The sequence below is a fragment of the Pecten maximus genome, chromosome 3 (genome assembly GCF_902652985.1).
Source record: "Pecten maximus chromosome 3, xPecMax1.1, whole genome shotgun sequence".
NCBI lineage: Eukaryota > Metazoa > Mollusca > Bivalvia > Pectinida > Pectinidae > Pecten > Pecten maximus.
In genome coordinates this window covers 46237756-46309844 of record NC_047017.1, presented here as the reverse complement: position 1 = coordinate 46309844, position 72089 = coordinate 46237756, and the positions used below count along the sequence as shown (strand labels likewise).

General features: G+C 36.0%; 1 protein-coding gene across 1 annotated transcript; it reads right to left on the bottom strand.

Moving 5' to 3' along the window:
• Window positions 1-13550: 13550 nt before the first annotated feature.
• Window positions 13551-60266, bottom strand: LOC117324338 (ephrin type-A receptor 4-A-like). Its single transcript, XM_033880133.1, has 18 exons — window positions 59725-60266; window positions 55422-55710; window positions 50512-50574; window positions 49986-50060; window positions 49637-49685; window positions 47208-47404; window positions 41663-41795; window positions 41219-41493; window positions 40880-41078; window positions 38911-39161; window positions 38390-38519; window positions 37387-37560; window positions 35924-36082; window positions 33666-33834; window positions 25658-25808; window positions 23466-23721; window positions 22629-22725; window positions 13551-18287 (listed from the first exon to the last, which is right to left on the bottom strand). The coding sequence occupies exons 2-18, from the start codon at window positions 55533-55535 to the stop codon at window positions 17960-17962; spliced, it is 2820 nt and encodes a 939-aa protein (XP_033736024.1). The 5' UTR covers window positions 55536-55710; window positions 59725-60266; the 3' UTR covers window positions 13551-17959.
• Window positions 60267-72089: the final 11823 nt, after the last annotated feature.

The following is a 72089-nucleotide window of genomic DNA, read 5'->3' as shown; positions in this document are numbered from 1 at the left end:
ACACAACCGCCATTTGGGTAGTGTCACCTCAATCAAATACACCGATCTTTCTCCAAAAACTCTGTCAGTGATGGCATTCCGTAAACTAGGAACTGAAAAATCAAATATATTACAAACGCCTAATCAAAATTTCACATTGTTTTTAAAACGTTCAGAAGTTAATTTCAATGTACTCCGGCCTACAAGAAATGTTACTGGTATAACATTGAAAAAAATTCGCAAAATATATTTTGATATTTCTAGGACGTGTCTACATCCCCAGGAATGAACGGTTATAGAATCATCCGTGCAATTGAAACAGGTTCTTGCATTAAACAAATTATGTTACCATTATTTGATATGCCACGAACCTTTAAATCGGATGGCATATCGAATTATTACACGATATTATGTTTACCACGTAACTTATTATCATGAAAATGTAAGTGAAACTCCCAAATTAATGAAAACAGGAGAATTTCGATTCGGATGATACATGTAAGTGTTCCTTTACAGAGACAATCATGCGATGCCATATATATTTATAATGACGTCTTCGTTATTTATGACGTCACAATAGTGTAATTAAACATGCGTCTTACGCTACTAATTGATTATGACATGGTAGAACGGGCCAGTTATATGTATATGATAAAGGAGGATGTATTTGCCTTTTTTTTTGAAGTCCACCAAATAACCATATCGCATCGAACATAATCTGATGTATTTCAATCTTTCTACTTCTTCTTAATGAAGTCGGCTTTTGAATCAGACTTCGTGCGTCATTATTTGTTGTGACAGGACGACAATACTGTACAAACATGGTTTGGCTTTAGTCCCTCCTTTTTATATGCCATTCAATTCAAAAGCATGGGATTTGTCAATTGCCTTATACTAGTAAATTGCGTAGTCCTATGTGAACAGAATGGTCGTTTTGCAGCATCTAACTCCCTTTATTCTCTGCCTCGAATATAAGAGGTTTTGAAATGAACTTAGACGGTGAAATAAATCACAAAATATATGCACCAACTTCACGTCAATTAACAAAATAATTATCTTAATTGGCATGTGACATTCCTCTAGATAGTTTGGTAATGCCGCATTTGAAATTGAAGTACACCTTTCTACAATACATTTACATCATTTTAGTTTACCATCGATATTGTTGGAAATCCTGGCCACATCTTCCACGGTTTTCTATTACTTTAAGCCAAGTTTCTAATTATTTATGGACGTACAAAGGTTTCAGTAAATCGAAGTAGGCCATATTTTAGGTGATGCTAAATTGTCTCCGTGTTATCTCTACCTACTACCGACTGCAGACGTACGGTAACCATACGCCACCTCCTTGTGATAACGGCCATCGTTTGCCTGTGTAATGTGGCGAGATATGGCCAGACAAACTCTCACGAGAACAGGGGTTATCACTATAAACTATCTGTTTCAATTTGCGACGTCCCTGTGGTAACGGTAGGAGGGACCATGGACATGGATATCAGACCTGATGAAAGCACTTTGACAAATTTTGATAACTGTGACAACTGGTGCGCGTGCCATATATTTATTGTTTTTAAAATGGTACAGAGCCAGTTGCCCAAGTTCAGAAAAAGAAAAACACATGCAGCCATTAATTGTACGAACTGGATTTTCGTTAGCATAGAACTATTTGTCCCTGGTAGACAATACATTGGGTAAACCTCAAAACAATATTCCATATCCTTTCATGATAAATCATATATTAATTATTTCACATAAACACTGTATATTGCAACTACTATTAATTGATTAAGAGCATTCTTTTGAGTGTTTAATACAAATATGAAATATCTTTAAAGAGTTGTATTTTGTATTGTACCAATAAAATAAAATAATATATCTTTATGACTTCATTTGACATATACGTAAGAACCATTTCACATCAGAAGGGTTACTTGTTTAAGTGTCAGAACCAAACAAATAATACATGTTTTGTATTATGAAACCATGTAGTATATTGACTTTACGTAAATGTATTGGTTCTAATTAGCACGGACACACCTTCTCCTAAAACATACACCTGACGTCATGTGGGAGTGCTACGGTGTTTGATAAAGAGACACTTTTCAATATAAAAAGGCGTCAAAACGTGACTAAAACATCATTTGTCGGTAAATTCTTCGTCAAGTGGAAGCCTCGTAAACGTCTCTAGGTAAGTGTGGAGAAGGTCGGATGGTACGTATGCCGTACTGTGTTACCTAGCAGACAAAATATGAAAAAGATGGCGAGAAAATATCACTAAAAAGAGAGTTTGGTAATCAAAATTTGTAAATTGTAAATTCTTTCTTGAGCCTTTCCACCCATGATGCTGCCAACGTTTGGATTTTTGTACCGGCGATGTGCTTTAAGCCGATCACGGAATTAGATACTACAAATTACTAGGCAGTTACTCTGGCAACAACAATTTGTTGTGATTGGTAAGATGTCTGTAAGCGAACGACCCCAGTATAATGGAGGAACACGCAAGCGGACTAAAGCACGCGTGATCGGTCTAAGGCTGTAGTGGCAAACAATCATTAAAATGTTACACGTTTTATAGTTTGCTTCCTAGAACTGGCAGAGCTCATCATTGGGTGTGATTCCCGGTTATGTATCTTATGTTAGTTAGTTTTAATCTGTAATGAAATATGTTTTGGCCTTTTTCGTTATCTCGCAGACCAATGTTCAATTTGTGCTATGTAAATTGATATAGATAAGAGAAGTAGAATACCCTATCTATGATCCTAATTATACCACGAGAGAAGCACGTTGTAGGTGAGAATATAATGGGTACACTGGAACGTGCGTACACAACAGGTCGTAGCGGGAGTAGCGTAGATGTCGGTACAAAACAGGTCGTAGCGGGAGTAGCGTGGAAATGTCGGTACAAAACAGGTCGTAGTGGGAGTAGCGTAGAAATGTCGGTACAAAACAGGTCGTAGCGGGAGTAGAGTAGCAATGTCGGTACAAAACAGGTCGTAGTGGGAGTAGCGTAGAAATATCGGTACAAAACAGGTCGTAGCGGGAGTAGCGTGGAAATGTCGGTACAAAACAGGTCGTAGTGGGAGTAGCGTAGAAATGTCGGTACAAAACAGGTCGTAGCGGGAGTAGAGTAGCAATGTCGGTACAAAACAGGTCGTAGTGGGAGTAGGATAGCAATGTCGGTACAAAACAGGTCGTAGCGGGAGTAGGATAGAAATGTCGGTACAAAACAGGTCGTAGCGGGAGTAGCGTGGAAATGTCGGTACAAAACAGGTCGTAGTGGGAGTAGGATAGCAATGTCGGTACAAAACAGGTCGTAGCGGGAGTAGGATAGAAATGTCGGTACAAAACAGGTCGTAGCGGGAGTAGCGTAGAACTGTCGGTACAAAACAGGTCGTAGCGGGAGTAGCGTAGAAATGTCGGTACAAAACAGGTCGTAGTGGGAGTAGCGTAGCAATGTCGGTACAAAACAGGTCGTAGCGGGAGTAGCGTAGCAATGTCGGTACAAAACAGGTCGTAGCGGGAGTAGCGTGGAAATGTCGGTACAAAACAGGTCGTAGCGGGAGTAGCGTAGCAATGTCGGTACAAAACAGGTCGTAGTGGGAGTAGCGTAGATGTCGGTACAAAACAGGTCGTAGCGGGAGTAGCGTGGAAATGTCGGTACAAAACAGGTCGTAGCGGGAGTAGCGTAGCAATGTCGGTACAAAACAGGTCGTAGCGGGAGTAGCGTAGAAATGTCGGTACAAAACAGGTCGTAGCGGGAGTAGCGTAGAAATGTCGGTACAAAACAGGTCGTAGCGGGAGTAGAGTAGCAATGTCGGTACAAAACAGGTCGTAGCGGGAGTAGCGTAGAAATGTCGGTACAAAACAGGTCGTAGCGGGAGTAGCGTAGAAATGTCGGTACAAAACAGGTCGTAGCGGGAGTAGCGTAGCAATGTCGGTACAAAACAGGTCGTAGCGGGATTAGTGTAGAAATGTCGGTACAAAACAGGTCGTAGCGGGAGTAGCGTAGAAATGTCGGTACAAAACAGGTCGTAGTGGGAGTAGCGTAGAAATGTCGGTACAAAACAGGTCGTAGTGGGAGTAGGATAGCAATGTCGGTACAAAACAGGTCGTAGCGGGAGTAGGATAGAAATGTCGGTACAAAACAGGTCGTAGCGGGAGTAGGATAGAAATGTCGGTACGAAACAGGTCGTAGCGGGAGTAGCGTAGAAATGTCGGTACAAAACAGGTCGTAGCGGGAGTAGCGTAGAACTGTCGGTACAAAACAGGTCGTAGCGGGAGTAGCGTAGAAATGTCGGTACAAAACAGGTCGTAGTGGGAGTAGCGTAGAAATGTCGGTACAAAACAGGTCGTAGCGGGAGTAGCGTGGAAATGTCGGTACAAAACAGGTCGTAGCGGGAGTAGCGTAGCAATGTCGATACATAACGACGTAATGATGGTTCGGAAATTCAGTGAATTATATAAGAACAATGTTAAAGGTTAAGAAAAGATCTTTAATATATTGGCACTATTTGTCGTATTTTTGTCTGAACAAAAAACAAGTATAATACATGATTGTACATAAGTAAAACAACCCTCTACTCTAACACAAAGACAACACAGCTAGTCATTTTAGGACACATGTCTAATAACTAAAGCACTTAATACATTTCATCAGCAAGTCTACCAACCATATACCAACCATATATCAACCATATATCAACCATATACCAACCATATACCCACCATATACCAACCATATACCCACCATATACCAACCATATACCCACCATACAACAACCATATACCAACCATATACCAACCATACAACAACCATATACCAACCATACTCCAACCATATACCAACGAAACGTCATTACAACAGATATACTGTACCAGTATACATTCACGAAAGGAAAATATCACAAAAAATATGTATATATGTATGTACACAAACCCACCCTACAACAATACAAACATACCTTTCATATCATACAGCCTTACATGTTATCAAGCCTAATTGGAGTTTTTGATAAGACTGATAATGTTCTCTTTAATTACACGGTAAATCATTATAATACAGCTAATCTGGAATAATGTCTATGTGCCGTGTATAGTTTTTGTGTTTCTAACTTAGTATATCTAGAGTACATGAAACCCACTTATGAAAGTTGTATATGAAATACACGGTACATCTGAACCGATCCTGGGCCGAACATTTTGACACGAATGTATGGTCTACAGTAAGTATTAGATCAGTTTGGTATCTAGAAAGTACGAATGCCGTCAGCTAGTTATAGACTTGGAGTGTTAAAACGTTCACGGGTCGGTATTTCTGAGAGATGAGCCAGATTCTTTGAAAGTAGGTGCATTACAGTAACAACACGCGCACGTGTAGCACACTCGTTTTGGACGTCGTGAAAATGCTGCCTACCTTAATTTACATGGCGGTACGCAGCACGTGTAGCAGGAAGATGCAGAATCTTTAAAATACACACTATTACGTGTATAAGCCTACCATTTACACCACTAAATATTAAAGTGTAAGGATTTTTCATTGACATATATAAGCTTCATATCCTAACCACGGAAAGTACCTCGGTTATCGGGCAGCTTTTCTGGACCCGGTTTAAAACTAGGGAATGCGAAGAAATTTCTTTCACGAAATTTTCGTTAAAGACATTTCTAACTTAAAAATGGCCATAGAAAACCATTACAAACTTTAAGAGAAAATAGTTTGAGAACTTTCTGAAATTCTGTAACGCAACGCTCTCCTGTGGTTAACTGAACGTAAACTGTACGTTAAGGAATTTCCTTAAGTTACGGAATTTTGATGAAACTGGCCCTCGTTGGAACATCATTCCAATACATGTATGTATAACTTAAATGTCTCCATAGGAAAGCATTATAAAATTTAAGAAAAATATCTTAATTAAAGAACTTCTGTAATGCTTTCCTATAGAAAGGTGTAAGTTAAGGAATTTCCATACGCTAAGGAACTTTGATGAAGCATTTTCCAGGTTGTGACATCATTACCATACATGTATGTGTTGCTGGTGTTATAAAACCAAAAAGTAAATATCTTTTGTCATAATGCGATCTCATGGTTTTATATCATATGTCAAAATCACAAGTGGCGGAGTGGTTAAGGTGTACCGACACTTTATCACTAGCCCTCCAACTCTGGGTTACGAGTTCGGAACCTGCGTGGGGCAGTTGCCAGGTACTGACCATAGGCCGGTGGTTTTTCTCTGGGTACTCCGGCTTTCCTCCACCTCCAAAACCTGGCACGTCATTAAATGACCCTGGCTGTTAATAGGACGTTAAACAAAAACAAACCAAACCGATCAAAATCACATGACATTTTGGAATGATGAGAGTTGATGGTTTATATGACATTCAATGTTTTGGCTAGATCCTCACATGACGTTTAATATTCATTTAACGTCCGTTATGGTTATAACGCACATATTTCTACGTTTTGGCAAAGTTGAAAATCAATGCATAAATTAAGAACAATAAAAAACGATCGAATTGTCAGAAATATTCTATTAACATTCACATGTTTTTTGTAATTCTTTAATATTTTCTTTGTTTGATAACAACATCGGAATATCGAAATGTAATTCTTGTTCGAGATTAATCAATCGATGGTAGACCATAGACACCATACAGACGTCCACAGAGATCCTTAAAACAAATCGGTCGTTTGTTGTAGGATTATAACCAAAAAGAGTGAGTTGTTTAATTTCTCTACCTTTCTATACCCGACAAATAGAATGCTTGAAACTTGACACCGGAAGTTGGTAGTGAATATTGATTGTGTTGATAACTTAGAGTTATAACGCAAACTTCGATGGGAAAACATCTGAAACCATGGCACTACCGTTACGTGGGTCTCAAAATAACCTTAGATCCTAAGTAACGGTTGGCTGTCTGCTACCCTCACTAAACTCAAAATGGCGTGCTAACTATTGTTCTTACGATAAACAGAACAAATGTTAGTAACGTTTCTGTCCGGGACCAACAACGGCAGGGGTACACGTAACAACGAATGACATTGGATAAAGGAACAGTTGCGTCTGTCTCGAAAAGAACATGTAAAACACCACTGAGATACCATACCAGTGAAAAAGAAAAAGAAAAACATTTATGAAGGGATCAATTGACACCCTGTAGTTTTACAGAATTGCTGCATTTGATTTTATTTATTCCAATATTCCAATGTAAAAGCACTGTCGTGATCTTGTATCATGCCATAACCTGTATGTGTCGATATTAACGTTTCTTTTCGATATCTTTGTCCATTTTTTGTGCCAACTGAACCTGATGGAATCTGCGAAACCTTTAAGACACAGGTGTTCCGTTACTCTAAATCAGGGTTTACATTTCTACCTAAAATGAACTTCCCGTTCAACAGCGCTGACAACGCTAAATATGATACAAAGTACACCCTTACGGCCACGTTCCGGTACATTTCAGGAGAAAGTTTTGTTCCACGTATATATTTATGATTTTTGCCGAAAGCAGGATCAGGTCGGATTCCTTAGCCGTCCATCAATAAGCCAAGTGAATGCAATTCCAAATTGATTGCGTTCAAATTAGGCTGGTGAATTACCCAGAGGCTTATGTACTTCCGTCGCGCTCCCTAAAAAGGAATGTCATGGGATGGACGTTTCTTCGTCGTATGGAAAGTCATCTCTCTCAATTTATCGACAAAGCAGATACTATATTTAATATCGTACACAATGGCAAGTATATAGTAATGTAAACAAAGAATCCGACTAAATCGATGTCTTTTATTGGAATAATAATGACTATCCCTTGATAGAACCTTTTCAAATGTTCGAAGCAACCTCAGACATATGTGCCCTGTTTTTAAAATGCTCGTACACAAAGCCACAGGTTTTAATGATCTACGGATAGATTTATATAATTCACTTAGCTAAGCAATCTAATGATGGTTTCTACATTGGTAATATCCTCCGGCTCCAGACCATCAAAAGGACAAGCCTTAGCAAGAACATATGTAAATTCAGGAGTAATTCTTTTTTTCTATCTATATTTCATTCGTGTCTTCACAATGGATGACGATGACAATGGCAATGACAATGAATTCACAGGGATGGGCCTGAATCCATCAGCATTAGGATCTAAAGCACACCTGATATATACAATTCGTATAATGTGTCATTCATATACACGTATCAGCTTTTAATTAATTAGTTTTCGACTTCTTATAGTATGCTTGTAGCTACATTTTCCCTATGATATATTTGCGTTATCCTCTTGCCAAATATGTCTGAAACATTAAATATTGGTTAACCCAGCTTTATCGAAAATACCCAATGTACTTGTCTCTGAGACTGCAAATGTTAAAGTATCCACTTCCGTGGAAGTATAAAATTAGAGAAAATCAGTTATCAGTATATTCTCACAAAAACATCGTCTGTTGTAATGTCATAGGATCTTAGATATATACTCACAAAAACTCGACTGTCTTAATGTCATATGATGTACGATACATGTATATCCTCACAAAAACATCATCTGATTTAACTGATATATAATGTGTGAAGAACAAACTCATTACGATTTCTTTTACCTTGGATATTACGAGATAAATGCCTTTTTTAGTATAAAATATTTTAAATCGTTACGACAATAATGAGTTGGCGTAATCCTCAATCTCCTTAATTACGATTATGACAGTGAAAATAATGTAAGGTATTTTATAATTCATGTATTCACCTTGAGAGCCGTTTCCCTGAAAGCTGTACATACATTTCTCACGTGAATATCGAAGATCCTGTGACTTCAATGTGTCGTCTTTATTCATTAAATCCGATAACACGATCGTACTGTTATACGGAGACTATCATTAAGTCATTTTCCTTAGGCGTTGGTTTTACTCAGAAGACAGTATTCTGATTGTGGTATGTAGTCTGTTTCCTTAGGTGTTGGTTTTTTCTCAGAAGACAGTATTCTGAGGGTGGTATGTAGTCTGTTTCCTTAGGTGTTGGTTTTAATCAGAAGACAGTATTCTGAGGGTGGTGTGTAGTCTGTTTCCTAAGGTGTTGGTTTTTGTCTTATTTTTCTACTGATATGAAGAAAAAGGGGACACAAATAAATAAAAACGATCTGCAACACACATATAACATGGACCATATTACCATTATACATTAATACTGTAGATGGAAATGACCTGGACAAAGCTGTCTAACCCGTTTTCAGAAAAAGAAATGTGATCTGATTGGAGAAAACCATTGTGTTAATACAATGTAGAACAGTTGGATAGATTATTGAAATTTAAAAGGGACAATGGCCCACTTTGTCTTTAATAATCAAAAACTATTTTTTCTATCAGGTTATATTTGCAATGCCTTTCAAGGTATGGCATTTTTATCAAGCGATATACAACTAATAGTGTTTCTTCTATCTGCCAACTTTGAAGACTGAAATATAAAATGTTTCCAAAACATGCACGATAAACCATCTTTTATGTTATGAAACTAAGAAATTTCGAGATGCGATATAAAATCGCAAACATAGCTCGTTTGCAAGATAAAATTACCAAACCTTTGAAATTTATAGCCAGAAGTCGTCCTATTATTTCTGGCTAAAACAGTATTTCATTGAGCAAATGTGAATCTTATCAACGATTTGACAACCTATAGCGAATGTTTGAGCATGCCAGGAAGAAACCGGAAGTTTGGGCGATGCGCAGGAGGTATGAGTGATTAGTAGAAGTGGAGCATGTACTCAATCCAATACACCTGTTGCTTTCGGCCTCCATGTGGAAATTGATATAATACTTTGAATATCTAAGATATTCCTGCAAATCAAAATTCTCTGTTCAAACCAAATTTAGAGAAGAATTTAGAGATCCTAAAGCAAGAAAAGGAGATTAATGTTAAACATACACAGACTAGGATGTATGTGGACACACGTGCTGCGTGTCACTACATTTCTGATCATATAATATTAAATGTCACATGTATTTATGAACAAATCCTATATAAATGTGCTGACAATGACTTCAATCATATAGCACCAGAAATAATGCTTTGTGACTTTTCGTATATAAACATGTTGAATAGGACCCGACGTCGATCAGTGATATTGATATGTGCTGATACAGATGACGTAAAGTTATATTCTTGGTACACCTGGAGCCATTTATACATAATTTGTACAGAAACTTCTCACATGGTGCTCACGACGTCACAAGGTGTATACGTCACAAGGTGTACGATGAGCACAGAATCGTTAAAAAAGCAGTACCTTGTATTTATGATCGACATAAATCGAAAATAAAATTCGTGAAATATTTCATATTGATAACGCTTTAATTTTTACTTTCTCTATGCGCCGTTCCTATATGACTAATAGTAGAATAATACTACATAGTTGTACATAATGAAATGCATATAATTTACACCTAATTTACACCTAATATGATCATCAAAGTATCAAATGTCTTCTTGTACAGTGCCTTCCTTACAGGATCACGTTCCCTCATTATTTTACAATCGTTACATCAGGATCTCCTGATAAACAAAAATGAGAGCTTTTACGAACGTCAGAATATCAATCCCAGAAACGTACTTTTTTTTATTTTGACACTCATTACGTGCGAATTAACATGTAGAAAGAAAACCATTATGTGGTAAAGATGTTAAGATCCGCCCACCTGCCTAGCCTCACGAATACACCTGTTTCTAGATAACTTTTGGGAGGTAAAACGAACAAAAAACAACTTTTAGACAGTCAGGTAAAAAAAATGGTCTGATTTCAACACAAAACGGTTAAAACCAGATCATCCCCATCTGGAACAAAGCTGTGCGCGTGAGAAACGGCGGCTTTATTGAAAATGAATTATGGCGCTCACAAAGACTTTAAACACCTTGATTAGTATATGGACAGCAACCGTCCATTTGACGTGAAATGGCCATGTCTAATGTGCTCAGCGTGCTCCAACGCCCAGCTACGTAATTCGTGGTGAATATATATATCGGTGGCCATTGCGTCCAGATGTGGGTGAAGGTCCAAAAAATTTCAAATGTATCTTTCAGACAATCGATTCCAGCTGTCTGATGTCGGATCTGAGGGGAAGATGATTAAGTCTGGGCGGGAAAACGATTCAAACAACATGTGTAATTTTCTATTTCATCAAAGGGAAATTTAAATTATTTTCCATACGTCATATTAATTCCTGTTTTCCCAGTTTTCAAAGACTTTAAAATAATTACAAAAAAATAGCATTTATGGTACTAAACATTTTGCACGCCGACATTTCTTAACCACGTAAAAATGTATTGTTTGTATCCAAAATTTGAATTTTAAGCATGATGCTCCCACTGATATGTTTGTTTGCACATTTTACTCAATCGTTTCACTTGGTGCATTTCGCTGTTTTTGGAAAACAGGTTTGTTCATATCATTTTTAATTCAAAAACAGATATCTAAAAAAAAAAAAATTTTTGTGCATATTTTAGTAGTAAAGAATGGCAGAAATTGCAAAAACATTTTGGAAATATCGTCGATTCTGGATGTGACATTAAAATGAAATAAAATAAGCTAACAAAAATGAAAAGCATTTGTTCCAACTCGTCCATTAGCTCTGCGTGAGATTAGAGGCCTTGTTTGAAGTGTTGATGAAAATAAGAGTATCATTGGAGACTCGCTTCACTTTAAAGGATCAAAATTCACCTCGACTTCCTTGAATCACCTGTTACTCTCAATCAACTTTTGTATAAATAGACATTTAGGCATTCCTGCTACACACAAATGCTAATTCAAAAGAAAGAAAGATTCATCGCAACCTATTGTTAACGAGGATAACCAGATATTTCTCCTTCGTTATCCTCCGAGATGGCTTTTCCGATTGTATTCTATTGTATACCATTGTATTCTGTTGTATCTGATTAAATTTTATTTTATCCGATTGTATTCAATTGTATCCGATTGAATTTTATTGTATACTATTGTATTCTATTGTATACCATTGTATTCTGTTGTATCCGATTAAATTTTATTGTATACGATTGTATTTTATTGTATACCATTGTATTCTGTTGTATCCGATTGAATTTTATTGTATCCGATTGTATTCTATTGTATCCGATTGTATTTTATTGTATTACCGATTGTATTCAAATGTCAATGTTTTATTCTACATGCCATTGAAACCATCTGAGTGCGAAAAGGAAATAATTAACACAAGTTCTTGGATTTTTCGCATGTGTTTTTTCAAGAAAGAGCAAATATAAATAAACATTAGGTTGGTGTAGATATTTCTGTATAGTATACATTTGTGTACCTTTCATTTAATCTTCATAGTCTGTGTACGATATGGATTATATTTTCTTCTGTTCTGTATCTGTCTTATCATATATGCCACTTTTCCATAAACACTTTTTATTTCACATTTCATCTGCATATAATGTTTTTATTATACACATCTCTGACATATCGTGAACACCGATACTACAGGTGTTAGGTAATATGGCATGCCTGCATTACGAATTCAAAAAGATCATATTGGATGAATATTCCAAAAACCTCCACCGATAGGAAGAATGCTGTTTGTGACGTCAGCAAAACCGACCGAGAAGGTTAATTACATTGGGAGACTGAATCATATCAAAACGTCCCTCCTGCAATGCTGTACTCAATAAATGAGTTGAAAAGACTTACTTAATCCGTCATGGGCTGAATAAATTTAAGAGTCGCCTTTTTCTCTGGTAAGGATTAAGTGGGTTTAGTTACGTGTACGAGAATCGAGATTCACCACTCCGTTCTCCATTTTATATCGTGTGTATGACTGGGAAATATCATTTATGATTCTATTAAAGAGTAGATAGAGATTCTATTATTGATATACACATTTCTCAATGTATTATAAGTGAATAGCATAAAGCCGCATTCGCAATGAAAATTTTTATGAACCACATTGAGTGATGACTGTGATACAACTTTAACTTCTGACCTTTATTGTTTCGTTACGCACCGCACAGATACTGAATTAGTAAGGTATAATACACAGAAACATACAAACCCTGCAATATTTTATTAAAGAAATAAGGCTTGCTACACGCTTTTCATAATTTGAGAACCTTACATGACTTCCAACTGTGGAATACTCATGAAATACTCTGAAGATTAAGGGTACCCGCCGTTTGTTTGCAGGCAATCTATATATATCATGACATTTGTTTTATACCTCGTCTGTGTTTGGTCAATTAAAAAGTTTGTCATCTTAGCGTCGAAATTCATTGCATTGGTCGATCTTAATCAAAATGGTTTGTTTTGTTAAATGGCCTATTAACAGCCAGGGTCATTTAAGGACATACCGGTTTTTGGAGGTGGAGGAAAACCGGAGTATCCGGAGAACAACCACCGACCTACGGTCAGTACCTGGCAACTGCCCCAATCAATCAAATAGAAATCAATACAAGCATGTTATAAAGGTTTGTAGCAATTCAAAACGATTAAAGTTTTCTGTTTTTAGTACAGACTGTGCACTAGAGGGCATGGATATGAAAATAGAAAATGAATGAAAAACGGACAAAACACAGAAAAACACAGTCTCAAGTTTTCCAACATTTTATGTAGCTTTACTCTGACAATTCATTTATAAATAGATCACATGATGATATTGTGACATATGTACATGATTCAAAGCATCAACGGCAACAATATAACATACGTCAGCACGAACAGGCCAACGGCAACTATACAAAACATTGTATGACAGTTCAACACTGGCATCAAAATGTAAACTACGGCAGTCATGAGCTGCCAGAAAGGACGGCATCATTACTTTGGCGCACCTTTAAACAAATATAAGTTTGGACAAGGGGAAGGCGCGTTTATGTACATGGATATGATACTGGCCATGTATTACTTGTCCTCCGTTACGGAGAATGACGTGTACATCAGAAACACTTCTCTCCAACATACACGCGCCGGCCCTCAAATGAGCACGTATAAGCATATATGTATGAACTGATAAAATATGACATATATCTGGTACAACGACAGTACGCCCTAGGACTGATATTGGACTGAGGGAGGGGTAAAGGTTGTAGAAGGACGACAGTTAACAAAACATCCAAAAACTCAGGAAATTGATTTTCCACAATTACAAATATTTCTCTAATATAAGAAAGGATATATTTTGTTGTTTAATAATTTACCTTATGATGTGGCGCCAATATTACTGAGACACACACGAACATTCCGAATAATACTATCAGCCGTACAGAACAAGACGAATTTTACATTCTCAATGCACTGGTATTATCTACCTCTTTTGTGTTTGTATATAAGTAGGTATACGGTTCCAATACTGGCGATATCTAATTAAATACAGCAATACACTGAACGTGTAAATTACAGTGTGTGATACGATTTGTGAAAACTGAAGCAAACTTCGGATGACGTAATTGATTGGGGAAAAGATATATATTTATTTAAAGAGAGCGACGATAGTACCTACAGACACAATAATAATTAAAGGCAATTTAGACGCAGACATCCCAACATATGGTGAGGCCACTGACTCACCTCTACAATATTACAACACCATACCAACGTCCGAGAACTACAGTATGGAGAATTTACATCAAACCACCGCAAAGGGACTGACTCATTGCACTAAATCTGATGACAGTGGTTTTCAATTAACTCTTAAACAAAGGGAATGAGTTAATCACCTCCAAGATAAAGCTCTCTTTCATCATGAAATCTTCGAATCTGGTGTGTTAATTTATATTATCATTTCATCTACTTTAAAATTCACATTCACGAGTGGGGGATTTACTGACACCATTAAGATCGTCGACAAAGTCGAATAAACTCGTTATGATATTTTTTTATTGAATTAATTGATATGCTCTGTTCCTATTCAAAAATATACTTTTAAAAATGAGAAAGTAACAAACCGATTTAACATTTTCTTCTATCTTTATAACAGGAATTATTTTCATTATCATAATTAAATGTCTATGCATAGATTTTATAATCAAGGTATCCTAATATTTAGCTTCATATTGATTACAACTTCAAGGCTACATCTTTTTTTATCAGTTTTGAAATTGTTTTGCTTTTCGATGGGTTGATTTTATCTCAAAGTCCCAGTTAAAAAGATAGTGATAATTTTGATTGCTGCTGTGCCGCAGGTATTCATTAAAGACTAAAAGATAATATTATTAAAAACGTATAATCAAAGTCTCTAAAGCTGCATAAGCGAGCTAAGTCAACTTTAATTATCCCTGGACAATATCCAAGAAAATAACTGACAATATATTAGCGCAATTTTTAACACAACAGCTTATCACAAATTGCTCTACACCCATTTAATTATCTGAAATATAAAATTTCACCCGATAACTGGATAGTGCTGGAGAAGTTTGGCAGCAGAGTTTTCGATAGGTGATAAGAGGAACGACTGTGTCAGTAGATTTTATGAGCTATTAAAATTTTAAGAATATACAACATATTTCTGCAAGATATTAAGTGTCTCAAGTATAATGGACGGTAATACAGAGTAGGGCTCCTCCGGTGAAATAGTGAAAATGTACAGCTCGTACTTTTAATAGAAAAAACACCTTGCACAACACTGGATCATAGGATTCGTATTTGTTACTGGCGCTTAAACATAGAAACTAACTTTATATCCCATTTCATCCATCATCAACTATCATGCTTTATGTATATACAGAATCACCTTTTAGTTATAAATTAATTCCTCTATAAACATTGTATGGCTTAGATTTACATGATTGGTATATAATATGCAAAGAATTGAAGCAGGGAAGCAATGATGGAGACCATTCTTATGTTAGGAATATTTCCTCAAAATAAGTTTACTAATTTCGTTACAATACAAAGTGGATGTGATTCTGAATTGTCAATAATCATGAGATATATTTGATCAGTTTTAGACCTTGTTCTTTTCTGAAAGATTCTGAAAATTCTAACATTTACATATATTTATTAATATAAATACTCCACAATGTCCAAAGATTGCCTCTAAAGAATTATTGTTTTGAATTGGAACTTTTAATTAATTGCTTTTATTCAAATAAAGAGTAAAATATCTAAAACAGTATTCGTTTCACTTTAAAAGATACGATAACGATTTAAAAGAAGTACCATGTATTAAGTTTAGCTTAGTACTTACAAAATAAATTACAAAACGTACATTGCAACTACCATGACGGATTAAGATGGCGACTGTATGATTCTGATACAGATCATGTTTTTTAATATTGCCATTTTAATCATGATTTTTACACGTTATTTAATGAAATCTACCTGAGTTTGCAAAATAAATATCCATCATATATATACATAGTGTTAACATAAAACATAACATGGACATAACAATATTCACAGAAATGTACAAATAAAACAAAACATCACCATTATTCTTAATGTACTACAATAGAACACAAGTACCCTGCGTAACACTTACATTATCGATTCAAAATGGTTCGTTCAATAATGCGATGGATTTGTCATAAATAAGTGATATCTGCTTACCATCAACAACATTTGAAAATTTGCCGAATAAATAGAAATCCGAAAACTTCAAACAAAACTTAATCAATATCTGACGTCAATATCCAGGTACAGCTTTAAATACGCAGCAGGTGCCAGAGCAGGATATTAAAACAGACAAACATATAATTCGGAATGCCCCTATACAAACCATCCACGGAAAATTGGTTTGAGTACAATAGCTATTTCATATGCCAAATATTTCAAAAGAGTAATTAGCAAAAAATATTACTACCCACAACTGTGCTGTTTGGATCTTACAACAAACAGTACTGAACAACTAATCACGTTCCCTGTTGTCCTGATGCAAGATGAGATAACAATTGTGCCATTTTATAATCATTTTCATTTCCCCGGCTTCCATGTAGAACATTACGGCCGTCATGATGACTGAAGCAAGTGTGTGAGGATTGTAGCTCCACAAGACTCGTCGGTAATTAACACAAAGAAAAATTCAAAATAGAACTGTGCGCGTAAGTTATAAATTATACCCAAATTATAACAAGGGGAAACCAAAACATTAATAAAACCCTGAATAATATTTTAAGAATATGACAATAAACAAGCTTGATGGAAGAGACTCCTTGGAACCATTTCTTTGTTACTTTTCTTTGTTTACCTGAAAAGGACTTTGTTGCTTTAATCACAGAGACATAATAAGGACCAATCAGAAACTCTCACGGAAAAAAGTTGAACATGAAAGACAGCAAAGACACGGGTAAATTATCTATATTGCTGTTGTGTTACGGACAAATGATGATTTTGACTAATGGCGTATTGCTTAAACAAGTGCACTTACCAAACATTGTGCGCTTTTACATTAGTTCCCTCCCATCAATTATACAATACATAATAATCAACATCGCCTTTCAGTGGTCGGAACACCACTTGAAAAACAATTTGTGCTTGCTTTATGTGTCCATTGCACAGACGTTAAACACAAACATAATGGTCCAACATGAGACATGTTTTTGCCCTCACAACACATGCCAACTTTAAATTGACACTAAAATAGATTTGTCCGTCCTAAGGAAATTTGGCTGTACTTCCTTCGTTCCCACTGTATTTCCTTCGTTCCCACGATGGTCCCAGTGCCCATCAATGGCACACACCTGCTTTTGGAACCTTGTCTCACAGTACTGCACTCTCAGAATGGATAACTGGAAAACGACACTTAAATGACATTGTTTGTGTCACGTCGAATTAATAGCATTATATCACATTTGTTTAACAAGACTGACCATGTTATCCAAAACCTTTTCTTTTAGTCTGGTCCTCGTTTATTTGAGCTTCATTTATCATCCTTCACAACAAATCGCTCGTCTTTGTTTTAAATATTTTTTGTGAACAATAATTCCCACGCCCCTTCGCAGATGTAGCCACTTTCGTCTATGATGGAAAGTGGGTCAATCAAAACAAACACATAAATCACTCAGGACATTGTCTCTTCATCCCGACCCCGAATCAGCCATTCTGTTGATTTCTCTACACACACGATTCCTGTCGGAGATTCTGGAGGAGGTAATGATATTGTCACAGTTTTTTGCGGTTGTGTAGATCGTCCCGTTAACAGGGAAATAGTGTCATTTTCGGATTTAGGTATACTACTACTCTCCGACGTGGATAGTGGCACGTCAATATTCTCTAGCTCCAGATAGTCACGGTCACGACTCAGGAGCTGTTCGATCTCTACACGGAGACCCGAAAATGTAAGCCGCTCTGACGGGGACTCCATCCAACAGCGACGTATTATAGCGTACCTACAAGACAAAAGAAGATACGCATTATACACATTTTCGAAATAAACATTTTTTTATTGAAGAAGAACGATACAATGGTTATTCATGTAACCTTTCAGTAAAATCTGCTTATCCAAGAGGATGTTTTATCATGATAGAAGAAACTCGTTGTTACCACAAACTCAAGAAGCACCCGAACCATGATTACTTTACAGCTTTGCAAATTGTCTAGATCATCTATAATATTACAATGTAAATGTTTATCTTATTTATACATAACTGTTTAGAATGTCGGACAGACTTCTCTCTCTGACTGAATAAAATTGGTAAAATATTGAACAAGAAGAACAGAGATGTATTTACGTAAAAGATCTACTTTATTTCCTTCGATACTGTATCTTAAAGATAAATTTCCTTTATTAATTGTGTTTTCCTATTTCCAATCACTTACAATAGGAAGATTGCATAGACGTTTTAATGGTGTTTTATGAAACAAATTGCAATTAAATCATGTGGCTCTGGATTTAATAAAGGACAACCGAGGGGAGGTAGATATTCGGTAAATCTAACGTAGGGGCTTGTTGCAGCTTAGGTACTACTGGATTGGCTTTCTTTGAAGTACTGGTCTGGTGTCATTACTAAAATTCTGGCAAGCCTTCAATTTTTATCAAATGGGAAAGATATTTGGAAGAATTCCAACCAAAATACGTATTCTATTTATCCCGAGATAATTTTAAATGAGTTTGAACTTGTATAGACTAGAAACAGTATATGTATATATATATAAATTGATGTTTTGCCTAGGTTTCCTTCTAGAGGTAGAGAGATTATGCGATTTAAAACCAAACTTATAAAGGTGGTGAAAGGGTTTCGTCTAGGAGATAACACATAAAAACACGAATGCATGACAGACTTAATACAAAACATTTTTATTTTTTTATTTTCATGTATAAATCTTGTTGAAAGGGTAGTATTAGCAAGAACATGTACATATAATCCTTTTGATCGTGTTTTAGTGTGTACATGATTAAGTACAGGTGTTTTATCTAATTTTGAGTTAACACATGTATGAAATGTAACTAAATAGACCACTCATAGCTCTTTCTATACGTATTACATCTTGTCGCATGTGGACTGCATAATGTTGAGAGTCCATCAGAAATCTATGTTTTTCCGCAGTCTGATGAATACTGCAGAGTATGTCTTATTTTATCGTCAATGCCAATGCATGATACAGTCAGAGTGAGTCGAAACTCTGTATTTCAGTACATCTTATTCAACTTCTTTAATTGATAAAGACTTCATTTTCAACAAAATGAATAATATTGTAATCAGATACAAGTAGACACTTGGGTAGCAATTGAATTTAATATTGTACTCTTACTTCAGTAGACACATGGGTACCGATTGAATTCACAGTTGATATCTATTGGAGTCAATACGGTACTCTGACTCCAGTAGACCGTTGCTATCTATTGGAGCCAATACGGTACTCTGACACTAGCAGACCGTTGATATTTATTGGAGCCAATACGGTACTCTGATACTAGCAGACCGTTGCTATATATTGGAGCCAATACGGTACACTGACACTAGCAGACCGTTGATATTTATTGGAGTCAATACGGTACTCTGATACTAGCATACTGTTGATATTTATTGGAGCCAATACGGTACTCTGATACTAGCAGACCGTTGCTATCTATTGGAGCCAATACGGTACTCTGATACTAGCATACTGTTGATATTTATTGGAGTCAATACGGTACTCTGATACTAGCAGACCGTTGCTATATATTGGAGCCAATACGGTACATTGACACTAGCAGACCGTTGATATTTATTGGAGTCAATACGGTACTCTGATACTAGCAGACCGTTGCTATCTATTGAAGCCAATACGGTACTCTGATACTAGCAGACCGTTGCTATCTATTGGAGCCAATACGGTACTCTGACACTAGCATACTGTTGATATCTATTGGAGTCAATACGGTACTCTGACACTAGCAGACCGTTGATATCTATTGGAGCCAATACGGTACTCTGACTCCAGTAGACCGTTGATATCTATTGGAGTCAATACGGTACTCTGACACTAGCAGACCGTTGCTATCTATTGGAGCCAATACGGTACTCTGATACTAGCAGACCGTTGCTATCTATTGGAGCCAATACGGTACTTTGATACTAGCAGACCGTTGCTATCTATTGGAGCCAATACGGTACTCTGATACTAGCAGACCGTTGCTATCTATTGGAGACAATACGGTACTCTGATACTAGCAGACCGTTGATATTTATTGGAGCCAATACGGTACTCTGATACTAGCAGACCGTTGATATTTATTGGAGCCAATATGGTACTCTGATACTAGCAGACCGTTGATATTTATTGGAGCCAATACGGTACTCTGACACTAGCATACTGTTGATATCTATTGGAGTCAATACGGTACTCTGACACTAGCAGACCGTTGATATATATTGGAGCCAATACGGTACTCTGATACTAGCATACTGTTGATATCTATTGGAGTCAATACGGTACTCTGATACTAGCAGACTGTTGCTATCTATTGGAGTCAATACGGTACTCTGATACTAGCAGACCGTTGCTATCTATTGGAGACAATACGGTACTCTGATACTAGCAGACCGTTGCTATCTATTGGAGTCAATACGGTACTCTGATACTAGCAGACCGTTGCTATCTATTGGAGACAATACAGTACTCTGATACTAGCAGACCGTTGATATTTATTGGAGCCAATACGGTACTCTGACACTAGCATACTGTTGATATCTATTGGAGCCAATACGGTACTCTGACACTAGCAGACCGTTGATATATATTGGAGCCAATACGGTACTCTGATACTAGCATACTGTTGATATCTATTAAAGTCAATACGGTACTCTGATACTAGCAGACCGTTGATATCTATTGGAGTCAATACGGTACTCTGATACTAGCAGACCGTTGATATTTATTGGAGCCAATACGGTACTCTGATACTAGCAGACCGTTGCTATCTATTGGAGCCAATACGGTACTCTGATACTAGCAGACCGTTGCTATCTATTGGAGACAATACGGTACTCTGATACTAGCAGACCGTTGATATTTATTGGAGCCAATACGGTACTCTGATACTAGCAGACCGTTGATATTTATTGGAGCCAATATGGTACTCTGATACTAGCAGACCGTTGATATTTATTGGAGCCAATACGGTACTCTGATACTAGCAGACCGTTGATATCTATTGGAGCCAATACGGTACTCTGATAATAGCAGACCGTTGATATTTATTGGAGCCAATATGGTACTCTGATACTAGCAGACCGTTGATATTTATTGGAGCCAATATGGTACTCTGATACTAGCAGACCGTTGATATTTATTGGAGCCAATATGGTACTCTGATACTAGCAGACCGTTGATATCTATTGGAGTCAATACGGTACTCTGACACTAGCAGACACCTGTCTGAGATCGGATGCTACCGTGACAACAGCTGCCAATATCAGAATAGGTGGAGCAGTGTACATGGGGCATTATCGTAATCTAAAGACGATTTAAATACTTTTTTTTAAAGAATTTATTTGCTGGTGTTATGGGTATTTGTATAAGATGGAGCCGATCAAATGATACCTTAGCCACAGCTATTGCTGACAAGTGTTTGCCAAATCAGCATCTCCATCTCCCGTGTAAGTCGGCACAGTTGTTCACAAAGTATCAATTGCATAAGTTTAATTTGTTTATTCTACTGTTCTTAAATCTTGGATTTCGACCGTGATAATCTAGAGAATGTATACAGTCTAAGTTAGATTAATCTTTATAATGTCGTAAATATCAAGGTCTTTTTTGGAAACAGTTGTCAGCAACGCTTCAAAATGAAAGTCATGTAACTCGTGTTGTTCGCATCAAATTGATGCCCAAGTACTCATCAATAACGTACAAATGGAATCAGTTAAATACCATCATCATCAAAACTCTGTATCATGGCAGTTTTGTTCAGATAACGTCTCAATACTATTAGGGTTGTTTTTTCTGGATTTTTTGCGGTTAACGTTTAAAGTAATTCTTTTAATTTTATTTTTCTATGTATCTTAAAAAGAAAGAGCATAACCTATTGAAATTAACTACACCCTTTCATCATTTTTCTAAGTATTGCACCTTCGATGATATAGGACATGTAAACTCTGTGATTTGTTTTGACATATAAATACTGTATGGCGTCGAATCTAAAGAGATAATGTAATATAAAAGTAAGCAAAAACTGCCATGATACCTACATAAATAGCACACTGACATCCATAATTATATTCTAAGTTTATTTGACGGGTTATACTTACAATTCTTTTGAGCAGTTGCTTGGCTTTTCCATTCGGTAACCGTTGGCCAGGACATAGTACAGATCTGCCAGTGCTATGTTTGTGTATGGTGAACCTCCTATTGGATGGAAACGAGATAATTAGTCAGTGATAGCATACTATGTCTCTTACGCTCTCTCACTTAAACTCTGTAAAGTCGATTGCGATTACGATAATCTGCAGTCAAATGTACCTGGGTTTTTATATCTCTGTCTTTATAAAACAACTGTCTGGTTACATGCCAACAAACACTACTGACAAATAACTTACAAGTCTTTTATTGTTTAACCTACATTTTACTGGCCGACTGCAGCCAGCATCCCTTTGACATAAAAATGTCCAGTTCATTTATGTTTAGGGTGCAAGGTATACGAAATCAGCTGAAGTTTGTGGCATTCTCTGCTACTCTTTCTGCGCTCACTCCTTGTGTATGACATTGTACCGTCTTACAATGCATTTAATACGTTAGTTAATAAGAAATAAAACACAATGACTGTATTCAGAAATGTGATTTCTTGGGGCCATTTAATTCAAAGATCTGAACGTATACTATAAACGCATACATTTCTGCCGCTTTGAAAGCCGTACGCTAAATCACGATAACGCTAATTAAACTTTCTTATATCTATATTGTTTTCTATGACAGCTATTTTTATAACTATTACTATCGGTTATGCCAGTTATACGCTAAAATGTGAGTGCGCCAATATAAGTACAGTTACAGCATAAATCCATACGTGCAAGTCGAGTTTGCATCAAATATAACAAAGTGCAATTGATGCACTGATATCGTAGGATAGATTACACAGCTGAACCTACCCATGGTGACAATTTCCCACAGAAGTATACCAAACGACCAGACGTCACTCTGTGTGGTAAATATGCGGTCCCTCAGAGATTCTATGGCCATCCACTTGAGTGGTAATTTTCCATTGGTTACTTTGTGATATTGATTGTCGTTATAGATGTCTCTGGACAGTCCAAAATCGCACACCTTGACCACTTTGTTGTAGTCCAGTAAAATGTTTCTGGCTGCCAAATCACGATGGACATATTTCTTCTCGGACAAATATTCCTGAAAGATAAAATATGATAAAGCATGTACTTCGTGCTATTATCCTCCCTATGAAGAGTCATGAGGAGTTCAACGTAAATTACGCAAACAACAACCATTTCAGACGTAAATACTTACTTCGGGCACTGTAAACATGAATATTCAATATTTCAGTGTCAACAATTAATATACGTTTCTTCATATTAAGATAATATAAGATGAGATGCTCCATTTCTGTGTTAATGCATAAAAACTTCAAATGATTCATATCAATGACCTTTGCTTCAACTCAGACTTCTCAAATTAGACTACATTATGTGAATACCAACGACTGCTTAAAGTATATATCCGTTGTACCACCTGAAGTTCTGCGATATACGTATCCCTAATATAACCTGTTAAACAGTTACGTGTACCACCTGGCTAAGAACATTTGAATGTAAACTAAAACACACTGATAAGTCTACAGGACACTGATAAAATATTATCAATTATGTTGGTTAATTACACTTTATTTTTTATTAAGAAAAGTGAACAAAAACTGTTTGAACATTTAAACATTTTTTAAAGCAGTATCATATACTGACTAAAAGAAATGGTATATTATTCGTGATGTTATTTTTCGAAAAAAAAATGACCTTTTCATATTTGGTATGTACTTATGCGAGTAATTACGTAATCACAATTGGACTAAAACGTGTTTTGATTACTGCAACACAATGTATTATCAATCCTCTAAAAACATTCATTTTTGTTTAAGTATGCTCTCATGTAAAACACGTTAGTGGTCAATTGAAATATCAGATGAAGTAAAATTTGGAATTGCTGATGAGGTAAATCTTTCTTTTTTTTAAATAGAATGCTTAGTCGACTGACTATAATCCTATCCACTGCTGTGAAATCTGTTAAAGAATTGCACAAATACTTAGCTGGATCCGATTTTCCTGTGGAACAATTTTTGAGTCTTGGCCAAATATACAGGAAGTACCAAGCTAAATCTGTTTCAATTGATGAAAACAGCAATAAACGAAACCCTTATAAATGTAAACATGTCCGTATACTAGTATTTCTATATCCTTCCTGCTCATTTCAAGCGATATGAGTCATTAAACGTGTTAAAAATAGCAAGTTTTCTAGGAGAGATTACCTCAGAATCGAAAAAGTCTGAATGCACCTAATAATCACAGGTAAAAACGACGTACAGGTGCAAACATTTAGAAGAATGCTACAACAAACGTTTGATTTATTTGGTATTTTTTACCTGTTTTGAAAAGTGTAAATCTTTCACTGCCATCCCCGTGTACCTTATAACATTGCACAATTTCTTTTTTATTTCTTAACAATTTTTGTGTAGCGAGAAAAACACGCAGCGTTGGCAATTACGTATGACATGGATGGTGAAGCGAATCTAGTTTGGCACAAGAATGAGTAAAGCTGACATGCCTCTCGTGATTGATTTACCATTTGGTGAGATAATCCTAGGGCTACATAATCTCTCAAACAAAGAAAGTTAACAGCTTCTAAGTGATCCACCAGCTGACTTTTAGTGAGTTGCAGTAAATCTACATTACACTGTTGGGTTGGGAGAGATTGTCTAGGAGTCTGGGACGAAGGTAGATGTGCATATACTACAACCGGAGGAGGTCAAGCTTAGACGACGAGTGTTTGTTGGATGGAGGGTGTGGTGAGGAAAACAATCATTATGCACAAGTATTTATTGGATGTTCAAGTATTTAACAGGTACCTCTCGAGAAGTGTAACTGACAACAATACAAAGTAATTTTGCTTTCAAATGCAAAGTTAAGCATAAAAATAAAACATTTGTATCCCTGAAAAAAATGCACACAAAAGTAATTACAAGATCATACTGGCCATAACATCTGTGTAGGAAATTCAGAAAATTGATTTTTTTTCCTCTCTCATTTTTTGTTTTTGTCTTTTACAAAATAATTCTTACCATTGCCATGGCAACTTGTCTAGCAAATGAAAGCATGTCTGCCGGGGTGATGACCCCACTTTCTATTCCCCCGTTCACTCCCATAATGGAATAAACGACCTCACTAGGGCGGCCAGCACGCTTCTGAAGGTCACCTTCCAAGCGGCATTTCCTGAAAACAATAGATATATATTTACCTAAACAGATAAAAAAAAATATATGAAAATATTAACGTATAAAACTAAAAGTATAAAGCAAATCGCAATCGATACTGGAAATATAAGTAAACTGTGTTCATAACAAACATGCTTTCTGGTGCTTAGGACAATAAATTAGGTCATAAGAACTCTTGCCTAAATACATTGTAAGGCTGTATTTATTACAATTCTGTTTCCTTTTTGACAATTGATTTAGGTCACACGAACTCTTCCCTGTAGACATTGGCAGAGTTTAGTTGCTGCCAGTGTTAACACAATAAAAGTCGGGCACACAAAGCTATGTTAATAGAGAACTCTTCTGATACAATATCCATCATTTTGCATGCTGGAAATAAACTTTTTATTGTCTAGGTTAAATATACTTTGCGGAAAGCAATTACGCTATTTAGGAATTCGAAGGGAAAATAGGAACACAAGTTTGTAACAGTAAATCACGTTTTTCTCTTCTCGATAGATCTGCTATTTCTGTGTGGCAGTAAATGTTCTGACAAAACAAACGTAGAGGGTATTTTTGTTGCACATGGCATGTGCATTGGATATTATAGTTACTCATTAAAATGTTTACGTTACATCATGTGGAACTATGATCCAACGAGAACGCGTCATAAGTAACTTTGCATTATGCAAAAGTACTGTTGCATTATTATAAGTTGAGAAAACCACGGTGTCAACTCAATACACTTGAAGTCAAATTCAACAAATTTCTAACGAGAAAAAGTAATGTTAGTGATTGATCCCGCATATTTACCTTGATGAGTGCGAACCAAAAACATAATTTAGTTGATGACCATTGTGTATCAGGGAAGATAATGGTTCAACAATAAGATTATATAGGTTTTATACAACATTTCTTTCGACCAAACATATCGTATACTGTATATTTATAGTAGTATTTGTTGTGATATCGGACAACCTGTAGAAGTACAACCCTACGTATACAGATCACAATCTTGATGTTATTCTCTTAATGGTCAATTACACCTGACAGGCGCCATTGAGTTGGACATATCCCTGGTTTGCCACCCTCCATTCTCCCCATCAATCTGGTCTAACGTTATCCTTACATACACCAGGATGAAGTATTCTGCACTAAATTATGGCTTTTGTGTTCTGTATCATATTATACGGATGGGTGAAGCTTTACCCATCTATCATGTTTTGGGGTCTCCTCAAGTATTTTAAATTTTGTTTTGATTATATTTAGGGTTTGATACTTGTATGGTACATCGTGTACCTATAGCGTATTTGCATAGATGTTTATATCCATAGGGGCAAATATTTGTCTATAAGCTATTGAATCTAGGCCCTCAAGTGAATGCACTCATTAAGGCAATGCTTTGCTCTGAAATATAATTCTTTTCGTCACAACAAAATACGCCAGATCTGACCAAAGCGTGTGCTAGAAGAATCAAATTCAGCATTATAGCGTGTCATATATCAGACAGAATCCGTTAAAGTATCCTTGGGTTCCAAGGGAAATACGCAAGAATTCTACTGATGCTTTCATCCTATATAATTCTGCACAAAGATTCTCACCGTGCACTTGTTCTATTTCAGCTGTGTACCTATTGTACGGATTCCAATAGAAATCTGAGCTAAAAGTACTAGAATTTAAATGGAAATTTGATTAAAGATCTTCAGATTTAGAAACTTAATATATATATATGTCGTGATCTGTCACTTCCCGGTGTGGAGGAGTGTCAATATATTATCCGACAAATATCAATGTTATGTTTAGTAATTGTTTCTCACGTTATGATATTTCATTTATATTTTATTGATATAGTAAAACGATTGGGCACAGCGGGCTGCCTTTATAGCTCCCTCAATGGCTTTCAGGATACACTAATATTTGAAGACGTTAAATACAATATTTACATACACGCAAATTCAGGTAATCAGCTAAACGACACATGGGTATGTTCATTGCAAGAAAAAAACAATTTAGTAGAATTGATGAAAATAGTCGGCTCTCTGAAAATGGCTGACAATGTTATTGCATTTGTGGCTGAATAGCATTGTGATAACAAAATATCAAGATAAGCATATGATCGAATACATTTTACATGTACTCCAAAAAAATATTAAATTAAAGCAAAAAGAAAAGAAAAACAATATTGAAAATATCCATTAATCAATAACATGTTACTCTTAACGGATTATAATGGTGGTGTGTTTCTGTGTTACCCCTTGGTGTGTAATGGTGGTGTGTTTCTGTGTTACACCCTTGGTGTGTAATGGCGATATGTCTGTGTTACCCCCAGGGGTATAATGGTGGTATATTTCTGTGTTACCCCTTGGTGTGTAATGGTGGTATGTTTCTGTGTTACCCCTTGGTTTGTAATGGTGGTATGTTTCTGTGTTACCCCCAGGGGTATAATGGTGGTATATTTCTGTGTTACCCCTTGGTGTGTTATGGTGGTATATTTCTGTGTTACCCCTTGGTGTGTAATGGTGGTATGTTTCTGTGTTACCCCCCCCCCCCCCCCCCCCCCCCAGGTGTGTAATGGTTGTATGTTTCTGTGTTACCCTACAGGTGTGTAATGGTGGTATGTTTCCTTGATTACCCTCTAGGTGTGTAATGGTTGTATGTTTCCTTGGTTACCCTCTAGGTGTGTACTGGTAGTATGTTTCTGTGTTACCCTCCAGTTGTGTAATGGTGTTATGTTTCTGTGTTACCACCCAGGTGTGTAATGGTGGTATGTTTCTGTGTTACCACCCAGGTGTGTAATGGTGGTGTGTTTCCGTGTTTCTCCCCAGGGGTGTAATGGTGGACCAGATCCGTTTGTATACACTTTATATTCATATTGAGAGGACTCTGATTATATCCAACAATACCAATTGATTGGGATTGACATGTTTCTTGCACGACACGATATAATGTTATACATATAATACAAAACACTTGACAACACCACAGGAACTATTTTTGTACATTTGCTGAATACAAGGCGACTAGGTACAATACAGTAAAAATGACAGGCCGCATTGTGTATTAGTTGTAGTCGAAGACTTCTGTTCGTAGGCATGTTGGCAAAAATAAAAACACAAAAACAAAAGAAAGAAAGAAAGAAATTGAATGTGCACTTGAGCGCTGGAATTTTAAGGGAATTGACTGATTTCTCAGCAACGGTAACGACTGACACCCAGCATCCTAGTTCTCTATCAGATGAACTCAAATAAGATAACCCCGGGTCAATATATCCCCATCCCCCTTAATCAATGTCAGGCTACAAACTGTTGAGATTTATCCCCATGTACGTTTGTGTACTCCAACTAACTAGTGTGGATGTCCTCTCAACCCTTACATCGGTTTGCTCAAATAATATGGTAAAATGAGGCTTGGTGAAACATATCAAAATATTTTAACAAAAATATTACGTTTTAAGAAACGGAAATTGTAACGCAACAATGAATTGATAAATACTAAGTATTTAGAGAGATAAATCAACATATATTTCTAATATTTCGATAGGTCCATCTCCATTTGCACCCGTCCCTATATTACCGTTTTGTCTTTGGACTAATACACATTCTTTTGACATGCATCTAAACGAGAGTACTAGCGTACCTAAATTATAGATAACCATACTCGTCACTAGACCAATAATGCTAGAGAATTTCAAATATTGCAAATATGTATTGGATGATGGAGGACTGTAAGACGTTTGTGAGTGTTAGAGAGTGCTAATTAGGTTCTAAGTACTGTTATACCTAAAACAAGCTTAACCTCTACAGAAACTTAACCGTTGTTGACACTAGAGAGCGCTCTATCTAGTTATGTTGATAATTTACTCGGGGAAGAATTCTCGTTATACTTCTGTTATGTTTTGGGTATTGAGCAATATACATTTTTTTTTAGCAAATTGATATTGGCTGGTCATTTTTTATTTTTAAAAAGATTAAATGTGTATATGTTATCATAAAATCCTTAAAGACAATACTTCTGAAACACTTTGTTTGCCACTACTACTGTAAAACAGGAAATAATACAATTTGTTTTATCATACAGTTTAAGTGTGAGCGACACTAGTATAGGTTTTATATACTATCCCCTATTTACGATAATGGCAGTATTGTAATATATCGGATTCGTTGATAAATAATCTAGTATCATTTATTATATGCATATGTTAAAAAAGTATGTACTGGCCGGGGTATGAGAATTGGTATACACATGCTCGTTATAGTAAGGTGATGAAGGAACGTTTCTCTTGTTACATGTTCTGATGTAAAACATTGTCAGAAGTGGAACGAGACACTGGTATAACAATCCAAAAGGAATCCATAAATTACCCACAGTGTGAAATACATGGAGATACATGTACGATTTGGCCATAGACTGTGGTGGTTCTGAAAAGATTGCATTTCAAAATAGCAGTGATGCATTCACGTATCGTGTCCGCCATACAACCGTTTATGATGTAGGACAGATAACAAGGAAGCAAGACCATTCAGAATTTTTTGGCAAGGTATATCATCACCTATTTATGACTTTTTCACTCGTCATAAAATGAAATTAACACTAACTTATCATTGAAATCAGAACATTATGTAATAATATACAAATGCTGTAAACATATCTTTGAACAGTAGATAGTTTAATGTGTTTTATGAATGATAAATATATATCACTGTTATCAATTAAAGTTTAAATTTCATATCTGGTTATTACTACATTATTGTTATTATCAAATATATTTTACATTATACGTAATATCAAGACATAGTGATTCTTTAAGTATTATCGATTATATAAGGAAGTGAATAGAAAGTGGATAGAAAAGACTTTGTACCAATTATATGCATATATAACGGTTATATCAGTTATCGAAATTACCAGGGTATTAAATCGGTAGCTTCCAAAAACAAACTTGTCTTTCTTTTTATTTGAAGATCTGCCATGCACGTGCTGTAAATATTAAGTGAGTAAATAAGTAATGGAAACTTTGATATTATAAATCGCTTTAGGTTTTGTTAAACGTGCGAGATAAAGCTTTACTGTAAGCGAGTAAAAGTACAGTTATACTCAATGTGTTATATAAACCAAATGTGCATAGCTTAAACCATTAAAAAGTGAAGAAAAAATATTCACTAATAGCAAATGCCATATCTCGCTGTGTGTTTACATAGCCGATAAAATTCCTTATCTTATTTCAAGCTCTAAGGGTCTGTACAATTTAGCAAGCAGCTGAAAAACTTAGGAAAGGCTCTTTTTACTAGAAATCTCTACAACGAAAATGATTCCGGCTTGGTATTAATTTTCCTACATAGGGAACCATCTTCCTCATTTTTGTGCAAACATATGTTTTACATTATTGGGGTGAACAGTAATTGCTGAACAAAGTGAAGGCAAACGACTTGACATACTAAAGAATTTCAGGACTTTATCAATTTAATGACATTATAGTAAACATGCTTTAGCTTTAACCACTGGGTACCTGTTGTATTTAGGCTGTTCCAGAGAGAATGAGAGGTGGCATTGCCTTTGATGTTGCCGTCAGTACGCAAGCTTATATTGATGCCAGCATATATCACATTTATAGATTATAAAGCCCCGTCGGGGTAACAAACTAATGTTCTAGTTTATAGTGACGGAGTTTATATATTTTGCATAGATGTATTCATAGTTGAAAGTTATATATCACATCAAAAAGCAATTTATTACCTACTAGTTCAATTAAAATCAAAAATTGTTCGTGGCACCTGCTCATCTTTGTCTTTATTGGCGTCAACGTTATATAGTAAACACATATAGTAAAATAACCTATTCCAAGACACTGAACACATAAAATAGTAGCGTACACATACAAATACACGTACACATACACGCACGATCACACACATGTATACACAATTGGTTTACCGTGGATTTATTCAGGTTGCTGTTATTGATTTGGGTTTCAACAAATTATGTTCAATCTGATATTATAAACATTAATAAATGGTCGTTTTAGATTTGCTTACGTGTCGTTATTCTTAGCACAGAACTCGGGAAAATGCATATAACTCTTATTAAAAATGCAGAAATGTAACATTTTGAGGAAGTGGTGATCTACCTAACGTCAAAACCCTCCACACACCGAATAATTTGAGGGATCACGTGACATTCAACAAACCAACGAATATTATGGGTCAGAGGTCATAAAACACGAACATTGCCACGGGTGAAATGCCATCTAACAAACATAGGCTAGGATCACATAACATTATGACGGTCAATCACTTACATCGCACGAATAGTTAAACGTTATACATGTCAGTGAATATTTTATAAATCATCTTCTATTAAAGTTCATAGATTCATGATTATAACTAGTTCAATAATATTCTTCAGTTGAGTTAAACCAAGACACTTTACAGAAGTACCATTGCCTAAGGTCAATGCACATCTCATCAGACCAATCAGTGCCAGCGACCTTGTCAGCCTGCCTCGGGTCTGTCACGACTACAGAGATCCACTCGTACTTAACGTGTTACTTTGGTTGTTTCTCTAACCATTCCGTTATCTTTAACAGCTAGTTTACCTCAGACTGCCAGCGATTACGAGTCTTAGATCACCCACTTCATGTTGACATCGGCCTGTCAGAATAAACCGATATCAAACCCCTGGAACCGACAGACAGACCAACTGGTGGTACAGTTCCCCGAAAAAACACCCAGTCAGGTATTAACTCCTTAGCAGATATGACCCTCTTATCTCCTCCATTTACATCAGTCATGGAGGACCCATCAACTCGAAGACAACATCACGGGAGTTTCCTGCAACTGATGTGCAACTGTTTTCCGTGTCAGAGTCTGAACTTTATTAGCTCAATATACAGAACCCCACCAATTGGCTCCATTGAGCTTTTAGATACTCTCTCGCAACGCCATCATAATCTTATCAGTTACGTAGATGGTCTAACGTAGATACAAACATCATCACTGATGTCAGTTTTTTTTAATTTACCAATACTTTCCTATCTGTTTATCAAAACACCCAGCCCCAATTCGTTATCGTTTTCTAATCAAACATCATATCATTTTATTTCAAACTATGATTATAATGCAATGCAAGCACATTGGACAAAAACGTAAATTATACCAGAATACTTCTTGGTTAAACATAGCTTTTTTGCCATAATAAAATGCATTTCTGTAAATGAATGCAACTCTCTACTCTTTCGATCCGTTTTATCCACAGACGGTACTAGATATGAATTTTATTGTGACGATCAGTTAAAGCATTTCTAATATCGCCATGATCACAGATTGTAAATAATCGCATTTCTTGTTCGGATTACATGACGTTGAAATAGAGAAAGAAATATCAAATAAATGAAAAACCAAAAATAATCATAACATTCAGCTGATAAGTTAGAAGCTGTATTGAAATTTCTCAGACTCTTTATATTAGAAACGTTCTCGTTGTTTCTGTCGATATTTCCTGATTATTGTAAAACAACAATTCAAACAAAACCACGAAACATTTTTACAAAAGGAAGAAAAAACAAAAAAAAACAAAAACAATGGGCCTTAACAGTCGCCACATTTCGGGCTACAACTGCTCTTCCTCAGAATTTGTTTTTTCTTTTCCCTCTGGTACATCGTATTGCTATATCCACTACGTTTCAAAGTCAAAGAGCAGTAGAATCTCGAAAGGTAGGGTATTTTGAACGAGGAACTTTTAAACATTGTTAAAATTGTTCATGGATATTTTATCTTTGCCTTCCCAAAATATAGCAATGACTTTTATCTACACGTGTAGCATATGGCGCAATCAGGAGTAAGCACACAATCATAAATCGAGACAAATAGTTGAAACTTACTTGAGAAAGTTCTGTAGGTTGCCATAGGGAACATACTCCATCACCAATGCGATTGGTTCGGTGAGCGTGCAAGCTCCGATCATGGAAACAATGTTTGGATGAGACCCTATTCTCTTCATTAGGTTAATTTCCGCTAGCAGGTCCTCTTTGTAGGAAAGAGGTGCACTGTCTGTAAATGTTCAATGGATATTAGTCGTGACATACTTATTAACAATACATAATTTACATTTGTAAGTTATGAAATTCCCCTAGAACTTAACTGCCGAAATACAGTGACAGTTTGGTGAACCAGATAATTAAAATTTAAGACATAATAATTGCATGAAAACTAGAGTAAAACATGTTAAGAATTGACAATATTTTTATAATTCATTTCTCATACATGTATGTTTAGATTTACAAGACAGCTTTATCAATTTACATTGTTAAATTCAAACTAGCGAAAAACATTTACAGCCCAGTATAAATACATGCATTTTTTCTATGTGTTTTGGTAAACTTAAATATGAATTAATGTGATATTCATTAAGTATCATAATGAAGACAGATTTCTAAAAGATAATGCTGTGTAAAATACAATTTAGTTTGCAAAAGTATATAGGAAGTATATAAAAATATATAAAAGTCCGTTTATATCTACTCTGAGGGAAACATTTCGAGCAGTGGAATTTTTATCGCCGAGGCAGGACGAGCAAAGAATATCGAAAACTATCAGAGGAAAGTAAAAATGAGTTTCAAAAGGATTTCGGTAATAATGCTTCCAATTATGTATCACTTCAAAAAACAAGTTTTCTTGATGGTAATACAGAACACCCTTATGATATAAGCTTCTCGCCTCTCCAAGCTAGGTCTGATAACACGAGTTGTTATACCAAAATGCTATTTTCTTAACTACTTTCATCTGGCTTTATGTAACGTTATTACAGCTTAAAACTGATACAGGGATATACATTTTCTATCTTCACTATAACCTGTTATAAAAATCACCTCAGATAATTCCAGCACCTGTTTTGTACAAACCGCAAACGGAATGTCGGTCATTAAAATTGCGGTACCGATTGCTATTATAGAAAGACCATCTTAATGCAATAACTAATGTTCCGGTAAACAAACCAACTTATCAACGCATATGTTATAGGTTAAAATCCATATATGGATCACATATTGCACAGAAAATTTCATTAAACAATTAATATATGGGACACCTGCTAGATAATATCTTCGTATAGAATGTGAGATATGAAGGTTTACTACACGCTGAAGGTGATACACACAGTTTGAATACACAAACCTGTTGACCAAATATACTTTTCACCACACCATGTATTATATCAAACGCTATTTTTGACTGCACACCATTCAGAATAATCTTCAGCAAAGTGCTTTTAATGATTCTCTTATGATTGACTCCTCTAGGAAGGCATATATTTGAACACTGCAAAGTGTGATAACCTATCCCGTCCAGCTGTTATGTACAACATTACAACAATGTTATTGCGCATGCCCTTGTCACAACCTCGCTCAGACACTACTAGACACTTGGTAAGCCCTTAAAACCATGCTCTGGGATATTGTCAGCTGTTTGATGTCGTGTTTCGAGATACGATTAGGACAGATGTACTGCTGTATAACAACACACTAACGAATTGATGTTTCTCAACCGTTGTCATTTGGCTAATTCAGAGTTGCACAGATGCCTGACAAATGCTCCAAGTTTCACTGATGCTCAGATCAGCGAAGATGTCCTTGTTATTACAGAGTATCGGTTTGCGAGAAGACCAAAAGATCTTGCTACCCATAACATGGTTATGTAACGACCGTGTTAGTAATTTCAGGGTGTTTGATGTATTGAATGCCTGCACTTACTTGGTCGTAAACTGATTACAGTGCTAAAGCTTAGTGTGTCATCTGACAAATCACATGCGTACCTGTGTGTTTGGTCCTCCCCAGTATATGAGTCATGTGCCTATAGACATATGGGCTATACATTCGGGTCCTCTTACTCTCTAGATGTTACTGCCCTCTTCCACCATAACATTAAAACGTTCTTGTATGTCTGTTATGTACATCAATATAATATGACCCTCCCCTTGTTAAAGTACCACAGTACTTCTCATGGGACTCAATGCGAATGGCCGTGGAATTCGTATGAATCAGTATTAGATGCAGTGCCATGGTATCATTTTGGCAAAGTAATCGGTAGGGAAAGTCAAATGTCTCTGCTTGTCCAATGGGGATTTTGTTTTCATTGGTCTTACCTCTAACTAGTTTTATGGCGACCCGCGACTCTTTGTAATATCCGGTGACCACTTTGCCAAATGCACCTTGGCCAATGGGACTTGAGAATTTAAGGAACCGAGGATCCAGCTCCCACTCGTCGCTCATCACCAATAGCTGGTTAGAATAGTCTACTTTGCCTGCAAAGCACGTAATACAATACGAAAATCATGTAATCTAAATTGGTTTTAATGAATGTTTATTATGGTACCATGGAAACGACATCTTAGAATATATCAAGATTTGGCAGTTTGCCCTGGCATAAAATAACGTTGTCAGAATAGTAATTCTTACATACAAAATATTCAAGAATATGATCTGAAATTTATAGTGAAGCCGAAAAGGCTTGTAGATATGATGTCAATTTCATACACCTACACACCGCAGTTTACAAACGCTTGGAAGTGATATCGAAGGATAAGGAAAATTGACCTCAAAAGTAGAGGTTTTTTTCAGAAGACCATAACAAAATGTAACATGCGCTTGTCCTTGTATCAACTTCTGTTTTAAGAGTATGGTATTTCAACAGTATTATTAGAAAGACTTAAACTGTAAGGCTAGACACGCTTAAAAAAGACCCCGCGTACATATAAGAGGTCTATGCAAAAGGATGTTCTTAAGTCATCCAAGAATTACATTTCGCTTCATGGCTCTTCTATCTACTATGTTAATCAGAAATACAAATGAGGAATGTGCCCGTAACAGTAAATTCTTTTCTTTATACAGCGGTTTTTATCCTTTTTTATGTAGTGCGGTAACAGCACATTCCTAGCAGCTACAGTACGTGGACTAGTACACTACTACTACTACTTGTATTAGGATGATACCGATATAGAACATTTGGACAGCTGGTGTACTGCATGACCCTGGGATACTGAGGCTGGGAGAGTGGGGAGACTACAGAGGGAAATAGATGTTGTCTAGGAGGAGCATGTGTTGTGTAAAACACTTTTGACAGTAGTAGCGATGATGTATGAGGCATACATAATCCCTCTACACTTGTTAGCCACACAAAAGTGAAACTATGTAGAAGTTTACCCAGTACAACAACAGCCTACACAAACAAATCTTACATGTTTTGTTCAACAACTTACACATGCCTTGTTCATTAGAGAACCCAGATAACGTGTAACGTTCTACGTAATGTTTAGTATGTACTGATAAATACATCTGACATTACTTGTAAAAGGTAAATAACTTTTTTCAGCCTTTTGTTTATTCTTAGATCATATATTAGTTTCTTCATCCTCCTTTAAATTCTCATTAATAAATCAAAAGTGTTTCATATTGATAATCGGAAAATATAATTTCTTTTGACGAGTGTTTAACAAGATTAACTGATCTCAATCGTAGTACTGTCACATGGAGGCTTTATATCAGACTTATTTTGATGGAATTAATACGGTCACATGACTAACTCTTGATTACGTGACAAGATACTTACATCCCACATTCGACTTGTAACTGTTACTCTTGGCTACGGCTGTTTTAGTGATGATTATGTCCTTAAAACTTTGACGTTTCATGTAGATGAACAAGACGATTAAGCCGACCATGACAACCGTCGCGATACAGGTGGCCGCTACTACAATATCATTCAGGTTCTTCCAGCTCAAATCTGATTAAACGGCGGAGAAATATCGAATAAGCAATAACGTATATATACAAATAAATAAATATATTCTTATTGACTTAATGTTATTTCTTTGCTTTACATACAAGTACCACATTTTTGTCATTAGAAGTAGTGTATTTACCCATGGTGGATATTAGTTTCATTGAGTTTAATTCAATTGTGATATATTGTAAATCCTTGTGAGAGAATGTTGAACACAATATATGCATATCGCTGGTGCAAAATGCTAAAAAGTTACAAGTTACAAGCTACAAATTTGGAATTTTGCCAGAAACAGTATTGAAAAATCAAAGGAAACATAATGTCGATATAATGTGTGTTATTGTAGATTCCTTCTTGAGAGAGAGCTTTAATCAGTGAGTAGAATCTAATTGGACTAGGAAATGAATACAAGGAAGCTAACTCTATATCTAATTCAATAAGCTGCTAATATATATCAAGGCATCCTCTAGGTATATTTCAGACGATGAGAATTATATAGAAATTGGGAAGGCAAACCCTTATACACAATGAAGAGATCAAATATCCTATAGAGACGCCAGTGTAATATACAGGTGGTGTATTCCTTGTATATATTTTCAATCTATTACACAGGTATAACAGAGATAAGAAGCAATAGTGATCACAATCAATATTCAGGACTTCAAATTTAAATCTAAACCGTAAAAGTTTAGGCTATTTTACTATATAAATTGGTAATGGTTGCTACATTTCTTTTTACTGAAAACTCTATGACATATTCTATTTTTGGCCAATTTAAAGGATCTTGGTCAATGCTGATGGCTATATGTATATTGAAAAAGGTATTTACCTCGGCTGTCTACGACACGTTGTGGCTCCTTGAACAAAAGCATGGCGTCGGTGTTATTTGTATCAAAAAACAGATATTCACTTGTGTACATCTGAATAAGGCCATCGACGTCAAAGTATTTCACAGTGCCCTAAAAATCAAACAGTTACAATCAACAAGCAAACATAGATGAAACATAAATATACAAACAATATAATTGCGGTTGAAGTTCAATAGTTAATAGTTTATGCAACTTGAAACCTTACGGCTCTTATGTATGTACAGAGAAACATCAATTTTAACGATATATATACAATATGTAGGTTAGGAGATGGACAAAGCAATAGACGTAACACGTGATATGAATATTCAAACACTCATTTCAACAGCATATATACAATTTATAATAGTAGTCAGGGGATTGCCAAACATATGATATCGATCTATACCGAATCTTAAAATACGATATGTTATAGTACCCTATTTCGAAAGTCAATATGCCATATGTCATTGGAAATGAAACAGACAGGGATATTACTTACCAACATGACGTAGGTGAGGTGTGGTTTCAGATCCAGGTTGATTAGAGCAGTATTAAATTTGGTTATTGTGAAGTTTCGTCTTCCTCCCTCCGTATAAGGTTTCTCCGGAGTCTCTTGTACCTTCCAGTAGACTTCGTAGTACAGGATATTGGAACTGTTGAATGGAACGGTCCAGTTGAAGGTCGCTTCTACACTCTTAGTCGTTTCATGGTATACCATCTGTACTAAACGGATATTCCACAGCAAGTTTTCTGTGGAGAAATGACATTCGTCAGTGAAAAAACCCCAATATAATGTGATATTTAATAAATGTGTTATATATCAACGACTTCTAAAAGACACTACACCGCTTGTTAAATACAAATGAATAAAATGGCGTCCACGGTAGGGATATAAATAACATAATAAACACAAACAAACAAGAATAGAATTTTCATGAAATGATCGCTATATGACAAAACGGTTATATATTTTTTTATATCTTTAATTAAAAACAACAAAAAGCGAAGCTAAAACTATTGGATGGTGGTAATAGCGTAAAGCATGTAACAGTTTGCATGGTATACAAATATATAACGGTATTCTTTCATTTTAATCGATCATTATTTCCGTTAGCCTGTGATGAAGCGTCTTTAATGTATACAGGATAAAAATATAATATCTACTAACATAATGAACGTGTACCCAATGATAATTGATGGCAGGAACGTTTTTTTCCATTGATATCTGGAATATGGAAATATGTTGGAATATTCATATGCGAGATTGATGGGTTTTCGTTGTAACTACAAATTATCATAAAGTCATTACAATGTATAATATCAACTAAAACATGTTTGTTGCTTCACATAATAAGCGTTTAATATCACAAATAATCAGCAGAAATTTTGAAAATGGACAGTTGAAGCAAATTGGTATTTCTTAAATGTGTCTTCGTTTTATTTCCTTTTAAGTATTGATTTTAACAGTTTTTAGGTATAATCCACTCTTTCATACATGAAAAGTACACTTGTTGGTATCTGATAAGCTACACACTAAATACAGAAGCTGGAGTGTTAGAATAACCGCCAGTCTTGTGATCTAGAGGTATAATGACAACAATGACTAGGGGTACATCAATACTACACGCCATTACGACGATAGAAAGTGCTTACAAGTCAAGACTCTGAGAGACCCAGCAGTTGTAGTAATGACCGACCATAATATCTAGGACTTCTGTTGTTTCATTTAGTCTTTACTATACAGTTTGAAATCTACCATTATACAATAAACATCAATCCAATTTAAAGGGGCGACGCTGTCGTGAGGTAGGCTAGTTGTTACTTCATGAGAAGCCAAGCACGTGGTTGTTTGCCGAATCCATGCCTGTCCTGAGCACTAATGACTTACAGACCTGTTATATTTGTTAGATAATCAATCCCATTATTTCATCTGCAATCATCTTTTACTACATAGGGGTGTTCACATCACATAAAACCCAACGCCGAATTCTACAAAGTTCAAAGTTCCGCCTCCTAGAGACTCAGCAGAGCACTATAAGCCTCATTGACTCTTGTCTTTTATCTGGTTCTTCTTAACATGATGTAACGGCGGAAAAAACGTTTGACGTTTTTGTCCTCAGCTAAGCAAATAGGGCTTGCTGAGTTAAACCTGGTTAATCGTGTATGTATCATTAGGTGTATCTTTGGGGATACTTTGTCTTCGTTGTCGATTTTCCAACGACATATTCCAGAGGATTGACGTTCGCGACACAAACAATAGCCGTTGGAGATTGCCTTGTATTGCTAGTTTTCTGATCTCTTATCAACATAAAAAAAACAAAGATAACGTCTTATCTTTATATCTTAAAATTGACAATAAATGGAGAATTAACGGAATTGGTAATATAACCAATGTCAGAGCCATTTAAAATATACTTTATCAACATACTGTGGAATGATTATGAGCAGTTAACGCAACAATGCTTTACCTTCTGCAGAATCATCTGTAACCGGGATATCGGTAGAGGCGGATAAATCCGGAGGGCAGTATTTAAATGTCTCCACGTCCACATCGGGGCAGAACGGCGTCAGGAAGATTTTGTCCTGTCTGAATACACCCGACTTGTCCTCGTATTCTACCCTAACCATGTACTCGGCATTATACATCACCTCGATATTCGACGACGGCTACAGAACAGACAGTGATAACTACTTTAATATTCGCAAAACAATAATCTCAAAAAATATTGAAGACAAGATATTGTGTTTGACCAAAATTGCATCTTCTATTACAGAATATCAATAGCAATGTAGATAAAATTACATACCTTGTCAGAGAAGCGAAAGCGGTCCTCGTGTTCGAAATATTGCGGTGGTATGTTGCAATGTGGACTGTCCTCAAAGATGCCACATTCTTGCAGAAATAATGTCAAAGCGTATGATATTTCTTGGTCCCCATGAGACTGTATATGCGCTGGATGATTCCATTCGATTAATGCTCCAACATTACCGTCCAGGTTGCTCTCCAACATCCTCACCGTCAAATTCAACTTCCCTGTAGACGCTATACCCCTTACCTCATCAACATCTTTTACCGTCATAGCTGGAATACATAAATGGTTTCATAAATAAATCAAATTTCAACGTGAATGCAACTCCAATATAAATGAAGTACCAAGCTATTTGTTATCTTATTTTTCACTGTTAAGATATTTCACTTAATAAATAATCCAGAAGATTAGCATATTATTTCTAAACGAGATCAAGCTTACATCCTTCTATTGGCGTGTAGCCTGCATCCACAAAGTTGTCTACTCTAGTCCCATTCTTGTTGACCGCCATAAGCCAGAACTCGGGTGAAAATGGGAGATTTGTTTGGTCCAGAGCAATGGTTTCCGACGCCGTCTGTAAATCAAAACTCAAGCTTAGAATATTGATTTAAAAAACATTGTATTAATTCAGAGGCAAATATATTGATAATATTTTATTTTCTATTTTCTTTTTCATGTTTATGTTCCATAACCGAGTTTTGCTCGTTTTGTCACTATAAACCGTTTTTTTCCTGGATCACTTTTGTACGAATTGGCTATCTAGAGTTAGTTTGAAAATGATGAGTGTTTATGAATTTAAATTTGTGAATGTCCTGATTCGTGCTTTTATTGGGTTTTCCGGCTTGGCTTTTTCACAAATTTGGTAGCATTAATGTTTTACTTGCTTAGTAAAATGAGCTTGCGAAATTGAGTTTCGGAACAAAAGACATAGTTGATTAAGTTGATAAAGCTATCCCATCCACCAAAACTTCCAAATATATTTTGAACCTGAAATATGGATTTAATATAGGATGTTTCAACTGCTATTAAATGCATGATGTCAAAAAGGCTGACCGCATGTTAATCACGATAAAAAGGAAAACTTGCGATAGTTTTATTTAATATTGTGTTAATCTGTAAGCTGTAAACCTAAAAAACATTATTCCTTCCTATATAATTATGGACATAAGAAAAGTGCAATTCCGCTAGCCACGCCAACTGTAAACTAGGTTCCTTAGTGCAACACAGATGTTAAAGCACTGCATGCTAATCAGGAGAGTGTCTTTGTATAAATAGTTAAAGCTTTAAACACTAATGAGTCGACAGTGTATGGGTTGACCACGTTTTGTGCACATAGACTAAGTTAAGCTTTTATGCACAGTCCACACTCACGAGTTATTCTCTGTGTAATTTCTGTGTTAAACCCTCCATGGTCGGTGTAAACTTACTGAACTGTGCATGTTTCTGGTGTGTTCTGTGTTCGAGTAATTACCTTCTCCTGTCGTACCCTGTATACGGTCATGCATGCATTTGCCGTGATGATTAACTTTTCATATGGACGTAATGTTTTGAACACATTTTTTTATATGTAGCGTCTTCGGTTAGAAAGGAGTTGATGATCTGTTAAGTTGTAGCATTTTACGTCCCACAAAACATCAATAAGGTACCGTGCAACCAATTGGGTCCATAGGTTAATGGAGCGTAAACAAAGTTGAGAATCAGCAGCCTCCTCAGGCTTAAAAAGTCTATGATTAAACATAGCCACAAGCACTGCTGTAATTGTGCTGTATGTTGAAATTTGTCTTGAAGATGCATGTTTATGTGTTAGAGGGAAATTCAGGTGTAATGTAATCAATATCTGTACTTCATTATTCTGCCTCAAATCTTCTGGGATTAAATCGAGGTGATATAATATGGTAGATACAAAATGATGGATTTTTTGCTCTTAATTACAAATTCCAGCCGGAAGCAAATTTTACCTGGTTATACAAATATCGCGGTTTAGTGGTAAAACCGACGCAGAAAGAACGTAGAGTATATTACATTAAACATGTGCTTTTCTACAAAGCAATTATCTTATTTGTAACTGTTTTTGGTAAATGAATAGTATGTCATACATAAGATTTACTAAGTTGGCGTTCCAATCATTTAATTGTGGAAATAAGATAAAGATTTGATACTATTTGATACAATATGTTGATCGTCACAATAACTTCTCCATATGTTTTGCCTGTGCCATGTCACATTGGTCAGTATTGGGAACCGTCACATCTGTTGCCATGCCACTAGACCCTTTTGTGTACTGCAGTACTGTACCGATGTAAACTAGCTCGGAAACACTTAGCCAGTGGATATAGACATGTCTCGTATTTTAATTAGGCCACATAGTTACAAATTCCACACGCTGCGCCATCTCGAGCAATGGAATTAACCCTGCATGGTTTTCATCAACATCATCAACAGGCAGTGCCAAGTGTTCTGCGCTGTAGTAAACAGTTATACGTAAAGGTAATATACGTACAGTTTGTACAGTATCCTCATGCTACCTTGTTTATTTGTAAACATACTTTATAATGCCCAACATTAGATACTTTTGATGGTCATTGGCCCCTCAGATACTTCTTTTATAGTGCTAGTGCTTCTAAACATTATCGGTAGTTTGGAGGGGCACCTTGCTATCCCGTGTAGACTGGCCACCAGACCCTTTTTTTGTTAAGAATTGCCAAGCTAAATTCTAATATCAGATTATCTGCCCCTAGTTTGAAACTTAGGATCAGACATATTCTAAGGATCAAAATCATAAAGCTCAATTTTATTTATAATTTTAATATTCTAGAGACAGGGGGCCAGTCTATATCTCGTGATGAAGAGGAGAATATTTATCGACAGAGAAGCAAAACATTGGCGAATGGGAGAGGGATTTCCCAACATACTAAGTATAGGTGTACAGATTATGTAAGCAGTGAAGGAGGAACAAGAGAAATAATAATCTATACATACTTATGTTTATGCCGCTAGCTGCATTATGCAGAAATGACTGAGAGCTATTCTGCAATTATGTGGCCTATTAACCTAAATAAACAAATAGTACCGATAATATATCTATAGTACACACTGTAGTACTGATATACCAGAGGGTTAACCTGCAGTGATTCCATTACTAGATAGTATTGCCCCAGGTTTGTGGTCTTTGGTTATTGCCTTCCCTCTGTAGTTCGGTAGTTGTGGCCAAGGCCATAAAAATATTGGTTAAAGAGTACCGGTATGTACCACAGGAGAACACTAGGTGCAATACCTGCAGGAGCGTGCCTACTTTATGAGCAATCGTTGACAGCTGCATATGGATTTGTGGTTTCTACATGTAGAAAAATAGTAAATAGTATGCTTTTGTGCATGAGTCTGTTTGTATGGGTATCTATTTCTAGACTGTAAGCAGCCATTGACCTTTTACACAGAAACACACCCAGTACGCTATAGCATCAGATGCATATTAGTATGTATAATTATTTCCAATCAAACAATCAAGTCGTTTTTGTTTATATATGTTAGTCAAATGCAGTAGTCTGTTTAATGTCTACGGTCATTAAACTATGGCATCAAAATGTCTTTCATAAAGATAAAGAAGGGTTGTATTTAAATTGGATTTAACAATGTGAAATTGGTTTGATGATAATAATAACAAAACATAGGATTATTACAATATGTTTAAGTACTCTTCAGAAAAGATCACTATAATCATAATCATGGCGATGATAATATTGCTTTAAAGTACTTTTAGGCTCTAAACTGCTAACAAAAATCGTGTGTTTTGCGTACGTGATTTCGCCCCAGTTCTCAAGTCACCATTACAACATGGATGGCATACATCACTCAAAACAAAACCCTGGCAAAAACTGCCTATGTATTAACATGATGGTGTTACGTAAGTCGTATGGATAAGTCATACACACAAGCTTGTCTACTGACTGCAGCAGATGGTAAACTCATCTTTGTTTTTATACTCATACGCCTTGTATATATACATCGTGGCTTTTTATGTAATAATATACAAAAAAACATAAGTCACTGTAATGGGTAGTAAATGTTCGACAAATGTGAAGGTAATAATTCTTAATCTCTAAAATATATCTAAAACGTATTTTGAATTTGAAGACATTTAATAGAAGATATGATGACAGATTAAGGTAACAATTGATTCTAAATATATCTTAACTGAATGATATTTAGACAAATGTATTACGAAATGGATCCATATTTCTCTTAATAATTCGTTTAAAGGAAGCCTATTACATTGAAATATGATCAGAAAATATGTATCGTTATCCGTCATGTATTAATATGACCAATGATAATCCGACATAGAAATTTGAACCTTTTGAACCTAGATTCAAATCTCATTGGTTGTTGTTAATGGATACATCATCTACAGTACAGGCAATCTGGGAGTGGAACGAGACTCGTTACATATGGTGGTACATACAGCTATTCGTTTGCATTTATTTATGATATGCGTTTGTTATTCAAAATTCTACATATTCAGTTACACATAACAGTTTTCAATCATAGCATTTATATTACACATTTCTCCTATTAACAACATTCTAGATTTATCACACTAAAATAGCCGACTATCCTCTAGATTCTCGCTTTTTATTTTGTATGCTAATTACAAATATTTTCAGTGATTTCACTTTCAAAAATATTAAGCAATACGTGTGCTATCAAAATGAACGTGTAATCTAATCTCGTGTTGTAAAACAAATAAGAGGAAAAAAACAGTTAAACACTGGTGGGAAAAGTATAATCCTAGCCAGTGTAATGTGCTGGTAATCTCGCCATCAAAGTTAGCCTGAATTTGGGTCATTTCAACAGAGATAAGATTTCTAGCAGCTTTTATAAACCTGATACCAAACCTCGATTAGCCAATAATTCTGGTTTATCTGATGAAATTTGGCCTACTCTAGTGGTGGAAATCATGACTGCAGATACTTCGGCGTTCATCAAACCCTAAAACTGCAATGGGAGTGGGGAAGTAGATAGAACGAGGGCGGCTTGGGCAGAGGCAAGTTTCAGTCTGGAGCATTCTAGCACCCCAGGAAGAGAAAATATCTCAACAAGCTCAAGTTCATTTGGTAAAACGTTATCGTATATTTTTTCAGAATCGAAATAATCTCCAAAAGATCCCGACTGAGTTTTAATCATAAAAATGTTTAGGAAGCAATAGAGTGTATTATGTGGAAACAGATGGAAGTACCCTAATATCAGATGAACTTCCAAGATATAACAAGATCATCTTAAGAAAGGCTCGGAATTAAATTCAGAAATCTTTACGTATACAGTTATAGGATTTTGGAAGTTGATTCCACTGCGTAATGGACAACTGTGTACCTATCACATATACATGTTTATCCAGCTTTCCTAGTTGTCTGTCATCGCTTTGACGCGGTGTTTCGTTGAAGTGTTGTGGTATTAAAAGCATCGCACAATGTCACTATATCAACATATACTTGATACATGTGCGATATCATTTCATAGCTACACAATCAAAGTTGAAAAAAAAAAATAATTTTCTGATAAGAATGAAATTTAAATTAATTTTCAAATGGTTTGTAGAACTGCATGTCAGATATTCATCATTTAATATAGTGCGTTGGCTCTCCTTAGCCAGGTGCTGCAGAGTACGTGTATTCATGTGTGTATGCCCACAAATCAAGTACTCCGAGTCATATCATAGCAACGTCAATATATATAAAGTTAAATATGTTAGCCCCCCCCCCCCCCTCCCTCTCCCCCTACATTATATAGAATACATAAGCATGCATCTATGTCACGTAGCGCTGTTTATTTCCTCTTATTTATGTTACGCAGAGCTGTTTATTTTCTCTTATTTCAATAGGATACAAGATATACCTTTATAGTTTGTGAAATCGGCATCAAAAGATCACTTGCCTTTCCCGTCGATACATATAAAAGATACTAAAAGAGGATTTGGGATATTTTAACCTACCTGGCTGACTTCTATCCAGTGACTGTCCTCTTCGGTGGAATCACGTGCCATGAGGATGTAAACAAATGGGGCCTTTCCGGTTACGGGTACTGACGGAACAGGACGAGACCAGAACACCTGACATCTCTGTGTTTCTCGGTACTGCTCCAGGAAGGGTTTTTCAGGAAATTCCCAAGTGATGTCTTGGGTCTTTGGAACTAAAATTAACAAAACATAATATCTTTTATAACAATCTAAATCGATTTCTTCGTGTTTATGTACGTTCCTTAATATGACATTACGCCCAACACAAACAATGTTCTCTATGATTAGCGACTGTTTTCATATGTTCAGTTCAAAGTAGATAAAACATAACGCGAAAAACATTTGCTTTCTATAATGTAAATTGCGAGATGTAACATTGAGGTAAAATCATGCTTTGCTATATTCCATATAAATCCGTATTATTACAAATGTTTACTCGGGATATATTTCTGTAGATTTTTATGGATACGTGCAAGAATTTCTTCTGAAAAATACATAACCGCTTATTATGAATAAATCTGAAATAATATTTAATAGCAACCAGTGTCAGTAAAGCGGCCTTAATGTGTTAATGAGGTTTCAAGTACAGCTGGTCCCAGTTACATAAGATATTGCCAGATATGCGTATAAAAGTCGTCGTTTCTTTTAATCTAACCCATTTTCTAAATCACTGCAGATGGAAACATACATCAAAAACAATTTTCAATCAAAAACAATTTTCAGAGGAAATTCAAACAAAACAGAGATAAAGGAACTTATCGTAATTAATTTTCATCACATTTTTTTTTGTCGGAAGGCTCTATGCAAATCATATTTTTTTCTTGAAATGATTTTTCTCTTCAGAGAATATTTTTGCAAATGCTGAATTATTATTTCGATAGCAGCTAGAGCAAATCATATGTATACATTAAATATAACAGGTGTGTAGAAAACCCCGATACACTCCAGACATATATAGGTTTTCCGCTAAACTAAGAAAGAATTTTCTCTAAAACCAGTTGATGAGGTCCTTAGGTTTAAAGGAACCACCAAGTTAAATATTCAACATTCGTATTTCAGAGAGTTGACATAGATACTATCTTCCTCTCCTTTTCGTTTACTCAGCTATCTCATTTTCGCCTCAGTTGTTGGACTCTCCCTTAACAGAAAAAACACCATCGAACCTACAGGGCCCCCACAATTAGTCGCCTCGTACGACATGCAGTAAAATACAGCAGGCATATTTTTCCTCCACTCCTGAATTGGTTTTGTTGAATGTAGTCTTCATCCACACATATCTAGTTAGTAGGGCATCGCTGTTCAGGTCATTAACATTTTGATGGTAGCAAATGTGGTGCGATTCCCAAACACTCCATAGATAACATGAACATATATAAAAGTTTGTGACTATGGTAAATACACTTGTAGATCGTTTGTAGTACTATATTGTCAGTATAAGGGTGTTTCTAACAAACACTTATTGTTTGGGCTAATCGTTAGTGCGCCTTTTACTGAATCAGCAGTGATGATCAAAGAGAGCCAGTGTGTTTCCTATAACAGGTGAACTGATTTTATAACATTAGTCTTCAATCATTAATTATTATAGAACGTTAAATTAATCTTTCTATAAATAATGTACACAAGTTGAGTGTAAGTGGGGTTATGATGGGGGGGGGGGGGGGGGGGGGGGGGGGGGGGGGAATCAACCTTAATTAAAACTTTACTCATGAAGTCCTTAATTCAAAACTATATTCCACAAGTGTTTATTTACTTTTAATATAACTTTCAAAGTAAGAAATCAATTTGAATCTCACGATCACGGAAAATCAACGTCCTGTTAGCCTAGCGTCTGATATAATGATTTTGAGAGGAGAAATGATTATTTTCTGTCTGCCTCTGAGATGGAACAGATAGATGATAATTTTTACTAAGTGTTCCGTGGGCTGGTGATAGAGTAAAAGATACTATGACAGCATGAAACACCTTCCATTTTAATCAACACTTAATATTGGCAACGATAAACATGCATGCTTGAAAAAAAACGTCATATCATCATGTGTAGGTGTTTTTCCTCCTTTATAAACTTAGTAACCTCTGATTTTTTAAAGTCTGGCTTCTTATTTGTTTGTACAGCAACGAAACCCATCCTGACTGAACAAATCACTTGCTTATTTTGAATAAGTAGCATAGGCTCTAAACTACAAGCTATTCAGCGATTTTTTAATGTTTATTGTTTTTAATGAAATCTTCTTCGTACAAGACTGTCGATGCATCCGTACACAAGCAATATTCCTTCACGTGAAATTCAATATATTCGGGACAAAACAGGTGCGTCCATTCTTATACAATGTATATGGGTTGTATTATGTATGACAATCCTTCTCCCAATAGTATCGATCACACCATGAAAGAGTTTAAAACCTTACCTGACGGAACGTTCTTCTTGAAAGCACATGCCGTTTTGCATCCTTTGTGCTTCAAAATGAAACGAAAGACAGTTTTAACAACGACGATAAATCATATCAAAATACTATATGTATCATTTTCTCATAAAACACATCTAATGTTTGTGCATGCTTTTATTATAAATTACAAAGTACTGATAGATTCATTTTGGCTGAACATCCAGATAGGCAACATGTAGAACCTCGTTATGACACAGTACACCTAACCTGTATTATTCTTACATCTGACCTGTAAAATAACACTACATCCTCTTTACATACATCATATAATGTATACTTCGGCTTGAATTGTAACAAAAATTGTACTCACACATCTGCCCTGGTTGTCACACAGGGACCCCCACACGTCAAAACTCCTGAACAGTAACGGACATAGATCCCAACACTGTAACATAGACAGGTAGCGTTTGTCACATCATGTTAGATACACTTCACTGTAGATTGATATGGTATCACGAGTTTAAAAAAGAAGTCCCTTTTCGCAAAATGTCATATGAAATAACTGTTCCTGATAACAAGCCACTATGTGCAAATCGTCGGTAAAAAGAGGGTTGTTTTCTGTTGTATTGAATTTTAATATCACGGGGAACTGCCATTGGTGTGCCGGTTTGATAGCGGCATGTTTTCAAACCCAAATGAAAAGATGCCTTTTGAATGGAGCACCCTTTTTATCCTGATAATAAAACTATTAATGTAGATTGTAATGTTTAATAACAACAATAGTCAAGATTTCATCTCAACAGACAAATTCCTGTCTATAAACGTTTTGAAAACAAATGTAAACGATTATTAACAACCACCGATGTACAGATGTACATTATCACCTAACAACTTACCATCCGACAACTGTTTTTGCGTTGACAAACTGCACCATCTATTCGAGCACTCCGTTTCAAGGTCTGAAAATCAATCAACAAAACAACCCATTACATTGGTAAAATTCATAATCAAAATAACAATTGACTTAACAATTTAGTCCAAACGAGGTTTTAAACAGGAAGTGGTTGTCGACTCCCCATTGAGAGTGTTGATGTAAATCTATGTTTTGTCCTATTTTATACTAATCAGGATTTTTTCTTCTTTAGGTTTTCACACAAATTCTCATATTTGTTGAACCGTTGAATTCCAACGGTGATGGTATGCATAGCGTTTCCTACATGTAGCTTCTTTTCATAACCGACCAAGTTCTATATGTTGAGAAACACTCCTTTTTTTAGTTTCTCATAAAAATGATGCTGTAAGAATTTGAAATATCTGTATGAAAATGATTTAACACAAGACTAACATCAGGAATGTTTTTTAACTTTATACATAACATTTCCGAGGTATACGTGTTCTAAGCGGATTTTAATACCTTAGTAGTAACATATGTTAGTATGTGCCAGCGTATGTATACCATTTTCTGTATTGCTGCATAAAGCATTGTGTTTATGTTACATTTGTGGTGATCGAAACAGCAGCTTTATATAACGTTGCATGTACACTGTAGATTCACATAGCGAAAATGCCTTACAACCAGTATTTGTATAATATGATACAAAGAAGGAGTTCGATTAAAGCAACATAAAATGAAATATAAAAAGAACATATATTTCAAATGCTATTTGCATATGATTTAGTCACTATATACATTATATAAATGGCAAAACGGGTATCATGATTAATGTTCACAAACTTGTAATATATACCTGTCTATAAAGGACAGTAATAAAGATACATGGAAATAAAAGTATACACATTTGTAACGCGTACCCGGTTTATTTTCTTTTGGGGATTTCATAGGAATCTAACTTACTGTATTTATAAAAATATAGTTGACAATAATATGATTCTCACATAATTCGAAATTAAATGTATTTTTTGCAGTATGTGATATCAGTATAATTATCAGCATATAAAGTGGTGTAAGAGAAAGTCCTCTCAATATTTTCTAAAATACATCTCCTTCACGGAAACATTTCATAACCACAAACTGATGATTCAGATAAAACTTGTATAAACTAGGTCATGGCAGGTTGAATCATATAAAACTTTATAAACTAGGGCAAGAAAGGTTTAATCAGATCAAACTTTAAAAACTAGGGCATGGCAGGTTGAATCATATAAAACTTTAAAAACTAGGGCATGGCAGGTTGAACATATAAAACTTTATAAACTAGGGCAAGAAAGGTTTAATCAGATCAAACTTTATAAACCAGGGCAAGGAAGGTTGAATCAGATCAAACTTGTATCAGATAAACTTGTAAAAACTAGGGCAAGGAAGGTTAAATCATATATAAGCATCCGTTTACTATAGTTAATGCAATTAATGTGTTATCTGTTGAGCTGTCGCGAAGGGTCATAGTAATCACATTTTTCACCGATTCTAAGATTTTGAAAACGTCATATACGATATGTGTTTGATTTGAGTATCTACCAGTAACTATATTACTACATGCATGCCCTTACTGTGTTTACTGATAACCATTCTATAAACTCTATAACCGATATGCTGGTATTTATCCTAAAACATACATTCCACATTTGTGACGTCAGACTATTATTTATGGCCCTTTTGTCGGGGCGACATGGCTATATCTGTTACAGATTTTGGATAATTTATATTTTCATAAAAAATATGAAGGCTCACCTTGAGCCTCGGTAAATATCGATATCTATTGTTGTTGTGAGTATTACTGTTGTCAATGTAGTGTTTAAGTGTTGTATAGTATTGATGTTGTTTATCATCGTAAGTGTTGTATAGTATTGATGTTGTTTATCATCCTAAGTGTTGTATAGTATTGATGTTGTTTATCATCCTAAGTGTTGCATATTCTTGATGATGTTTATCATCCTAAGTGTTGTATATTATTGATGTTGTTTATCATTCTTAGTATCGTATAGTATTGATGATGTTTATCATACTAAGTGTTGCATATTCTTGATGATGTTTATCATCCTAAGTGTTGTATAATATTGATGATGTTGATCGTCCTTAGTGTTGTATATCATTGCTGTTGTTTATCATCTCTAGTGTTGTATAGTATTGATGTTGTTTATCATCATTTGTGTTGTATAGTATTGATGTTGCTTATCATCATTTGTGTTGTATAGTATTGAAGTTGTTTATCATTCCTAGTGTTGTATAATATTGTGATTGATTATCATCCCTTGTGTTGTATGATATTGATGTTGTTTATCATCCTAAGTGTTGTATAGTATTGATGATGTTTATCATCCCTTGTGTTGTATAGTATTGATGTCGTTTATCGTCTTAAGTGTTGTATAGTATTGATGATGTTGATCGTCCTAAGTGTTGTATAGTATTGATGATGTTGATCGTCCTAAGTGTTGTATAGTATTGATGTTGTTTATCATACTAAGTGTTGTATAATATTGATGATGTTTAATATTCCTATCATTGCGGAGAGAATGTAGACCAGACTGGATCAATTTGTCAATTTTCTTCGTTGAGTGGTCTAAATTATTGGCACTCGTCTCCTTGTTTAATAGTTTAAACCCACACATGAATCATCACTTGTATATATCCGTATAATATGTATATATAATAACATGTGGTCCTCTTTAGGTGCAACATATCCCCGTTTATTCATTAAATGACCTGTCATCATTTAACTGGGCGTGATCATCTAAATATCAAAAGTAGCATGTAGCAAATCTGTTTATATACTCACTGGAATATCATGTTTTACATTTACAAACGCTTTACCACAGAAAGTAACAAAACAATTAAAACATATGTTATTAATTACATATCCACGTTCAGCATACGCTATACATATGTATGTAATGTACGCATGTGTGTATGTAACACCACACTACCCAGCGATAATGTTGTAAATTTGTTTATTAAAATTATATTTTGGTATTAAACTAACACTTAATAGTAATATGTAATCACAAAACATGCCCATCACTTATCTCTTTTTTGAATTGAAAAAGTCCAGTATTCAAATCCACTTAAATTGAACATGAAAACATACTGTGGGAAACATGTGCTTATGTCAAAAGGTTGGACTATATTGCCATTAAATACCCAAGATAGCAAGAGCGTTATTACACCGTACAACATGCCAAACTATTCAGGTTCAATTCGCCTCATCAACATCATTATCCAACTAAAGTATCAAGGGATACAGGCTTGGAGATGTTTTTTTTCCTTGCAATATTTTTACGGTAAATGCACGTATATTTTTGTTCTTAGAGAGAAAATTTATTTCATAAGATCAGACAATTTATAGAATCGAAAGGAATTTTATAATGGCTACGTGAATGTTTCTGCCTGTTAATGTATTACTGGTAACTACTGTTGAGTTGTACAGGTACGTAAGGTGATCAGTAGTACAATCAGGATAACAAGTATACCTGGTAAAAGGTAGTAATGAATCTTGTGTTAGAGGTGCTTTAACTTACTATTACAGTTACAAGGTACCAGGCGCTGTTCTTTAGTCTACTGATCCGATTGTTTTATTGGAACCTTAAGTTTTAACAGTTTTAACCGCGCAGTGAAAGAATTTACCAACTTTTCATTTCATTGTCTCAATGGTTTTATTCAGCAGAAAAGAGTAAACATGAAAGTGTTTTTACTGTTAAGCAAACTGGGCAATTTCACCTTCAGTGAACGTAGATGTATACAGTGTATACGGCTACCTGCTACCTCAATATTCATCTTCTCCATTTTCCGAAAACAATCTGTGCAAACATTGCTTACATATAATGTTTACGTTAAGGCCGTAGAAAGAACTACTGTTTTCTACAGATAATCGATTTTATCATTTGAATGTTGATTTATATATAAAAATACCTCAATATAAATTCTTAATACATTTGGTAACTTTGTATCTGTCTACTGGAAACCTATATCAACATCTGCTAGTACACGCTGTAGTTTAGATACATAGATTTTACAAATCTCAAAAGAGGAAAATCTGGTTCTTGTTTAAAAACAATTTCATTCAACTTTTTTGGGGGTGAAAAACGTGAATCACTAATCAACGTGTCGAGTTGCCCGTCTTATGTATACCATCCGCGTCATAAAACCTTTCTTTGTAGAAACATTTACAAACACTTGTTCTATTTCGGTAAGCAACAAGTGGGCTGGAAACAAAACCGTTCCTTTTCTTTAAGTGTTTCTCACAATTTATAGGAGACGAAACCTTGATGAGCAAAGAAGTGGCATCATTCTGCTGTAATACAGACACGGATTTTTCTGATTATAGGAAACGGCCATTTTTATCAGGAGTGAAACATGTCCAGGTCAGAGATAAAGACATATAAATATTACAACCTCAACCTGGATAACTTGTCAATGGATTAAAAAGTGTATGTCTCTTAATTGTCAATGTTGTATCTTTTAAGAGAGGGACATGCTGCCCGACGTCATATTATAACACAATCGATATGCATTGTCTTCGATGGATCCTTTGATAAACTGTTATAGTTTATGATGTTTAATTTTTATTGTCCTGGCGGCAACAGATGTGGTCTCTTTAAGATAAATTTAAGAAGCTCAGGGCATTCTTTATAACGTAAGTTGCAAACAATCAACAGTGGTTCAAACTCACATTTTAGTTCTGAATATAACTTGTATAAATGGTTATATTTACTGTCGTTCTACAAATTATCAAAAATACAAAAATCTTAGCTTAAAAATGCTAGAAAATTGTAAATTTCTATTCGAAAAATTGGCTTTTTTGAGAGTATATACTATTTATTTTCCAAAATGGATAATTTGTGAAACACTTACCACCTGTAGACAGTTGACACGACATCTCGCTATGGTGATGGGCGGACCAAGGTCACCACTTACAAGGTTAGAACACAGAAGTATTGGGAAGATACCGAGAAACACAAGGCTCATGTTGTCTTCACTGTGTCCTCAACACTTAGGGGTGACAGTAGTAATATCCAACACATAAACACAACTCTACATTCCCTAGCACATCCTGAGTAGCTTCATCCGCATCTAATCGTTTCCAGGCGAGTCTGCAACAGGTGAGTTTAATGCACGTCCAACAGGTAAAATCCAGAAACGCCTTTGAAAGTTACAAAAAAAGAGAAGAGAGTTAATTAAGAACTAGTCATACCATGTTACTATTCACGGAAACTCACGCGCTGAGCTCGTGCACCGGACTTATCTGTGTTGAATTATTTATAATCATTTCAAAACTAATCGATACAACAATAGTATTGATGGATGGAAGGTTGTGTCTAAGCACGGATCATACTTCGTACGTAAAAGACGGATATCACCACATAACTACAGCAAAACATGTACACGGTCGTGTTTGTTTGGAGTTTTACATGATTAAACCTACTAAGCTGTATGAAGACGGGCATTTGTGTTGAATTGGGATGCTCATCTGATATCTACCAGCACTTCAAACGTTTCATTAAATTATTTTTTTTCTGTAAAATTAGCGTGTCATGTAGCTGTACTTGGTGTACAACTGACAGTGACTTCAAAAAATACGAGGTCTAAATACAAAACTGTATAGTGTTTCGTTAGAGGTTGTCGAACGGTTCTTCAAGAGACGGTCATTATATTCACCTGGCCAAAGGATGCACCAGGAATACAATGGAACAGATATACAGGACAAATGTCGATTGATTACAGGACAGAAGTGGGACTTGAAAAAAATTACAGTAATATGTGAAACTAATTAAAAGTCTTTATCACCTTTCTTCTCGCACAATATCCGGTGGTAAATGTTTGTAAATTTCTAATAGAATTATTTCTGATAGAAAAATTTAGATATTGAGTCTTATCCCAGATCATAGAAATGAGATTTATTTGAGATGTTTTGGGATTTCTTTTCTTTCTTTTTTTAATATAATAGTTAAAGTAGAATATTATAAACCATCTCGCGATTCGTGTTCAAATAAATCATGATCTACAAACATGTATTCTGTGTCCGAGACGGTATATTATAGGGACATAATATTAACATGTATTCTGTGTCCGAGACAGTATATTATAGGGACGTGATATTAACATGTATTCTGTGTCCGAGACAGTATATTATAGGGACATAATATTAACATGTATTCTGTGTCCGAGACAGTATATTATAGGGACATAATATTAACATGTATTCTGTGTCCGAGACGGTATATTATAGGGACATCATATTAACATGTATTCTGTGTCCGAGACGGTATATTATAGGGACATCATATTAACATGTATTCTGTGTCCGAGACAGTATATTATAGAGACATAATATTAATATGTATTCTGTGTCCGAGACAGTACATTATAGGGACATGATATTAACATGTACTCTGTGTCCGAGACAGTATATTATAGAGACGTGATATTAACATGTATTCTGTGTCCGAGACAGTATATTATAGAGACATAATATTAACATGTACTCTGTGTCCGAGACAGTATATTATAGAGACGTGATATTAACATGTATTCTGTGTCCGAGACGGTATATTATAGGGACATAATATTAAAATGTATCATGTGTCCGAGACGGTATATATAGAGACATTGTATTAGCCTTGATCGGGGCTCGTCAAGAGTATCTATCACACAACTTTTAAGACTTTTAGAAGTGTATAGAGAAATGCAGTCAGTGTATGGAGTAAAGTTGCGTTACGAAACTATTACCAGGTTGGGAAGTTGCATGTCGAGAGCTTTTAAAAATATAGGTATTCTTAACCTTATATACCGGAGATTGAGAGGCGACATCATAAATGTTTTAAAAATTCAAAAAAACAAAAATCATGATCAGAAGGTAACAAAAGGGATCTTCGCGTTAGGTAGATCACCCAGAACATGGGGACAAGCAGAAAAATTCGGGAGAAAACATTGCGCATGATATTCGCCAACGATTAGGGACTTTGAAATTAAACTAGATATTCTTTTAAAAGAACTATCATTTGGTCGGATATAATAAATATCACGAAATGACAATTAATAATACTTTCTAACTACGTTAAATTATATTAAGATATAGATATAGAGACGTATTATCTGACTGTACACATTACTATCCTTTAGTATTATTATTATCTATACAGTAAGTGAATTACGACATCGTCAGCCCTCCCGCACTAAACACTGTCACCAAGCCAATTTTCGTCACCTGTTGTTTAGATGTTTTGGATGTTGAGTGTATTTTGGAATCGTGTGTGCAGCATTTGGCATATAGACCGGTATGTGTTTACACGGCAAGGGGATGTACCAAGTCGGTGTCATAAGTACGCTTGGTGTATTGTTGTTTTGGAAGGGTTGGGAATGTGTAAGGGTTATGGGTGAATAGTCGTGGTGTCAGGGAAATGGTAGGGCAAGACATTGGTCAAGAGATGGGTACTTAGTTACTGGACATTCAGGAGGGCAACACATTGGTCAAGAGATGGGTACTTAGTTACTGGACATTCAGGAGGGCAAGACAGTGGTCAAGAGATGGGTACTTAGTTACTGGACATTCAGGAGGGCAACACATTGGTCAAGAGATGGGTACTTAGTTACTGGACATTCAGGAGGGCAAGACAGTGGTCAAGAGATGGGTACTTAGTTACTGGACATCCAGGAATAGTTTAGGTATAGTCAGGGAAGAGGTTTAATCCTTTGAAAAGTGTAGCTACGATAGGGTTTGGGAATATGTTAGGGGTGGTGAAGAGGTTTATTTTGTAATGTAGTTACTTGAGCGGTCGGTAATGTGTCAGAAGTAATGAAGAGATTTATATAAAAGTGTAGCTACACAAGTGATCGGTAATGTGTAAGGGGTAGCGAAGGAGTTTAGGGGTAGCGAAGGGAATTATTGTTTAAAATGTAGCTACAGGAGTATTCAGTAATGTGTAAGGGGTAGCGAAGGAGTTTATATAAAGATGAAGCTATACGGTAATGTGTCAGAAGTAATGGAGAGATTTATATAAAGGTGTAACTACACAAGTGATCGGTAATGTGTAAGGGGTAGCGAAGGAGTTTAGGGGTAGCGAAGGGAATTATTGTTTAAAATGTAGCTAAAGGAGGATTCAGTAATGTGTTAGTGGAAGAGAAGGGGTTTAACTAAATATGAAGCTATACGGTAATGTGTTAGAAGTAATGGAGAGATTTATATAAAGGTGTAGCTACAGGAGGGTTCGCTAGTGTGTTAGAGGTAGAGAAGGGGTTTATATAAAAATGAAGCTACATGTATACTACAGGAGTGGTCGGTAATGTGTTAGGGGTAGAGAAGGGGTTTATATAAAAATGAAGCTGTACTACAGGAGTGGTCGGTAATGTGTTAGGGGTAGCGAAGGGGTTTATACAAAAATGAAGCTATACTACAGGAGTGGTCGGTAATGTGTTAGGGGTAGAGAAGGGGTTTATATAAAAATGAAGCTATACTACAGGAGTGGTCGGTAATGTGTTAGGGGTAGAGAAGGGGTTTATATAAAAATGAAGCTATACTACAGGAGTGGTCGGTAATGTGTTAGGGGTAGAGAAGGGGTTTATATAAAAATGAAGCTATACTACAGGAGGGTTCGGTAGTGTGTTAGAGGTAGAGAAGGGGTTTATATAAAGGTGTAGCTATACTACAGGAGTGGTCGGTAATGTGTTAGGGGTAGAGAAGGGGTTTATATAAAAATGAAGCTATACTACAGGAGTGGTCGGCAATGTGTTAGGGGTAGAGAAGGGGTTTATATAAAGGTGTAGCTATACTACAGGAGTGGTCGGTAATGTGTTAGGGGTAGAGAAGGGGTTTATATAAAATGTAACTACATGAAGTGTCGGGATCATGTTAGGTCTGAGGAAGGTTAAAATGATGATAGCAGGTGGACGGAGCGGGGGATATATATCAGGATATGAAGAAAAGGAGTTTAGGAGTCAGGGTAACAGTAGGGCTTTAGATATAGATAGTGGACTGGTCGGGAATGTTAGTTAGTGGAAGTGTTGGGAATGTTAAGGATAGGTAATCAAGGGGATAATTAATAGAGAGGATCAGTAAAGGGCATTATACATATTCATGACCTTATTCAAAGGTATATATATTAAAAATGAAAAACAGTATTATGTTATTTTTTAAGTGTACCATAAGGTTGACACTTACCTGTTATAATACGAGGTTCACACACGCACAAAGAATAATAAACCCGATAGTCCAGCTGTTTTATAGTGTAGGAGGAGTTTGTAAAATCCTGGTAAGTATATAGATATATATACCTGATGATATTTTCTGTATCTATCGGTGTGTATATCTGTTAATCCTGTGTCTGTAACAATCACACAAGTAATGATACGTGATAAAGGTTATGGTTTAATCCCGGTGATACGAGCATTTCCTCCCATCTTGTTGTTTTAGGGGAGACTTCTGTAGATAATCGCTTTAATTCCCGAAAACTCTCAGACACAGGTTGCCAGACAAGTTACGTACCAATAACAACAATGTCTTCAATATACCTATACCACAGGCACCAGTGTTGTTGTTTATGTCTATTTATAAACAACTTTAAAATTCCAAAAGAAATTCCAATGTCGATTATCCTTCTAGTAAGACTACACTGTCTATAAAAGTTTAAAATACAACTTCAAAATCCCAGAAAAGTTTCGTAAAATCGTCTATCCAACTGATTGTGCACCAAACACCAACAAAGTTGAGCAAGTTTTTAGAAGTGGCGTGTGACTAATGTGTACAGTGTGATGTAGGCTTCCTCGGGCTGCTGAAACCTGAACCCCTGCTATCATTGGGGAAGGATTCCATGTTACTAGGTAGAGGCAAGATATATATTAACGTCGGCGGAGGGGATCTCAGCTCCCATCAGGCCGGTACCCAGTCTCACAGAGACGCTTCACCATTGTACACACGATCTATTAACCAGCGTATTATACAACTAACCCAACTAATGCACTTACATATTGTAAGCATTTGATGTTAATACATGAAATACTTATTTGTATACATTGTAAAAAAAGCACTTCGTACTGGGTTTTTTTTTTTACCTTTTTCTGAAGTACTTACATGTATTGATAACACAATTATTAGCTCACCTGGTCCGAAGGACCAAGGTGAGCTTATGCCATACCGTGTCGTCCGTCGTCCGTCTGTCGTCCGTCCGTCCGTCCGTCGTCCGTCCGTCCGTCAACAATTGACTTATTTGACTTCTTCTTCATAACCGCTGATCGGAATTTCACCAAATTTGGTCAGAAGCATCCCTATGGGTAGGGGACTCAAAATTGTACAAATGATGGGGCTGACCCCCTGGGCGCCTCTAGGGCGGGGCCAAAAGGCGTCAATTTAGCTATTTTGATATAAACGACTTCTTCTCTGAAACCGAGCATTGGATAGCGCTCATATTTTCCTGGTAGCATCACTATGTGATGGGGATTCAAAATTGTACAAATGATGGGGCTGACCCCCCAGGGGCCTGAGGGGCGGGGCCAAATGTGGTCAATTGGGCTATATTGATATAAACGACTTCTTCTCTGAAACCGAGCATTGGATATCGCTCATATTTTCCTGGTAGCATCACGATGTGGTGGGGATTCAAAATTGTACAAATGATGGGGCTGACCCCCCAGGGGCCTGAGGGGCGGGGCCAAATGTGGTCAATTGGGCTCTATTGATATAAACGACTTCTTCTCTGAAACCGAGCAATTGATATCGCTCATATTTGCCTGGTAGCATCACTACTGAGTGGGGACTCAAAATTGTACAAATGGTGGGGCTGACCCCCCGGGGCGCTGAGGGGGCCAAACAGGGTCAATTTGGCTAAATTGATATAAACAACTTCTCCTCTGAAACTAAGCAATGGATATCTCACGTATTTGCCTTGTAGCACCTACTTGGGGTAGGAATTCAAAATTGTACAAATGGTGGGGCTAATTACCCCCTGGGTGTCTTAGGGGCGGGGCCAAAAAGGGCCAGTTTGGCTAGATTGATATAAACGACGTCTCCTCTGAAACTAAGCAATGGATATCTCACATATTTCACTGGTAATATCCCCTTGGGGTAGGGATTCAAAATTGTACAAATGATAGGGCTGACCCCCCTGAGGGCTGAGGGGTGGGCCAGACGGGGTCAATTTGCCTAAATTGATATAAACAACTTCTTCTCTGAAACTAAGCAATGGATATATATATATCGCTCATATTCGCTTGGTAGCATCCCCTTGGGGTAGGGATTCAAAATTGTACAATTGGTGGGGCTGACCCCCGGGGGCCAAAAGGGATCAATTTGGCTAAATTGACATTTTTAGAATTACAATAAAAAAAATGTTCATGTAACTATATAAAATGCATATGATATATATTGACATAGCAATACCAGTGGCAAATATACTTAAGCATAGTTCTTGTTTCATATCTCATGAAACCAGGTGAGCGATACAGGCCCTCTGGGCCTCTTGTTTTAATTTCAATTAATAAATTATCAGTAGAACGGCCATACTTATACCGTCTACCTTAACATAGAACCACCTTTAATATATACCTTAAATACATTGCATAGACATGTATTTCTTACATCTGAGCAGAGATTTTGCCCGGAAAAAAACCCCATTCATTTACAACTTTTATGCCTGTTCAATGCATTTAATGTTTTTAACGCGGCAAGTATAGACTTTTCTCAGTGAAAATAAAGTCGTGATTTGAACAAAAGCGTATTTTCTTTCAGCCAAATAAATTGATTTAGGTTATCAATAAGTACACTTGTATATTGTTACAACAAGATATCCAATGTTATTTTCACACGTTCAAAGTTATCAAAGAACATAAGAACAAGCTTTATAATGTTATTGACTAAATAAAGTTGTAGTATACCATCCCAGTGCTTACAAGTTAAATCTGTACAGTTTAAATGGAAAAGATTTCTTCTTGTGATTAAAATTTTCGGAACTATAAGCAATATTTTAATCGTCGAAATATATTATTTATTACAAAATATTACATGTGTTCCGTTAGTTTTTTAAACAGCTAGCCGTCACGCGATAGGTTAACCTTACTGCACGCTCGGTCAAAGAGGTATCAACTCGATCTTGTTACCGAGTAACCTAACGCGGTAGCTCCACTCGCCTGACATACATTGTATGTAGAAATGGCAGTATTGTGGGATGTGAGTACCAGCTCTCGACATAGGAACACTGTCAATTAATCCACTCAAAACATAGCCTGGGTATGTGATGCCGCCAGTACACATTCATTTTGTCCAGGTAAAATTTCTCGGAATACCGTCTCGTGTAAGGGAAATGTAGGTGCGTATTCATGGCAATATTCTAGTTTACTTCGCAAATATCAACATTTTAATCGACTAGTTAATAGTTACGTAGAATCCAATATTATCGCTACTGAATATATTCGAAGGCAATGAAAAAAAAAGAAGAAACATTTATTTTGATACTTTTTTTTATTATTATTTTACTTGTGTCATGAAGTTGTGTTGGTCTCCAATGAGAATTATCATTTTCTCCCGTACAATGTTCTCTCTCCTTCAATATCTGATTTCTCTATTTCGATATATGAAGTTACCCAAAATACCTTACAAAATATAAGTTATACAAGATAGCCACTGCCTCGTAAGGTTCAGGAAACCCTGAAGCACGCAGAACGATTGGGTACGCTTTTGTGAAAACGTACGCAAGCTCATAGCGATAAGGGCTTGGGGAGCGATAAGTACCTGTAAGCGTCTGACCTGCCCCCTCCCCCCTCCCCGTCTTGTAGTACAGGGGTGTGGCCTCCCCTTCAGATAAAGTTACCTATCTCTACCCAGTGGGAATTCCTGGTCTATGTTCATATTTGATTCATAAATACGATATCTTGGACCATCGTCATTGTTTAAAGTGTTCGAAACTCCTGTAGCTTCCATTTATTAAGAATACACGCCATGTTCTAGTTTTTACCTGTTCCATAAAAACTAGATTTTGCTAGAAATTGTCGCTCCCCATGCTTAAATTGTATATAGAAATTATATAACTACCAGTATGAGGCCAAGCTAGTCGCTGTGTTTGGTATATGGTAAAATTACCTCTGTGATTATGGCTACCTACCATATAGTTTTTGATTGGTTGAGGATATTTCACTAAATGTTGCGGTGCCCTGTGCTTTGCTTATAAATCCCTCGTAATACATGGTATCCCCAGGGAAATGAGGCAGCACTTTGCTCTGTTGGAGTCTTTAAAACGGCTCGCATTTAAATACTTCTTGCTTACTTGCATTTTCTCTAAACAGTCGATTTTATCTTAAACTTTTTTTTCATTAATGTATCTTGGGCATTCACGTATTTGATACACGGATGTTTAATGGAATACTTAGTATTTCTTTGAAAGTAAATAGAGAATATTTACATATTTGCTGGGGAGCTGCACGCGGTTACAGAACAATATCCATTTTCATTATGATTTGTGTTTACAAACTTATTTACATATGAACACATGCATCTATTCCTAATTCGATTTCATTGTCTTAAAGACCACACACAACCAGCACAAACATACCAAGGCACCTGTCTATGCATGGCTCACAAAGCATAACAAGTCATAACGTACAAGTGAATATTTGCATAAACGAGAACACACTTTTCTTATAATTCTAAGTACATCGTAGGGTGTTATTACAATTTACGTCGAGGCTACGCACATGTTTAAACGAGTATATATACTCGGACATACAATAAATGTACCATTGCTCTATCGGAGGACGTTTATCAAGTGTACATATCGATTTTATATAATATCTTACAATTTTATCACTTCAATGTTTATTATATTGATTATCTTTATTGTTGATTTAAAACTTAAAAAAAAATGATAAAAAGCATTACGTGGGACACGTCAGAATGCATTAAGTACATATATATGTGTGTGATTGGCCGTGTGGATGACATCACCTCCGCATACGCCCAGCGCCAGTGACATTAACGGTATATGGTGTTGAATTATACAACGTCGCAAACCTTGGTTTTTCTCCATTTATAATGTAATGTACGTACATAATTATGGTTACCTTGACCTTAGACCCGCGTACTAATTAGAGTGACCTCGATCGTGTCAGCACGCGAGCAATTGGCTGATCACTTGCACGTCAATGAGACCATCTCAAATGTCACGAATTATGTCGATTACAAACACGTCAAAGCTGGTCTTCCTCTGATATCTAGTAATGTTGAGATAAATTACTTATGAGCGGTTGATTAAAATGGCATGTACAGGCATAATGTATTGCTGTAAAGAGTTACAAGGCAGATTTCATCAACTTCAGACCAGGTATCAATTCAGTGCCAAGGGAAACGGAACCACGGTGCTTTGGTCGCCAATATTGTTTATATGGAGAAATTATGTTTACTGAAATGAAGAAATCAGTAAAAAAAAAGAAAAAAAAAAGCAAATAAAAACTTGTGCTTAAAGATCAGAAGGATTTCTCCAGATACGTTTCATTTCAATACATGTGCATCATATACGCATTATACGACCAACGAAACTTTAGTCACTACGATACAATTATCATTTTCCATGCTAATTATGAAGAGTGTATTTCAACATATAACACTTTTATTGAGTATGGTTACCTCGAAAATATCAAAATAACGTATGTAAGGTTTACGTGTCAATCATACACGTATGTAAGGTTTACGTGTTAATCAAACACGTATGTAAGGTTTATGTGTCAATCATAGACGTATGTAAGGTTTACTTCTCAATCATACACGTATGTAAGGTTTACGTGTCAATCATACACGTATGTAAGGTTTACGTGTCAATCATACACGTATGTAAGGTTTACGTGTCAATCATACACGTATGTAAGGTTTACGTGTCAATCATGCACGTATGTAAGGTTTACGTGTCAATCATGCACGAATGTAAGGTTTACATCTCAATCATACACGTATGTAAGGTTTACGTGCCAATCATACACGTATGTAAGGTTTACGTGTCAATCATACACGTATGTAAAGTTTACGTGTCAACCATACACGTATGTAAGGTTTACGTGTCAATCATACACGTATGTAAGGTTTACGTGTCAATCATACACGTATGTAAGGTTTACGTGTCAATCATACACGTATGTAAGGTTTACGTGTCAATCATACACGTATGTAAGGTTTACGTGTCAATCATACACGTATGTAAGGTTTACGTGTCAATCATACACGTATGTAAGGTTTACGTGTCAATCATAGACGTATGGAAGGTTTACGTGTCAATCATACACGTATGTAAGGTTTACGTGTCAATCATACACGTATGTAAGGTTTACGTGTCAATCATACACGTATGTAAGGTTTACGTCTGTCCTTCCTCTTTCCATTGCCCTGTTGTCTTTTCTTTTGTTTTGAACCCTCCCCCCCCCCCCCCCCCCCACACACACACACACCCGAACTGTTTTTGAAATTTTCTCTGTTAGTGCCGCCTTCTGTTTTAGAGTGTCCTCAATATTTTGTCCATTCTCCCTTCTTATCTTCATATATTTCAATATAATCTTTCTTTTGGTTCTCCCTCCCCCTTTTTGTTTCCTTTATGTACCCCTCCCCCCTTCCCTTCTTGTTTCCTTTATGTACCCCCCTCCCACTTCTTGTTTCCTTCAGGTACCCCTCCCCCTTTCTGTTTCCTTTTGTATGCCCCCCCTTCCCTTCTTGTTTCCTTTATGTACCCCCTCCCCCTTCTTGTTTCCTTCAGGTACCCCTCCCCCTTTCTGTTCCCTTTTGTGTGCCCCCCCCCCCCCCCCATCCCCTTCTTGTTTCCTTTTGGTGCCACCAAACTCCTCTACTTTCTTGTTTCCATTTCTGCTCCCAAACTCCTTCCCCTTCCTTTTTCCATTTGTGCCACTCCCCCTTCCTGATTCCTGTTGGTGCCCCCTATCCCCTCCTTCTTATTTTCTTTTGCTTTTGGTGTTCCCATTCCCTTCCTCTTCTCGTTTCCTTTTGGTGCCCCCACCCATCCCTCCCCCTTCTTGTTTTCATTTTGCATCCCCAACCTCTCACCCTTCCTGATTCCTTTTGTCCCCCCCCCCCCCCCCCCCCCCACTCATCCCTCCCCTCCTTGTTTTCTGTTGCATCCCAAACCTCTCCCCCTTCTTGTTTCCTTTTGGTGCGCCCCCCTCCCCCAATAAAAACAAAAAAACAAAAACAAAAAAAATTCCCCCTTTCTGTTTCGGCACTCTCTATATACTAATTCCAATTCTATATTGTTCCATATTGTCCTTGATTGATATCTGGTAAATATCTACTGCACACAAGAGAACAGCCGTTTCCTTAATTATCGCATTGAGATCAAACGTCACTAGGAGAGCTTTTTTCGTTATAATATTGAAGTCCTTTGAAATTTAATACAATGCTGTATCGATCAGTTCTAAAAAAAAATATAGAATACGAATAACATAATTGGGTGTCCTATCAATGAAGGCAAAATGCGTGTTTTCGTTATAAGATGTTAAAATTTATCTTTTATGTGTATGGCCTAACAATTCTCTTGTACATAAACGGTACATGCCTTTGTCAGCTTTACTAGAAAATTTACCTATCAGTGCACTGGAAAAAATTGGTTTGGACAGCTATTGTATATTGTTGTTGATACGGGCTAGTGGGAATGCATATGTTCCTAAAAAATGCACCAAGGTCAACGAGATCACGGAGAGGAAACGAAACAACAGCCGTTTCCTACAGTTCCATCTCCAGGCCCCGAGGCCATTCTCCGACAATAAACCTATCAGCACGTGCGTAGTGCTGTCCGCCATTATTTATGTTACCCATTTGTCACCGTCGTCATCTCGCGAGACGTGACTTCATCGACGAGACTGATGAGAACATCAAGAAATAAAAAATATCACAAATCATAATTTTATTATATCTAGTTGTGAGAAACCTTTTTACACATAATGAAAAGACAAACAAAGCGGCTGTATATCATCCGCCAGAAGCAGTTATGTTGCTACAGTTAAAAACGGGCTTTAGATAACAATAACGTCTTGTTAAGTTATTGTGTTTGTCACATTAGCACCTCTAATGCTGTAAATGGATTCCGCGTACGTCCCCCTACCGGAGGACCCTGATGTTAGACACATCTGTAACCTTACCAGTACACGTATACAAACCTAGTCACGCATCTTACTATCTTTTTAACAAATGCTTATCTTAACCAATTAAATGTTTATCTTAACCAATTCAATGTTTATCTTAACCAATTTAATTTTTATCTTAACCAATTAAATGTTTATCTTAACCAATTCAATGTATATCTTAACCAATTTAATGTTTAGCTTAACAATTAAATGTTTATCTTAATTAATTAAATGTTTATCTTAACCATAGTTTTATAATATTTATCTTAACCATAGTTTTATAATGTTTATCTTAACTTTAGTTTATCTAAATTAACAAATGTTTATCTTAACCATAGTTTTATAATGTTTATCTTAACCATAGTTTCATAATGCTTATCTTAACCATAGCTTTATAATGCTTATCTTAACCATAGCTTTATAATGTTTATCTTAACCTTTATAGATATTTATCTGGTGATGAAGTGAAAGGTACATGGTAACCTTCATACAATGACTTTTGAACGGTGAATGCATATACTTAATTGTCAGACCTGTTGTATGAAAAATAAACTATGGGTCGAAGTGTAAATATATATTCAAATCTTGCCCAATGATATTTACATATTTTATTTATACAATTTTATTTAAATCTTGCCCACTGATGTTTACATGTTTTATTGATACAATTTTATTTAAACCTTACGAAAGCCGGTTGGGACCATTTTTGTAGAAGAAAATAAAAAAAAATTCGCGTTTTTACGCGAAACTAACGCGTTATATCGCGAAACTAACGCGTTATATCGCGAAACTTTCGCGTAATTACGCGAAACTTTCGCGTTATTACGCGAAACTAACGCGTTATATCGCGAAACTTTCGCGTTATTTCGCGAAACTTACGCGTTATTACGCGAAACTTTCGCGTTATTACGCGAAACTTTCGCGTTATTTCGCGAAACTTACGCGTTATTACGCGAAACTAACGCGTTATATCGCGAAACTTTCGCGTTATTTCGCGAAACTTACGCGTTATTACGCGAAACTTTCGCGTTATTTCGCGAAACTTACGCGTTATTACGCGAAACTAACGCGTTATATCACGAATATATATTGATAGTTATAAGAAGTATCGGCTACTTTTGAAGAGTATTGACATGAGGCACGACAGTTTAGTGAGTTTTTATTCTGAGCTTAGCCTCCTATACCAAGCTGAAATTTTGAGTTTTTTTAACAATAGTGGATAGTGCTGTTTTAAGCAATTCAACACGTAAACGAACTTTGAAACGATAGTGTTTAACAATAAGGAAATTAGTTCTCGGATATATACGATGTTGCATTATTCATTCTCAAAGAATTACAAAATTCTGGACAGAAAAAAAATCTTGGTTCTCGCCCTCCATCTTTACAGTCAGTATCTGATACTCTGAAACCATTTCATCGTCTGATATAACCTGCTGCGCATTATAACGCAAAAGTTTCGTGATATTATACAATTATCGACCTGTTTTCAGGTAAATATGATGATTAATAAACAACTCGAGAAAATGATATTTCCCGAGGCCGAAGGTCATCGTATTCACCTGAAAACAGGTTGATAACTGCTTTATTATATGACAAAACTGCAACATTTTCATATTACAGAATGATTATCATTACCTGTCATACGATTGAAAAAATAATAGTGATCGACTGGAGAAAGGTTCAAAATGACATTTAAAAAGTCAAAGTCAACAATGAATTTAAACTTCATTATTTATTATTGCTTAAAATTCAACAAAATGTAAATGCTAAAACATCTAAAAATTCAGTCTATTAAACTCTGTCCGGGAGTACATACCTACACGTACATGTAAGTATACATTTGTGACGACACGGATAGTTGGACATTCCCTTGTTACTATATTTGGGTGTGTAATCGAGTTGTTGGATTGTTATGTCACCCTGGATTTGACGTCACGGATTGCGGGAGAGTCCCTGTTATTATATTTGGGTGCGTATTCGAGTTATTGGGTGGTTGTATCACTCTGTAGCGAGAGAGGGTACGGACAAAAGCCCCCCCCCCCCCCCCCCCCCCCCCCCCCCTTAGCCCCTAGGACAAAAGCCCCTTCATACTAATCAAAAAGTGGACAAAAGCTCCTTTATATAAAAAAAAAAATTAATTTCAATATATGTACATTTTCATTGATGTTGTATTCTTATGAAAAGAAATATATCATTAATGTCTTCATGTGTATCAACAGTGAAATGTCTTTATTTGCACAGGTATCAATTTGTTTTTTTTATATGATTTCTTTGATTTTAATCATTCCTAAAATTAAAATGATTACAAGACAGAGCAACATGTTTGGTAAGGCAGTCATTATATTATAACTTGAGACACAGATACTGAAAAAGGAGATGTTTTAGGAACCTGATGGCACCATGTAATCGATGATTATTGATAAAATACTATTAAAAAATACAGATTTACTAATAGTATATAACGTATACCAACTAAATTTATATAGAAGGGGCTTTTGTCCGGGGGATGGGGGTAAGGGACGGGGGTGTTTTGTCCTACACTGAGGCACGGATTCGGGGTTGATAATAATATTTGATCAAAGGGATAATGTTTAGAATTGCCCAATCTGGAAAGGGGGGAAATCACAGTCATATAATAATATTTCGCGTAATTACGCGTTAGTTTCGCGTAATTACGCGAAACTTTCGCGTTATTACGCGAAACTAACGCGTTATATCGCGAAACTTTCGCGTTATTTCGCGAAACTTACGCGTTATTACGCGAAACTTTCGCGTTATTACGCGAAACTTTCGCGTTATTTCGCGAAACTTACGCGTTATTACGCGAAACTAACGCGTTATATCGCGAAACTTTCGCGTTATTTCGCGAAACTTACGCGTTATTACGCGAAACTTTCGCGTTATTTCGCGAAACTTACGCGTTATTACGCGAAACTAACGCGTTATATCACGAATATATATTGATAGTTATAAGAAGTATCGGCTACTTTTGAAGAGTATTGACATGAGGCACGACAGTTTAGTGAGTTTTTATTCTGAGCTTAGCCTCCTATACCAAGCTGAAATTTTGAGTTTTTTTAACAATAGTGGATAGTGCTGTTTTAAGCAATTCAACACGTAAACGAACTTTGAAACGATAGTGTTTAACAATAAGGAAATTAGTTCTCGGATATATACGATGTTGCATTATTCATTCTCAAAGAATTACAAAATTCTGGACAGAAAAAAAATCTTGGTTCTCGCCCTCCATCTTTACAGTCAGTATCTGATACTCTGAAACCATTTCATCGTCTGATATAACCTGCTGCGCATTATAACGCAAAAGTTTCGTGATATTATACAATTATCGACCTGTTTTCAGGTAAATATGATGATTAATAAACAACTCGAGAAAATGATATTTCCCGAGGCCGAAGGTCATCGTATTCACCTGAAAACAGGTTGATAACTGCTTTATTATATGACAAAACTGCAACATTTTCATATTACAGAATGATTATCATTACCTGTCATACGATTGAAAAAATAATAGTGATCGACTGGAGAAAGGTTCAAAATGACATTTAAAAAGTCAAAGTCAACAATGAATTTAAACTTCATTATTTATTATTGCTTAAAATTCAACAAAATGTAAATGCTAAAACATCTAAAAATTCAGTCTATTAAACTCTGTCCGGGAGTACATACCTACACGTACATGTAAGTATACATTTGTGACGACACGGATAGTTGGACATTCCCTTGTTACTATATTTGGGTGTGTAATCGAGTTGTTGGATTGTTATGTCACCCTGGATTTGACGTCACGGATTGCGGGAGAGTCCCTGTTATTATATTTGGGTGCGTATTCGAGTTATTGGGTGGTTGTATCACTCTGTAGCGAGAGAGGGTACGGACAAAAGCCCCCCCCCCCCCCCCCCCCCCCCCCCCTTAGCCCCTAGGACAAAAGCCCCTTCATACTAATCAAAAAGTGGACAAAAGCTCCTTTATATAAAAAAAAAAATTAATTTCAATATATGTACATTTTCATTGATGTTGTATTCTTATGAAAAGAAATATATCATTAATGTCTTCATGTGTATCAACAGTGAAATGTCTTTATTTGCACAGGTATCAATTTGTTTTTTTTTATATGATTTCTTTGATTTTAATCATTCCTAAAATTAAAATGATTACAAGACAGAGCAACATGTTTGGTAAGGCAGTCATTATATTATAACTTGAGACACAGATACTGAAAAAGGAGATGTTTTAGGAACCTGATGGCACCATGTAATCGATGATTATTGATAAAATACTATTAAAAAATACAGATTTACTAATAGTATATAACGTATACCAACTAAATTTATATAGAAGGGGCTTTTGTCCGGGGGATGGGGGTAAGGGACGGGGGTGTTTTGTCCTACACTGAGGCACGGA

Excerpts from the sequence above, each read along its gene's own strand:
- LOC117324338 (XM_033880133.1), bottom strand. The coding sequence starts at position 55,535 with ATGAGCCTTGTGTTTCTCGGTATCTTCCCAATACTTCTGTGTTCTAAC. Across the intron at positions 50,575-55,421 it reads GTGTCAACTGTCTACAGGTG|ACCTTGAAACGGAGTGCTCG; the intron begins GTAAGTGTTTCA and ends ATTGATTTTCAG. Across the intron at positions 38,520-38,910 it reads ACCTCACCTACGTCATGTTG|GGCACTGTGAAATACTTTGA; the intron begins GTAAGTAATATC and ends TTTGATTTTTAG.